We start from the raw sequence: 72089 nt of genomic DNA, 5'->3' as shown, positions 1-72089 counted from the left end.
TAATAAAAAGATGTAAATGATTTCAAACTGTCGGCAAGCATTTCCTTTCTCTAAAGTTGTTAGTGGGCTTTTTTTTTTTAAAGTTGTGTTTGAATAAAATTTAGTAATTTTTCAGTGGGTTTTTGGTTTGTTTGTTAAGTAGAAAGGTTCGTAGTGAGTCCACTAGTAATCAAGTTTTGCTAAGTGCAAAGCTCCAACATCAAAAAGTAACGATGCGAGCCTCAAGCGAATTTAGATAGCTAAAACGATTTTTTGGATGAAAAAATCCTCCACCCAAAAGAAAAAGAGTAATTTAAGGGAATTATTTAATGATTGAGTAGTATAAATATTTATTAATAAATCTTTTGGTTAAATATACATATTTATTATATTTTAGCTATTTTAAGTAATATTTAATGAAAGAATTGTAATTATTTTCATCTAATGATCTTTTGATAATATCTTTAGACATGGATACTAATTTTCAATAAAATTTTGATTTGATAATTGAAAATATGTTCAATCATTTTAGAGGAAGGTATTATTTTGAGTATATTTAATTATTTTCAATATTGATGATGATTTCAAAAAATATTCTAAAGTGTCAGAATAAGTAGTAACCATAAGAAAGACAAGTTTATAGTTTTATATCCTTAGCATATAGTTTTTTTATAATATTTTTAGTAAGCCACGTTAAGTAGTATCAATCTTAGAAATTAAAAGAAATCGTGAAATTCTCTAAATTTTGTGCTGTACACATTACTAGGTGCACCATCACTGATTGAAGGTGTTTTAATATATGATTCTTTATTATTATCACATTCTTTTTTTATATAGTTGTAATGTGTAGAGTGTTGGAAATATGTGCCTCGAATTAACTTGACTTGTGTTCAAACTAATCAGAGTAACCTATCCCGATGGAATAGCTGTCGGTGTGACTCTTGTCAATGGCCCGATGGAAACTTCTTCTTGTGATCGGTTAATAGGTGAGCAAGTTCGGGACGGTCAAATGATTGTCAATATACTGCAATGGAGAGATGCATGAAGATTATCCCTTGGGGCTTGGCAACAAAGCACGTGCAAAAAGAAGAAAGTTAAAGATAGTGCTAGTTGAAGGTGGATCAACGACTGTCGCTATACTGCATGATGGAGATGCACAAACATTATCCATCACGACTTGGTGACCAAGTGGCGGGGCCCGTCAAGTTAGCAGCTTAGGCAAGTTAATGAGTGAGCAAGTTCGGGATGATCGGACAATTGTCACTATACCGCTATGGCAAGATGAACAAAGGTTATCCTCCATGACTTGGTGACCAGGGTGGGCCCTGACAAGAGAGCTTCATTCTGAGCAGTTAGTGAGGTCATGCTAAGGTAGTAGGGCACGGACTCTAGAGCAAATTAGGGGTGCCACATGGCAGAGCGTAGAAAGAGATTAAGGAAGATCAGACGATCAAGATAGCTATTTGGTTGTCTTGTTGATGACTCGATGGAATTGCCTTCAGTGATCGGGGTATTATCAGAGATTGGGAGAACTGGTTGTTTGCTACACTGATACCCGATGAGGTCGCCTTTAGCAATCGAGCTGATATTGGAGATCAAATCTACCTATTGAAGGCTATCCCGATAAGCCGATGGAGCAAATCTGTTTGGAACCACTTTAGTGGAGTCGCCTACTGGTTCATCAGAAGATCATAGCAATGCTTTTGTGGTCTTTCTGATGGCTGATGGTGTAGAGACTAAGTACAGGTGTGCACTCAAACTGGAGTCCAAAAGATAAACACTTGGACGTTGAAGTTGGTCTTGTTGGTGTATATGAATACAAACTGACCCGACTTCCTGGTGCATGTGGGATATTGTGTTTCTCATGAATGCAGACCAACATAGACAGTTAGACTTCAAACTGTTGGTGCAGTTTCTTAGATGAACTATCAACAATCTGATATATGAAGCCATTGGATAACTATGGTGAATGTAATTGATTATTGTATGCCGATTGTAGTGTCTAGTTGGTGAGAATTTGAGAGCGAATACTAATAGTTGCAGACTGAAACTTTATTGTAAATTCATTTACTGGAAATAAAGTGTTCAACTGTTGGTGGTGGGTTTTTTCCCGAAAGGGTTTTCCCATGTAATTCTTGGTGTTTTGTCTCTGTGTTTATTCTATGTGTTTTGTCTATGTTATTCTTAACGTTCTGTAAAAGAATTAAACTACATTCTTACATGAGCTTCCATGTTAATTGACATTAGGAAGGAATTTCCACACTGTGCTTTCCTTACAAGTGGTATTAGAACTTGGCCCATTTTTTTATCCTTGTTGGGTAGGGTTGGTTTTTTGTGTCGGTTCTATTTTAGTGGGAGTCTTGCAGAGTGTCTACTTGTTTGTTTAATAGGTTAAGATGGTGAGTACCTCAGGGCGCATAGGCATGGAGAAGTTTAATGGTTCTATTTTCAAACTATGGAAACTCAAGATGGAAGACTTGTTGGTCGACCGAGACCTTTGGATTGCTATGTCTTGGCAGAAACCTACAGGCATGAAGCAAGAGGATTGGGAATTAGCCAACCAGAAGGCAAGGGGTCTAATCGGGCTATCTTGCTAATTCTATTCTGTTAAACGTCCATGAGGAGAAAACTGTACATCTTCTCTAGAATAAGTTGGGAGATATTTATCAAGCCAAATCCTTAGTGAATAAACTTTTATTGAGGAAGAAGTTGTACTCTTTGAAGATGGATGCAAGAACACCATTCACAGACCACTCGAATACATTCAACATGGTTCTTGCATAGTTAAATTTTGTTGGTGTGTCCATTCAGGAAGAAGAACATTGCATGCTACTATTATGTTCATTGCCTGACTCTTGGGATCACTTAGTGATGGCTATCGGTAGTACTATGACCCAATTCAAGATGGATAATGTGGTTAATACTCTTTTGTTAGAAGAAATGAGAAAGAAGTCTTTTGAGATGACAAAATATGCACTCTCTATTTGAGACAGACCAAAGGACAAAGACAATAAGAAAGGAAAGAAGTTCAAGTCTAAGTCTCAAGAGAGATCAAAATCTCCAGGCAAGACGTCAAAGGTGAAGTGCTGGAATTGTGGGCAAAAAGGAGATATCCAAAAGGATTGCGAGGAGGAGAAGAAGAAGAAGTATTCTGACATTGGATCTTCTCAGAGTGATGCAGATGCATTTATAGCAGACCTAGTAGTGTCTACCTCATATGACACTTGGTTAGTAGATTCTGGCACATCTTTTTACATGACCTCCCACAAGGAGTGGTTCTCGAAGTATGAAGCATATGTTGGTGGAAAGGTATACTTGGCTAGTGATTCTACATTGGAGATTTTAAGGAGAGGTATAATTAAAATTCAATTCCTAGATGGTAGAGTGAAGGGGTTCAATGGAGTTCTTCATATACCAAGTTTGGCAAGAAACTTTTGTTTGTAAGTAAACTTAATGATGTTGGAGTACAAGTTACATTTGTATCTGGTGGTTGCAAGATGACTATGGGTTCCATTGTACTAGCAAAGGGTGACTGCATTGGTACACTGTATAAGTTAAATGTTGAACCTATATGTTGTAATGTAAGCTTTAAAAAGTCTATTAAGAATACTATAAAGATGCATAATGCTAATTCTTTGGAAGCTAAACTTCCTGCTGAGAAAACAATGCTCTGGCATAATAGGTTAGGCCACATAGGTGAAAAAGGTTTAAAATCTTTGAAGAATAAGTTGAAGGTCTAGATGATTGGAGTTTTGAGTTTGATTTCTGCGAACATTGCATATATGGAAAACATAATGATGTTTAGTTTTAGTCCAATTCTCATAAATCTTCTAACATTATGGATTATGTTCACTCTGATGTGTTTGGTCTAGTGAATGTTCCTCCTCTGTTTAAGTCTAAGTACTATGTATCTTTTGTAGATGATTATTCAAGAAGGGTAGTTGTGTACTTTCTTAAAAGTAAATTAGAAATGTTTAGTCAGTTTAAGGAGTTTAAGAACCTTGTTGAAAATCAAATTGGGAGAAGGATTAAATGTTTAAGAATAGACAATGGTGGTGAATACTATAGTGCATATTTCAACAAGTACTATGTTGATCATGGAATTAAGAGACATAAGACTCTACCTTACACTCCACAACAAAATGGAGTTGCTGAAAGGTTGAATCAGTCTCTAATGGTGAAAGCAAGAAGCATGTTGAGTGGAGCTGGGCTGGAACAAAATTTTTGGGGTGAAGCAGTTGCTACAGCATGTTACCTACTGAATCGTTCTCCTACTTCAATATTGGTTGACAAAACACCTATGGAAGCATGGTCTGGTAAGAAACCTTCTTTATGGTACCTTCATGTTTTTGGTGTAGAGGCATATGCTCATGTGCCTAATGTTAATAGATCTAAGTTTGATAACAAATTTGTGAAATGTATCTTCATTGGCTATGGAGTTGGTGTGAAAGGATACAAACTTTGGAATGTAGTGACTGGTAAAGTTATGTACAATAGAAGTGTGTTTTTTCATGAGCTGAAACCTATGTCACTAGATCACAACATAGGAAAGAAACAAGAAGATGAGGTTGAAATTCCTCTAGCTAAGGAAGAATCTCTAGAGATACTTGAAGATGAGGAGAGTTCAAGCAGTTCAAGTAGTTCTGAAGAAGAACATGATGATGAGCCTCTTGTTGAACCTCAGGAAGCCTCAACACCAGAGTTGAGAAGATCTACTTGAGAGAGGCGGCAACCTAATAGGTATACAAATAATAAGTACAATCACTCATGTTGAATGTTAATTGTGCTTATCATTTACTTGTAGATACTGATAAGCCTAGGATTGTCAAAGAAGCTATTAAGATGCCTAATTCAGATTCTTGGTTGGAAGCTATGAATGATGAAATGTCATCATTGGATAAAAATAGAACTTGGTATTTGGTGTCATTGCCTAAAGGTAAAAGCCTGTAGGATGCAAGTGGGTATTCAAAGTGAAGTATGGTCCAGATGACAACATTGACAAGTACAAAGAAAGATTGGTTGCAAAGGGGTATTCTCAAAAGGAAGGTATTGACTATGGAGAGATCTTTTCTCCTATGGCTAAGCTGACATATATCAGATTTCTCTTGTCACTTGTAACAGCATATGGTTGGGAGATTGAGCAAATGGATGTGAAGACAACGTTTGTCCATGGTGATCTTGATGAAGAGATTTATATGTCTCAACCTGAGCATTTTGTGGAAAAAGGTAAATAACATTTGGTATGCAGACTCAAGAAGTCTTTGTATGGTTTGAAACAGTCTCCTAGAATGTGGTATCAAAAGTATTATACATTTGTTTTGTCCATGGGATTTGTGAGATCAAAATATGATCATCGTGTTTACTATAAAACCGAAGGTGATAGGATTATTATCATAGCTTTGTATGTAGACGACATGTTGTTCATAGGAAATACAAAAGGTATGATCTCAGATTTAAAATCTCAACTATCTATGAAATTTGAAATGAAGGACTTAGGAGCAGCAAATTACATTCTAGGAATGGAGATCAAAAGGGATAGATCTAAGAGGAAACTTTGGCTCAGCTAGAGAAAGTATATAACCAATGTTCTTGATAGGTTTCATATGTCTGACTGTAAGTCATAGGTTGTTCCCATCTTATAGGGAACTAAGTTGTCTATGCTTGACAGTCCAAAATTTCCAAAAGAGATAGAAGACATGAAAAGTGTACCTCATGCAAGTGCTATTGGCAGTTTGATGTATGCAATGGTCTATACAAGACTAGACATTGCCTAGCCAATGGGAGTTCTTAGCAAGTTTATGTCGAATCCAGGAATAGGAAGGCTGCATTGGGATGATGTAAAGAGGGTGTTTAGATTTCTAAAGGGAACTTCAGATTTTGCTTTGTGATATCATTGTCATTCAGATTTTGTTTTGTGGATTCTGATTGTGTAGGAGACTAGACAACAGAAGATCCACCAATGGATATGTTTTTGTCATGAATGGTGGAGCAATTAGTTGGATGAGCAAGCGGAAATCTATAGTCCCTTTGTTCACTATAGAGGCAGAATACATCGCAGCCACACATGCTTGTAAATAAGTTGTATCACTTAGGCATTTGAGTTTAGATATTGGTTTTAATGCAGGGCAGGTTGAAATTTGGAGTGTTAGTCAAAGTGCCACATGTTTGACAAAGAAAATTACTTTCCATGCCAGATCAAAGCATATTGATGTTCAGTATCATTTTGTTTGTGACATGGCGGAAGATGGAAAAGTTATTCTTAACAAGGTAGACATTCTGAAAAATGTTGCAGATGCCTTGATGAAACTGGTGAGCACTCACAAGTTTAGGTGGTGTTCTAATTCTATGGGTCTTGGTACCCCTGATTCTCAGTATTGTCTGAAATGGTAATCAGTCCAGTGAATTCCTCGTGAAGTGGGAGTTTGTTGGAAATATGTGCCTCGAATTAACTTGAATTGTGTTTAGACTGATTGGAGTAACCTATCCTGATGGAACAGTTGTCAGTGTGACTCTTGCCGATGAGCTGATGGAACCTTCTTCCTATGATCAGTTAACAAGTGAGAAAGATCAGGATGGTCGAACGATTGTTTCTATATTGCTATGGAGAGATACACAAAGATTATCCCCTATGGGTTGGTTATAAAGCATGTGCAAAAAGAAGCAAGTTAAAGACCATGCAGGTTGAAGGTGGATCAACGATTGTCACTATACCGCATAATGGAGATGCACAGACGTTATCCATCGCGGCTTGGCGACCAAGTGGTGGGGCCCGACAAGTTAGCAACTCAGGTGAGTTAACGAGTGAGCAAGTCTGGGATGATCAGATAATTGTCGCTATACCAGTATGGCGAGATGCACAAAGGTTATCCTCCGTGGCTTGGCCACCAAGGTGGGGCCCAGCAAGAGAGCTTCATTCTAGGTGGTTAGTGAGGTCATGCTAAGGTGGTAGAGCAAGGACATCGGATCCAATCAGGGGGTGTCATGTGGTGGAGCGCAGAAAGAGATCAAGGAATATCAGACAATAAGGATAGTTGTTTGGTTGTCTTATCGATGAACTGATGGAATTGCCTTCGATGATCAGGTTATTACTAGAGATTAGGAGTATTGGTTGTTTTCTACATCGATACCCGATGAGGTCACCTTCGACGATCGGGTTGATATCGGAGATCAAGTCTACCTATTGAAGGCTATCCCGATAAGCCAATGGAGAACATCTATTTGGAGCCACTTTAGTGGAGTCACCTACTGGTTCATTGGAAGATCAGAGCAATGCTTTTGTGGTCTTTCCGATGGTCAATGGTGTAGAGATTGACTATGTGTGTGCACTCGAACCGAAGTCCAAAATATAAATAATTGGACATTGAAGATGGTCTTGTCGGTGTATATGAATACAAACCGCCCCAACTTCCTAGTGCATGTGGGATATTGTATTTCTCATGAATGTAGACCGACATAGATGGTTAGACTTCAAACCGTTGGTGTAGTTGCTCAAATGAACTCTCAACAATCTGATATATGAAGTCATTGGATAACTATGGTGAATTTAACTGATTATTGTATGCTGATTGTAGTGTCCAACTCATGAGAATTTGAGAACAAATACCAGTAGTTGTAGACTGAAACTTTATTGTAAATTCATTTACTGGTAATAAAGTGTTCAACTGTTGGTGGTGGGTTTTTTCCTGAAAGGGTTTTCCCATGTAATTCTTGGTTTTGTGTCTCTTTGTTGATTCTATGTGTTTTGTCTATGTTATTCTTAATGTTCTGTGAAAATTTTAAACTGCATTCTTGCATGAACTTCCTGGTTAATTGATATTAGGAAGGTGTTTCTGCACTATGCTTTCCTTACATAGAGTACCATAAACTATCATTTAAATTAAAAAATAAAGTATGGATTATAACATTAAAATACATATTAAGAAATCATATTAAATACTTAATGTGAACTGAACATTATATGGATAATAATATTCACACATTTACTTGATCATATTAACACATCTACAAGAGAAATTCTATGAAAAATTTTAGTCAAAAATATGAAGACAATTGAAAGTTTTGGTAGTTTTCTTTGTGTGTAAGTTCCTAAAATTGATGAATGTGTTTTTAATACTTTAATTTGTGTGAATGAAGCTTCACATGTCACAAAATCTAGGTAATTTATATGTTTCTTAGAATGATATTTAATCAAGAGTTGTTGTCAAGCATTTGGTTTCTACAAGTTAAAATTTATATTGAAGAATTTCCTAGATTATTTATGGTTAAAAATTAAGAAAATAAAGAAAAAAATTTAAAAATTAGATAAAAAGGTAATCACTTAAAAAAAATTACAACTCCCAAATAATAACTATCAAGTAGTGACAATTTTTGAAAACTTTGAGATACCTATATAAAACTTCATCCCTAATTCATTTCATCATCTAGAAGTTTCATTCCAACATCAATCATTCTTCCCCAAGAGTAGCTCTGAGTTCAAGGAGCAACAAGATACAACAAGACATCTTTAATTATGTTTTCATGATGGATTTATGCTAGATTTTGTTAAAATTAATCATGTTATTTCATCAAAACATAGATGATTTATCCTAAGAACATTGCATCACAAATTAATGGTATAATCATTTATATTAAGCAATTCCATTCAATTATTTCATTTCATATTTCTATTTTGTATTCCTCATTATTTTATGGTTAGACTGAGGAAAGATCCTATACAACCCAAACACCTTTTTTCTCATCTCATGTTCAAATCTAGGCTCAAAAATAGATTTCTAGTTTAGGTAAAGGATACATGAGCATAGTGTATATAGAGACAAGGCCAGTGAGAGGTTCACTAGAAAAGATGAGGGACTAGCATCATAGTCCACTTGAACGAGGGGGCCTAGCAACATATCTTTGGTATTTTGACCTAAAATTTGACAAGATAGAAGATTGGGATCTCTTGAGTTTAATTTGATTCTTGTTCTAGACTTGGACAGGCATCAAGACTATGCCACCATGCCCCATAGTCCACCCATTTTGAGCTGAAATTTTTATGACAGGTTCTTGGGCAAGTGTCTATATCCCCTTTCCAGATCTATGTTTTTTCTCTTATTATCAGTTCTACATTTATTTAATTATGCTTCTTATTTCCAATTTCGCACTATTTAGCCTAGTTCTTGCATTCAACTTATCCAACCAACAAAAGAGAACAATCAGCTCATTGTCCCCAACTCTCCCACGACTTTTGAGTTGGGCCTATTTGATATTCTTCAATATAATTGATGGCATTGTGTTGGATTCCTAGTTTGTATTATTATACTAGTGATCCCTATTTTCCATGATATTGCACTTATACTAATTTCCTTCTATATGTCTTGAGGTTTTTCCTCATTCACATTTTTCTAGGGGGATTTTTCTCCTACAGTCTTTGTCTGCACATGAAACTCTAACATTTGTCCCCCACCAATCTCCTCATTAATCTCAATTTCCTTTGATTCTTCATTTGTGAATTTATTTTCATAGATTCAATTGGAGGCTTAGGAACTTTGGCTTGTCTTGGAGGAGGTGGTGGTTTCCTTCTAGGAAGGGGTTTCTGATAAAGTTTTTTTGGGGAGATGGTGCAAGAGATATGACATATTAAACTTTGTCCTCCTTTGCTCCTCCAAGCTTCAATCTCAAGAGTATTCTAGCTAAGGAAATGGAAGCTTGTGCAACTATTAAGAGTCTTGACATGATCCGTACCTTAGTTTCCTCAGGTAGGAATTCTAATTCCTTTATTTTCTCTATATCTTTTGTATCAATTTTGTAGCTTTAATAGGGTCAATTTCTTCTTCTTCATCCTCTTCCTTTATTTCTTATTTCGGCCTCTTGTCTCTCTTTGAATTCTTTTGGTAAATTGCTTATTGTCCTTGGAATATGGGTCTCCCTACCCCTTTGCCTTTGTTCTCCTTTGTGTCTTGTTTATTGGTACCCTCAATTTAATCCATGTCATTCTTCTCCTTATGAATTTTTTAGTTACTATTTCAATGTTTATGTTCTCATTCTCTAGCCACGTGACTAGAGTGAGAGGCCTTTGAACAACCTTATATTCTTCAAAAATGGGCTCCAAGAATCTCTCCAACATTATGTAATTTCTTTATAATGTCTCCTTTTATTCCTAAGGATCTTGAGTTTAAAATATAGTTGGAATGCAATGCATCATTTTTCAAGTTTATATTGGTCTTGTAAGTTGACCTAGAATTCCTCCAAGGTTAGTTCATAATTTGGGAAGGTATTGGGTACAAGGGCTTTTAATTTACCCATAGGCTCATAGTTACTATTGGCCTTAAATATATTTTCAAATTAGTGGCTTAAAGCTCATAGATTATGTTCTTTACACTTGCATATTTAAGCAATCATGGAATCCTATCTTAAATGTGAGTTTGATCCCTATCTTATAGTAGGAAGTCAAAAGGACTAATACCTCTAATATTTATCTTGTGAAATATATTAAGATGACCCTACTAGTGTAGCACCTTGGTAGCAAGAATGGTTCTTGGTGGAACCCACTCAACCAGACACATTCGGACTTGGGATTCTAGACAAACTAATGTCCCTATGTGGAAATGATCTTCATTACATCTACTAATAGTTTATAAACCACATCCCTTATCAATTGGTTGATTACTGCATAAACAAATATATCATTAACCATTTTAAAGTGGTGTTTGACCTACTTTAGGGACAAAAGGGTGAAGAAATAACACACATTCTTTAGTCTTGAGCTTTCTCCTCTTCTCCCTTTTATCTACAAGCTAGGGAATTGACTAATTTTCACAACCATCCACAATACATTAGAAGTGATGGAAATTGTAGTCTCATAAATTGCATATATCCCTTTGTGATTACACCTACACTTTTGTAGCCACTTTAGTGTCCATACCCCTAGTATTTGAGTAGGCTCATTTCAACCCTTGCATTAGCCTTTTCCCTCTTAGGATGCTCAGGAAACTTTTTTAAGCACCTATCTTTCAGCTCAGTTTCATGTTAGCCACAACTTTCTCTCATCACTCATCATTTTTTAGTGTGATTCATTTAGACACTAGCACATGACATGGACATCTGTGCACCATCATTCATTTTGCAACATCTTAACATTCAAATATTAGTTCTACGCATTTAGACACTTGTCACCTACCTTGAACTATGCCCAATGCAAGCAAAAGACAAACCCACGAGCAAGGTATGGAGAAGACCCATGAACAAGGGCACAACAGGAAACCCAAACAAATAGAAGCCACCACGAGAGCCGCAATGGGGATCCAAAATGTCACCATGAGATTTGCAAAGGGGACCCGAAGAATGAGCCAGGCTAAGAGAACAAGGGAGATGAGGGCAAAAACCCCTCACAAGCACACCTATGGCACAGAAAATGACCTCCAACAAACCCAAAATAGGGCATCAGATAGGAGAAGGCAAAACCAAGTACCCTAGAATTATAACTTCCCAAAAGTAGGCCAAGCCATTGACCAGGCGGATCCACACACCATGGCCATCATCTTCACAATTCCCATCTCCATCATCATTGCCTTCCTCTGAATCTCCTGTAATATCCCCACCTCCAAAAACCCTAGTGCTTCCCTTCCTCCTCTCCATCTTTTATGTTTGTATTATAATTAAAATTCAATATTATTTATCTTAAAAAATTTAAAAATATATAGTTTTTAAATGGCTGTAAATTATATTTTTCTGAGACACTTTCTGCTAATAGAATTCTGACATATTTAATTCTAGCTTTTAATACATTTAAATTTAAGATCAATTAACTACCAGTATTGTGAATAAATATTTATATTAACATTTATAAAAAATAATAAATTTTGAGATGTATAAATATTCTAAGAGAATTTAATGCTCTCCGATGCGATTCTATAGTTATTTCTGTTTTTGGAGCATTAGATCCATCATCGCATTAGCCATAATTTTCGAATTCTATTTTAAGTTTTCAGCCGTAGGCATTCAAGTACTATCTGAATATATTTTACCACTCGCAAATCTGTATGCATTAATTTTGACGCACGAACAATGAGAACTTTGTGCTCAATATTTAATATCTGATAAAAAATTACCACAATCCATATCTATTAAAGTGAATCATGAATACTACAGCAAATATAAGCATATAATACCAAAAAACTCGTCCATGTGTTATGGCTATCAATTGGCCTTACTACAGTTCTTTCGGATCTGTCCATTGCTACCAGTTAGGGGACTGATGTTTCCCATTTTGATGGCAGAAGCGAAATCTGTGAAGAATGTGTTCTGATTGCTACTATATGTAGTCACCTGAGAATCAGCAGAACCTCCATTAAAAAGCTGCTGATCAGAGTGTAGAAGTCCTTTCTGGCTTCTCAGATTTTTGTAATAGTTGTTGTCAAAGGTCGTGGGAGTCTGAAGATCTAACGGTGAAAGGTTGTTATCCCCACTGCTGCTTGGACAGTTTGATTTGAGAGAAGCGGCGAATATAGAATCTATGTTGGACTCGTTGTAGAAGCGAGCTCTGAAATTAGTGCAGCGAGCCTGACCAATAGTGTGACCACCTGAATGTAAAAAGAGAAGTGAGTTGCTATAGCTTCTACGTAGTAATAAGCGTACAATGATTAGCAGATTGGAAAATAAGTTACCAGAAAGCGCCATCATGTCCTTGGTAGAAAGACCCTGAGCGCTAAATGAAGAGATTATTGCGCTGAGGTTTGATGTGGGAGCAGGAATATTGCTATTTGCACCGCTAAGGCTTGCAGTTGTCGAGTCTCTTCTTCCCTTCTGCACGTCCATGTTGGCCCTCCAAGCTACAAAGTAAAAATTAATTAATTAGCATAACAAACTATAGAAATTTATACGAGTCTTTCATATTTTTCACAACAATAGGTAAAGATTTAGGGATTACTTCGACAACTGAATCACGAGTAGCAATGGCCAAAATGTCGGCGCAAGACACAACACCACTGCAAACAGTCTCTACGTTGGTCTTAATGGTGTCTATCACGTCGAATCCTCTGACTGAGTTAGCATTGGGCAATGCAGTCTTTTCTCCTGTTAAAGTCGACGAGTCGTCCAACAGAATAGACCCATCGCAGCCCTGCAATATCAGCATGTCTTCAACTATTAAAGGGTTGAAAAACACCATTGTAATGCTTCATAGTCGAGAAAATCTTTTGTAAAAACAAGAATAAAACGAGTGGAAAGTAACAATGTAAAAACACCATAAACGTTCATAACAAAGAGCTGGAAATTCTTACGTAACAAAGCAGTCATGGAAATGAAGACGCAGAAGGGATGCTCCCATTCGTTTCTCGTTAGCGACGGCCTGTTTCACTGCAGACTTAACAGTCGACAACAGATTAGGACATGACGAACTGTAAAATGTTGAGCTAAGCTGACCATTTACAATCGTCGAACATAACGCCAAACCAATCCAGGCAAGAAATGAGTAAGTGCGACTCATCGTTGCAAACTGAGACTTCTTTCTCAGGGGAAAAATCTATGCAACCTAATCGAAAGCTCGTCGACTAAGTGTAGTCGAATGTCTAAGCAATCAAATCTATGTATTGTGGAGTAGAGATTGACAACCTTTTGTAATAGAACATAACCAAAGTTTACACGTAACGACACACGCGGAAATTTCATAATTTTTTTATTTTTTCTGGCCCTAACAGGCGGAACTGACTTGTTCACATGTATTAAAAGGCTCTGTACCCCACGCGCTAAGCCGACCACATGTTAACGATGGAGTACAGTGAATAATTTGAAATTGGCAAATAACAAAGTCAATATATTTTCGTACTACATTGAAATAATATACCAAAACATTAAATTTCGTAGCTGATTCTATCTCCACGAGGATTGTTCTAGTCGCTGTATTAAATTAAATTTTTGACGTGAAGATTAATCACCAGAAAACTTCGATTACTGAGTCAAAAGTGGTCTTTAGATGCTTTTCTTCTCCTTCAGGATTTCTTTTATCTAGTTCGAAGCTCGTAGAGGCGGAATACTGATTTTTAGGGGAGATTATGCTTATGTGGATTCAAAAGAAGGGATGTTACATATTTAAAGAATAAAAGTAATATTTGAGTTTTCATTGTTCTAGAGGCTCAAACCTGGTTTTTGAGAGAAATTATGTTTATATGGTGTCAAAAATAAGGGATGTTATAGAATACAATTAATTTTTTTCTAATCTTTTCTCTAAAAATATTAAAAGTTATTTAAAATATTTTAATTGCTATAAATTAAGAAGGTTCATTATTTTCATTTTTAAGAAATATTTATTTAAATAAATAATTGTAGGAATAAAAGTAGTTGAGTTGATTAAGAAAACAAGCATAGAGCCTTGGCCCCCACTTCCCCTCTCCCCCCCTCCTCTAGTTGGCTGAAATTGAAATTCAAAAGTTCTTCTAAGGGAAATCCAGGTCGAGCAGGCGGGGGTGGAGTGATTCATGGGTAATTTGGTCCTAGCCTATGTGACCAACTTGGGGACAAAAACTTCTAGTGTGGCATAGGTGGTAGCGGCCTATTATGGTTTAGTTATTATGGAAGATAGAGGGTATAGTCAAATCATCATAGAAGGTGATTCAAAATACACTATTTTAATGCTTAGAAATGAAGCCAAACTTGATTGGAAATGTGATCACCTTATTGCCAAGTATAGGGATCTCACACATAGGATGAGCGATGTCAGTTTTAGGAATATAAAAAGAGAAGGGAATAAAGTTGTCAATAGGCTAGCATCTTTGGGCCCATTTTTCAATGGTTTGAAAAAATGGATGGGTGTTTATGATATCCTAGATATGGTTCATGTCATTATCTTTAATGACATAAAGACTCATGATGAAGTATAATCAAAAGATTGCCTATTTTGTTTGCATCACCACCCTTTATGCCAGTCATTTAATGTATACGTGGCAGATGTCTCATTCAAATTGCAATCAGACTTTTCCCAACCCGTCTAAGTGTTGTCTTTTTCATACTACTAGTTTTTGTTTCTCCCCAATGGTTTTCACCACTAGGTTCTCTATGATCGCTAACCTCATTCAAATTGAACATAATAGTTGATGTAAAGCTCTAGTTGAAAATTGTTAAGGGTAACCTAGCAAATTATGTTGAAGGAATGCAAGGCTTTGATCTTGATCTCTCTGAAAAATTTGCTCATTTGTGGGAGAAGGGTGAGGTGAAAATCGGGGGAGTTGCCTTTAAAGTCTCTTTGGACATGATAGCTACTATTATTGGGTTATCATTGAAAGGAAATACTTTTCCTAAGAAGCTAAAAGGGTCTTACAAAGATGAACTTAAGAGATTTTTCAAGCCTAAAGAAGGGGTTTCAAGACTATAAAGTGGTTATAATAGAGAAGACCTAATAGTGATATAGAAGGGTGAAACCCTATTGTTGATGAAATATGTCACATTGGAAGGAAGGTTTAAAGGACTCCATACCCAGCTCTTCCCAGTGCTAAATAATCTAAGGTACAATGTATGTTCTTCGCTAATGCAAACAGTTACTAAGGCTAAATCTAAAAATTCTCTTCCTCTTCATCAATGGCTAATTCTAAGGCTTTACAAAATCCACTTAGCTTAATCCCCACCCACTGGGGCCCCATTGATTTTGCCTAGTCCTTTGTCAGATTCAAATTTATTAATGGAGCTTCCTAATCCAATGTTGTTTCTTCAACTAAACCCAAGCTTGTTCCTACTAGTTTCAACCCTAACAAAGGGGCAAAACAAAAAATTATCCTAACCCCACCTTCTAAAGATGTGGAGTTGGTGGAATATAATGAGGAGAAGGCTTTGGAGTAATTTGAGTCCTCCTTGGCCTCTAAGTTTGACTTGTCTCTTGTTGCCTTAGAGGAGGTTGCCCCATTCCCACCTGGATAAGATGTTTCTATCCCGAATCCCAGCTCCCATAATTTGGAAGTAAAAGTGTCTAAGTTGGAAGAGAATGGGTGATAGGAAATGGTTATTAAATTGTTACTTATAGTATGATGTTGCTATAAGAAAGATAAACATGCTTGAAGTAGTGGCAAAAGTGAGGGCTAGGGATGACAAATGGGTGATGGAGGAAAATGATGATCTTAATGGGAAGTTGTCTTCGAGGGCTGAGAGAAATACACCGATGGAGTTGAAGGAGAGGTAGGAGGTCCTTCAGAGAAAAGTTGAGGAAATGTCTAGGCTGAGCCAGGAGATGGCTTCGAAGAGTTCAACCTCCTTTCTTCCTATTAAGGATAAAATTGAACATAGAAAGGTGAAACGGAAAAGCTTCACAAAGTCTCCCTTTGCAATAGTGAATCCCCCTACCTCATTGGTCAAGGCTACCCCAAATTCTAGCGCTCTGGTCTCTGCAAAATACTTTAACAAAAAGATTTATTTTTTTGATGATAATGAGAGTTTTGTATGCCAGTTGAAGAAAGCCTTGTATAGTTTGAAGCAATCGCCCAGAGCATGGTATTCCTGGTTGGATAAATACTTGAGCAAGGATTCCATAAAGGGAATGCAAATAGTAACTTGTATGTCAAGGTAAATGGAGATCTCATGATTATAGTGGTTGTATATGTGGATGATATTATCTTTGGTGGCGACAAGGACATCATGTACAAAGAATTTGAAGATCAAATGAAGACAAAATTTGAGATGTCTATGTTAGGTGAGTTGTCTTATTTTATTGGTTTGCAGATCTCACAACAGGCAAAAGGAATTTTTATCTCCCAAACCAAGTATGTGAAAGACATGCTGAAGAAATTTCAAATGGAGGACAACAAACCAGTAAGTACTCCCATGGTTACTGATTGTAAGTTGAGAAAACTAGTTGAGTCACCGGAAGTTGAACAAACACTGTATAGGTCTATGATTGGTAGTCTATTATATTTAACAACATCTAGACCAGATATTGTACAAGTTGTTTGCATGGTAGCAAGATTCCAAGCTGCTCCTAAAAAGTCTCACCTAAATGCAGTCAGAAGAATTTTTAGGTGTCTGGAAGGAACTACCAGCTATGGCCTATGGTATCCAAAGAAAGGAGACTTCTCTTTGCAGGCTTATACTAATGCAAATTGGGCAGGAAGTATTGATGATTGGAAAAGTACAAGTGGAGGTGATTTCTACTTAGGAGATCAGTTAGTATCATGGCACAATAAGAAGAAAGACTCAGTGTCATTATCTACTACTGAGGCTGAATATATAGCTGTTGCTTCTACATGTTGCTCACAAGTGCTATGGATGAAGCAGACATTGAAGGAAATACATGTGGAGATACCAAATCCTATTCCAATCTGGGGTGATAACTCAAGTGCAATCAACATCTCCAAGAATCCAGTAATGCATTCAAGAACAAAACACATTGTAATCAAGTATCACTTCTTGAGGGAGAAGGTAGCAGACAAGGAGGTCATAGTTGAATATGTTCCAACTGGTGAGCAGATTGCTGACATATTTACCAAGCCACTTCCTTTAGGTCCATTTGAGTACTTAAGAAAAAAGATGGGAGTTGTCCCACCATTCAACAACACTTAAATGTGCATGAGAATGTATTATTCCAGGGGAGTCAATCTTTGTTACTCTCTTATGACTCTTGAATCATGAAGCATTGACACAAGGGGAGATTGTGTCCTAACCGGGTGTAGCCAAGGGAGAGATTATTGGTGTCAGGCTAAGGTTCCCTTTCCCATTGCTGTCAAAGGTGGAGAGAAAATGGAATAGACAATGTTGACATCAATGGTAAAGGGGGAGATTGTTGGTATTGAGTTGTCATTGATGTCAACTGGTATTGTAGGATACCGGTAGAGGTATGTCAACCCGGTATGAAGAAGAGGAGCCGACATAAGGAAGATTAACATAAAGGCTTTGGATTCAACCCCTAGGGGACTAGTCTCACCTCAGTTCGCCCCTTCCTGGCCCCAACTTGGCAATAAAAGTAAGCCCAAGGTAAGGTAGGTTAGTTCATTGGACTGGGTCACGGGGATACCCCTGACATATTGAAAAAAAAAAAAAAATTATCGAGACTATCAGTGACATCACCTATAAGAGGTGATATGAAGTTGTGTGTTGGCATGATGAGTTGTAACTAGTATAAATGTTGGTTGTTTACTTTTGATAATGTTTGTGATAAAGAGGCAGAGTGACAAAGAGATTACAGACCACCAAAGGTGAAGTTGTGCTACCGGTGTAGTGTATACTATCGATTTAGTAGTAGGAGAAGGTCTCACTGATAAGGGCTTGTGCATGTATGAGTTTGATGAATGATAAAGTTTAAACCGACCTTGTGTCGATGAGCTGAGTGTATGTCGATGTGATGCCACATGCAACTAAGGTGGTGTGCATGCAGAGGCCGGTGAAGTTTCCATTCATATGGTTGTTGGAGTAGTTAGTCGCTATTAAATGAAATAGCCACAAATCACGGGTCGATAACAAATTGATGCGGCTTAAGGAAAAATGAATCACAGAGAAAGATCAGGGAGTTGTTGGCACTTGGATTGAAGCAAGGAAATCAGATTGCAAGAGGACCTCAAGAAGGAAACAGTTGGGTCATAAATGAGTCGACAGATTTCAAGGCCAGAAATCATGGTCGTGTTTGCTATTTTTGGCAAACATACTTTGGAAAGATGAAAAATGCATGGTGGCTTACTCCTTCAATGCAGGTTTGTGATCCAAGGCTGATCGGATTAGATTGGATGCAGATTTGGTCGAGAGAGGTAAACCCTAGCCATCCTCTATTTGAATTAGTTTTTTGGCAGGAAAGCTTCAGTTTAAAATATGGCAACCTAAGACAGATAGAGTTGCTGCTACTAAAGGGTAAAGAAGAGAGTGAAATTGTTATCTAAGAGTCAAAGAGAAAAACACTTGAAGTGTTTGTGAGTGAAGATTGTACTGGTAAGGAGAAGCAAGGTAAACTAGTGTAAGGAACAAATTGCCAGAGTGAGCATAGAATGTAGAGGTGACAAACTGAAAGAAGCAGTACTTGATAGAGAGTGACCAAGTGCAATTTGATTTCAGTAGAAGAGAGGGAAAGAAAATTAAGGAGAGTTAGAAATAGAAGGAATGCTAAGTTGCAATGTGTGTTGAGTTGATATAAATCGGTAAGATAAAAACTGACAGTGCAAAGTTTTGAAAGGTTGCAAAAGTTCATTTGCAGCAAGGATCCAAATTGTTTATTTGAGTTTTTCATATTGTTGAGTGCAGGGGTTGTAGCTTATAAATTTTGTAGGGGTTGGTGCTCCTTTGAGTTGATGCTCATAAGTCAGGGGTTGGTGCTCCTTGGGTTGGTGCCCTAAAATTTGTAATCAGATCTTTTCATTGTGAGGTTGGATTGGAGCAAAAGATCTCTAGCAGCTATTCTCACCGAGGTTTTTCCCACATTGGGTTTTCCTTGTACATTTGGTGTTATGTGTTGCATCTTCATGTGTGTGATGTATTAATCCTTTAGTTATTTTTCCTACACACTCTGTTTACTTTTCTTTGGTAATCGGTCTGCATCTTGTGTATCTCATATTGAACCAGTATAGCTCTGATTAAGTAAAAAATGTTCAAATCACTGATTCACCCCCCTCTTAGTGATCCATTGTGTCCAACAACTGAATTAGATGAGGAAGCAGAGAAAGTGAAGAAGAAAGGTAAGTTTTTCAAAGTAATCAAGAAACCTCAGTCCGGTGGTAAGCAAAGAAAGAAGACTAAATCTTAACCTATTCTAACCAATAGGGCTAAGAGAGGAAGAAGGGTATTAACATAGTTTGATAAGGACCTTGAATGTGGCAAGGTAGAGGGTAAACATACCTCTATTCTTCCATTAACTATAAAAGAGCTAATTGATGAAATTGTTAAGGATGGTAATCTTAATAAAATCAATGTATAGTTTGATGATTTTCATGAAAGTTAGCAAAGAGAAGTTGAGGAAGCTATTGTGTTGCATCTGCATAACTTCGGCGTCATTAATTGAGCTAGAATGTAGTATTCCTAAAGATTTGTATAATATTCTTGATGTTAGGAGACTAACAAAAAGCAAATTAGATAAAGAAATGAAAGAGAGAGAATTGATAAACATAAGTGCTTGCATATCTCAAGAAGAAGTTGATAGACTTATGGATCTGGCCAACCGGAAGAAATTCATAAGCAAGACTAGAGTGAAAAGGCTTATGGTTGGTAGGGTTGAAAAAATGAGAAAAGAACAAAAATACATATGGAGAAAGTTTCTAAATATTAATTGGGTACCAACCAATGAAGATGAATCTTAGAAGGATGACACCTCTCATTCGGCAGACCAGACCCATTCGAACCTTGATACTACAAATAGTTAAAATCCTCTGGACATAGTGGAGATAAAAGGTGAAGAGGCTCAAGAGACCCCTAAGGATGTTACTGTACCAAGTGGTGAGACCAGTGCATAAGTAAAGGATAAAGAAGAAGTTCTTACTGAGCAACAACTAGTTGCAGGAAAAGAAGAGGCAGAGAAGGATAAGGCTCCAGAGAAGGTAGAGAAAATATTTGTCAATGTCTTAGTAGCTATGGAAATTGACTCTCCTAAGGACAAAGGGAAATCAATTCTCCCATACATATCCATTAATTTTGATAAACCTATTTATATCGGACAGATGTCCCTGACATAAAGGTTAATGGTAGCTACAACAATCTAGGCTAAGCCAGTTAGAACTTAGTAAATTCAAAGAGTGAAGACAAAAAACTTATTCAGATGTCTATTGATGTTTTTCATAAGGTGGTACCGAACATTCAACTAGATCCAAATGCTAACCCCTCTGGTAATATATTTTAGTTGATTAATAATGTAAATACCAATTTTGAATCATTGGAGAAGTCTTCTACCAAGCAGGTACTAGATAGATTTAAGGAGGTTCGTATGTAAACATTCTGGAAGATGATATAGGATTAAAGAGTGATACTAAAAAAGGGTTTGCAAACAATCTCTGAGGCACTATCTAAAAGTGTAAAGATATATAAGTCTTGTCTTATTTTGCCCAAATTTACAGTTGATATAGACAAGAATATTGGTATTTGTTAGGGTAAGCTAGCTAGAATTTCATAGTCAATTCACTCAAATGTAGCCCTAACCAACATCATATAAGGCAAGTAATGCCTCTAAATGATCAAATCGCGAGCCTTAATATAGATAGAGATGAAATTTTGAGGAGAGTTGGTGAACTTCATAACCTAATTGCCCCCCGGTTGGACACCATGCTGGGTATTAAAGTAGATTGTATGAAGGATTTGGCACAACCTGTTTCAACTAAGTTGAAGGATGTGGAGATTCATGCCTATGTTTTTAGTGCATTCATCACAATTTTGGATAACTTGAAGAATGGGTGGGATACTCACATAGGATTTTTGAAGACCATTTTTGAAGATATCTTCATGTATGTATAATGTATCAGGATATCCATGTATATAGGTTTTGAGGAGCATCCCATCTTTGGAATTGTTGTCAAAGAGGGAGAGTAGAGTGAAAATGTAAAGAAGGATGCAATTTTGTGGGTTGATAGGTTGCTACAGATTTGTTATTTTTTGATCTAAGGGTGAGCCTTAGAAATTTTGATTGGGTGTACAGGTTTCAACACTTAGTCATTTTTCATGAGTGTTTTCATCAATTCCAAAGGGGGAGATTGTTGGCAATTGACACTCATCAAGTGGATATTGATGCTTTATTAATGTTTTAGGATTGACAGTGATGGTGAAGCTAGGAAACCCTAACCTGTAAATCATGGATGAAGGGATTAGCCATCAAAGATTCAATGGAATATTTCAAATCTTTGGTGGTAGTTTCATAGGATTGCCTATGAGAAAAATCTAGTATTCTTTCATTGATGCGAAGAAAATGAGTTGTGTGTTGGATAGCATCATTTCACTTTGTAATCCAACCAACAAGTTGAGTGGGACTACTCTCAAGATTCTAGACCTATTGGATGTGGGTCAACGTGGGTGGATGACTAAGCAAGGAAGTATTGAGAAAAAATGTGTTTTAGAAGGATTCATACAACTTGACTACCATTCAATTCTAAACTTGATAGAAAAATGATCTGACAAGGTGACTTCAACAAGGGGTAAAACTGAAAGGACTTGATTTTTCCCAAAAGAAAAAAAAGATTGAGCCAAGATCATGGCACAATCAAGTCCTTTAAAAATCTTGTCAGAGCTAGTTCTATAATTACACCAAGTGTGTCATACATACTAAGAAGGGTGGCGGTTAGTGTTGGGATAAAAAAGATCCAATTTATTGTGCATGTGAAACCAAGTCTCTCATTCACCAACTATCCATTGAAAAGGCAAAATGCCATCTTTATTGAAGGCCATTTCAACCATACTAAAATCCCCACACATCACCCAAGTGGTAGGTGGCAAAGAGTCAGCTATCCACCACAAAAAACAAGACCGCTCTATAGCATCATTGGGAGCATAAACATTAATGATCCCAAAGGAATAATTGTCAACTGACATGAGGACCCACAAAAAGCACTGAGTGGGATCCAACCCATGATCGACTATAGCAGAATGCCAACATGGTGAGAGAAGAGTAAGAACACCTCCTCAGCTAGATTTGTGTTATGAGGAAAAAACCAGGCCATCTAGCCAAATCACACGACATACAGTGACTAACATGAGACCTATAATTTTAACTTCTTGAAGGAAAACAACATAAATACTAGATAATTGTATTTAATATGCCACACAGAATATTTCCTGACGAGGTCAAGAAGACCCCAAACATTCCATGATAGAAAATTAATCATTCAAAATCATGTAAATTGTCCTTGTCCTCAAGAGAGGAGTCTCTATACTGCAGAAAATATGAAGCAAGTCAAGAGACAGGGTAAGAATCACCTAGAAGAACCTTGCATTTATCACAAACTTCTTCATCATCACCACCATCCTGCCCAAAAGGACTATGAGAATGGTGCAATGAGAGAGGCTAAGAAAATATAACTAAAGCCACTTGAGGGGTACGCACCCATGTAGAGCGAGAGATCCCCTTAGCAGAACCCTTCCCCTTATCAATAGGGTTTGAAACATCTAGTTGCACATTAGCATGCACATGAGTAGAAACCGGATTAGCCTAAGTAGCAGGATGTGAAGAGGGGTGCAAAGCAATAGAAGAATCTTGCTTAGAATTATTTTTATGACCCATAGTGGTCCACCCTTCTTCAGACTTAGTGTCAAAAGGATGAGAGGGTGCAATGTCTTTAGGTGGGGACTTAGTGCGAGGTGCAACTAGAGGACAATCCATAATCTTATTATTAGAGGATTGGCATCAATAGTAGGTATTGGGAAAATTTAAAGAAAGCACACGGTGAGAAAAACATTATCTACCAACCCAAATATCAATGGTTTTCTTAAGATCCAGAGATAAATCAACTTCAATGCAAACCCTATTTTGAGGACGAGCATGAAAAAACCGATCTGACTCCATGAAAACCACCTTTCCAATGGATTGGACAATAGTCTATAGGAATGAAAAATAAGGAAGAGGAAGGCTAGGGAATTGAACCTAGACTGGGACCTTGAACTTCTCTTCATTAGAGATGACCGCACAAACCATGGCCCATTTTTTAGGACCCAAAGAGCCTTGGGGAGATTTTTAACGTCCTCAAGCCACACCCCATGAGGGGCCCAAGCTTTGTTAACCCAGTCACACAACATGCTTTCAGGTGGAACCCTCCCAAAAAAAATCCTATTATACTTTCAAGCCAATCATAGGCACTATCAAAATATTTCAATGACAAAACAACATCAGGAGTACTAGAAACAATACCTTGTGACACAATTTTGGGATGAACTTGTGAGGTCGTTTGCTTGGATGAGCCATGGTCTCCAGATGCCAAAACACCAACACCAACATCAATTGTTGGGTTTAGAATGACCAAACCCATAATAAAAAGGCTTAAATTCCTACAATAAATGTGGTATGACAAGAGAAAATACAAGATGCAAACAAACAATACAATGATAGCAAGAAAACTGAGTTACAACTATTGTATTTCTTTTTTTTAGTTTTATTAGTTTTTAGAATTTATTAACTTTAAGGTTTATATTTCTAAAATTACTATTAGTTTAGATAAATAACATTAAGATATAATTCATAAATTTAAATATTTTTTAATTTTAATTTTAAATGGTTTCACATCAATTAATAATTTTACTTTTAATGTCAATTTTTTTTAAAACTATTTCTTTTCTTACTTTTTTATGATGAATAATTTAATTTTATATTTAAAAATATGATATACAATTTAAAAACATATTATCTTTTATTTTATTTATGAAAAATATCCTCTTCACTTTTTTGAGAATCATTAATGGCGAACAAGTTCTTATTATTTTTAATAATGAATTATTTGAGTATTAATGTAGGTGTTTCAGATAAATATCTATAATAATGTTACATTACAATAATGTAGGTGTTTCAAATTCTTACCTTGGTGTCCCTTTGGATTCTAAAGGAACTTTACTTCATCCATTTTTCCAACTTTCGCAATAGGCTTTCTGTTGTTCTCAATGCTAAGTGTTTCTTTAAGAATATCTCGGATAGTAGTTGGTTCTCTTGACCTTAGCTCATACCCTAACTTAATTTAATATGCCCTCATATAAAATATCAAACACATGTGATCATACAACCTCAAATGATGTGGTATCTTATTCAGGATTTTAATAAATCTTGCATTGAATTCGACCACCATCTCATTATTATTCTTTTGAATTGTAGTTAGTTCTCCTAATTTGAATCTTGCATCAATATGGTCTCCATATTTCTCTATAAAGAATCTTTGAAATTCTTTCCATCTATTGATGTGTGCATTCAAGAAACTCTTATACCAGTCTCTTGCATCATTTGCTAATGGCTGCATAAACAACTTCATCAATACCGCTTCATGTTAAACTTCAAAGTTATCCATGACATTCATGGAGGCTTGAATATGATTGTCTCCTAATAACCAAATACTTTCTAAAAACTTTGGCAGCTCCAACCTTATATCATTATTCATTGGATTTGGGTATCCAAGGATACCAATAAAATCAAGTTGCCTATATCTATCTATATGGAGTGGGGGTCTAGCAAAGGGATCATTGCTTACAATTGGAGCAACACAAGGTTCAAGAGATGGGATATTTTATGCTACATTAGTATCATTTGGATGTGTGACCATGACCTAGGGATTTCCAACAACATTAGAATCTTATGGATTAGCAGGTGCATTCTGTTGTTGAATATGTAGATTCTGAAATTACTACAATATTTGTTAATATTGCTATTATTGTTGTAACAACTACTGGTAGAGTTGATTTTGTTGCATATTCATTTGCTGAGGTATTAGGGGTTGGGGTATTTGAGGAACTGGGGCATTCTTTGTTCTCGTAGCAACTGTAGGATTGACAATTGGGTGGTTCTACCTCATTTCAAAAGCATTTTGATTACTCATCTAAGATATTGATTGACTTGATGGTATAAATATAATGGGCATTTAAAGAGGATAATATAAAATAGGGGTAGATATACATGTGGTCATATGAGTCACATTTGAAGGCTTCATACTTACACCACCAATTAACAAATCAACAACAAGGGAGCCACTAACATTACTTAGACTAGCTTTTGGAACACTAGGCAACTGTGAAGTCTTAATACCCTCACATGATAGACTATCAAAATCTTGCAACCTTTTGAGCAATTCAACTTTTCTTATCAACATTTATTGTCTGGTATAATTTGATTCCAACTCCTCAACTCTTGGGTAATGAGTTTTCTGGTCTTTACTTTTGAAGTTGAGATCACATTTGCATCACTTAGAATTTGTTTTACCTTATCTTGGGGTGATGAGACATTCACCAAAGAAATGGTTGTTACAAGGTTATTTGTGGTAGTATTTATAAACATCCTAGCATAGAGATCTTTATCTTTCTTCTTCCTTTCTTCTAATTGGTTTCTTAATTGTCCTTTGTGTGTCTCTTCTTCAAGTTCTACTTATAACTCTTTGGCTATTTGTTCCAGTCTACCATTAAATTCCCTCACTTTATCCTCCTACTTATATTGACCCTTAAACGTGACCCTTTACGATGTTTATTATAGGATGTGATCTTGATACGGTCCCCCTCATCATCATAATAAACTTGGTCCCCATCACTATTGTAGTGATAATACCTAGTTTTTTTTAGGAATTTTAGAATAGTATTTATGCGATCTAGGGGACTATGCATTAGAAAATGACCTTTGATGACTAGACATTCATAAAGTAAATTAACTTTTCTCAACATCAAACATACCTATATTCAAAGACACTAAGGTAAAGTTACTTGAGGAAGAAATTTTCCTACCTCTATTGCCTTTAGGCTTCTAGCACTGGTTTTGAATAAAGAACTACAATCTTCTAGTTATGAAACTAGTTGAGGTAGTCTTGCACACTACCTTTCTTATTATGCACTCCCCGACAGAGTCATCATTTTTTTTGGTTCCTCCAAATGTTTCTTTAGTATAGCTAAGAATTAGCCTTCATCTATCAACAAAAAACAAAAACAATTGGCCAATTAACATGAATTGCCAATAAGGTATGCAATTCTTCTACTCTTTAGGATCTGCAAGACCCGGGCAAGTGAACCTTAGCAATAATGTTAGATGAATAAAAAATGATGATGAATATTGCTTGTAAATAGATTCCTCTTAGTAAAATTACCCAGAATATATGTGAACTTTTTTCAAAGTAGGCTTCATTCTTTGTTTGGATCATAACATTCATCTCTGAGAGTAAAATCTTCCACCGAAACACTCATTTACTAAACTAATAAAGAAAGAGTAATTTGATTTATAATTGGTTACTAAAAATGTATATAACAAGATTAGTGCATTAACTATTGGAATAGAGTCACATATTTGATAGATTTGACACAAGTATGCATTATTCTGGATACACATGCCTTACAAATGCATCCCATTTCTATAAACATACATCCTACTTATCAAGTCACCCAATCCTCCCAAAGCTACTATAATACATAATCAATATTTAGTTTCCTCCTTGAAGAAAACCCAATTAATGCATTGCACATTTATGAGAAATTCATAAAGACAATTCCATCTATCCTTGATAAATGAAATCATATAACAAAAGAAGAATAAAGTGGGAGACAATCTATGGTAATGTCTTCATTAAATCTCTATGCCTGCAATAGTACAATTAACCAAAAATAGACTCTATCAAACTCAGTATACGAAGAACATTGTATATAATCATTATGTCCATAAAAAAACATTTCAAAACCCCCTGGAAATGGCAATGAATTCCCTCTTATAGAAACAAGGGAGAAACAAAGGTTTGGGTCAATTTTCCACATGTCAAGATTCAACTTTAAAACATAAGAATATACCAGGGACATCACGTGATACCAGAAGCATAAAAAAAAACAAAAAAAACTCATGAATAACAATGATTCTTCTTGAAACACTTTCTCAGTTGTTACACTTTTTGTTGAGTTGGAGAAGAGAACAAATATGATGTTGAGATGGCATTTGCAATTTATGTTGGAGATGAGATGTAAATAAAACAAAATATCTTTAATCAAAAATGACCAAGGCACTGAAATAACCTCTCATTCTACTCTTTACTTCTCTTTCAGAAAAAAATGACGACAAGCATCAAGATGAGTATTATATGCTGGGATCACTATAGAAGCATTTAATATATTCAGAATTCTAATGCTATAATCGAGCTCATACAAACTATCCATTTGCTTATGTATATTTTCTTCTAGTTTATCTGCATCATCTATGTGTTTGTCAGTTATATTATGCACTAGAAATTTTCAAATATCCATTCTCCATTTCTTCTCTATTTTATATTCCCTGTCATCATTTATGAATGATGGAGGACTACCCTACAACTAATTGAACATACATAAAGATTTTTCTACTTGTCCATGATATTTGTGATGCTCAACTAGCTGTCCATCAACTTCAAACACTGTAGTTTCTAATTCACTCAACATATTTTCCCATGGTCCCTTTTATTCATCCTTTGTAGTCTTAGAAAGCTTGTGTAGGAAATAGAGTAATTGTTTCTTTCTGGACAAATGTTTCATCAAAATCTTCAAATGAATCTCTACTTCTCATTGTCTCTGGATGAACTAAATAATCTCTTGATGTCTAGTCCACATGAACAACAAATGAGGTAGCATTCAGACAAATTTAGCCTTAACTACATTTTGAACCATCCTAAACCTGCCAAGTTTGAGTTCTTTTTTCAGTGACACAATTTCTTGTTAGACCTTGGCTAGCTATCTTTATACTTTGTCTCTCTTGTTCCTTTCAAGAATAACATCTATTTTCAGCTTTAAATTTGTGGCCTCTTCTTCCAACAAAAGGCCCTTTCCCAAAGTCAATATTAGTGCCTCTCTCAAATCATTGTTCTTAACCTTAAGTTTCACAATGATATAGTCATGCTCTTCAACTTACTGGCTTTTGATGAATTAGCTGAAAACTTTAGAGGTAGTCAAATTTCTTCATAGGAACCCTACTTTTTTCTCCTCTCTACCTTGAATTCTAATTTGAACTAAACAAATGAATCAGTATTAGGAATAGCTTCCTTAAATATCTAGTCTTTACTTTCATTGATGATATTCATGTGAACTTTGATGGCACAAACAGGCATGACATAACTTTGAACTAAAATATTAACCAAAAATCATCAATGGCCACAAGTAAAATTTGAATCTTCCTATTCAAGGGGATTACTTTTGACCTTTAATATCCCTATCACCAGCCTTACTTTTACTCCTCATTTGCTTACTAAAATCCCTTAGGCTGTCTTGGCGTGTCCCAAACTGACAGGCTTGATCCTTTTCATCTCCTGATAAAGCATTTTATCTTCACTTACTCAGAGACTCACGAAGGAGAAGGAAAGCCTCTCAGCATGTGTCAAATTACTTTTAAAGGTCACTTTGAAACCATTCTCCTCAGACATTCACCAAACTAGAAATAAGGAAGTCACCAAGCTCTAAGTACCAAATTGTTTGCACCCTGTGGCATAACTCAAGACTCAACATAAAAGATACAAAATAGCTCACTAAGTGTTTGAGTTGCAAATATTTTAAAATATTGTAGAAATAAAACCTCTGGGAACTCAGTAGAATAGGAGAAAAGGTTTCATCGAGTCATGAGCTCCCTTTTGGAACATTACAAATCTGCATCAAATGACACTTGGAATCTTGATAAGGCATATAGAACATCTCAACGTGTATCGAGGATTTTAAAGACCAGGGCCCACACAAAAACAACTCTAGGCACATGCATTAAGTTATGTCCCTAGGAAATCATATAGAAGGGGCCAAAAACCTAAGGCTCATTGAAACAAGAATGAAATAACTTATATAAGACTTGTATATTAAAATTACGAGCTGAAAGAGAAGAGCTAGGATTCAGGACAAAATTTAAATGATACAAAACCCTTGAGGTACAAATTTAAGCATATGGAAAATAGTAAATCAATTCACTGATCAAAAAGAATCCCCATAATGATTTAAACAAAATCATTCTATCACCAAATAAAAACAAAATCCCAACCTTAAGAAACTCAAAAAATAGTCCTAACAATAGCTCTATTTGGGGATAGTTAAGAAGCATGCTTAAGATGAGAAGCCAAACTCTGGGGGGAGACTAGTCCGAACTAAAACTTTAATCTAAAAGGAATATATAAAAAATGTACAACCTAAATATATTGTGTATGGAAAACAAGGCTTAAGAAAATAAGTTTTTAAGGAATTGTCCATGCACTATCAATTGTTTAACTTCATGTTCTACATTCCAAAGAAAATAAGAGCCCTCTCCATATTTATCTGTTACTTCAAATGGACCAAGCTAAATAGCCTCAAATTTACCATGTTTCCCCTTTTCCTAGTTTCTAGAATTCCACATCATAATCAAATCTCCTTGCTAGAACTTCCTCTATATAGTCCTCTTATCAAATATACATTAAATTTGTTGTTGCAACTTAGTATTCTCCTTTAAAGATTTGTTTCTCATCTCATCCAATTCAACCAGTTGTACTATCCTCTCTTCCATTGGTTCCATGATATCATCATACTCCTCATGGATGAACTTGTACATAGGGAGAAAGTTATTTAGAGGCAATCTCACCTGAGACCCATAAACTAGTTCAAAAGGAGATTTACATGTGGCCTTTTCTATATTTACCCTATCAACCCACAGTGCAAGTTTCATCTTGAAATCCCAAGCTCTCATTTTCTTCTCCAACATCCTTTTTATAATCTTCATAAGACTCTTATTAGTGGACTCATCTTTTTTATTTCCTCAGGGATGATAGGGGAATGAGTATGACATTATGAATCCATATTATTCACATAAATCCTTGAACTCTTCTAACCTGAAGCACATAGCATTGTCCATTATAAGCTCTATTGGTACACCAAACCTTGTGAGTATGTTATCTAACAAGAATTTGATTACCAGTTTACTGGTTGCTTGTTTGGTGGGAATGACCTCTATCCACTTGGTGAAATAATCAGTTACCACCAAAATCCATCTATGGCCACCACTAGACTTCTCATTCTTTTCTCCTATGAAATCTATTCTCCACTAGTAAAATAGAGCTTCTATCTATTGGAGCCTAAGAGGTAATTGAGTTTCCTAGAAAATATTTTGCAAGGTTCACATTTTCTCATATAGTTATGGGTGTGTGCAAACATAGTGGTCCAGTAATAGCCTACCCCAAGTATCTTATGAGTGATAGTATTTGATGTAAAGTATCCACCACAAACCCCTTCATGCATTTCTCTCAAAATATTTTGAGATTTCCTCTCATATAAGAAAAATAATAGGAGACCATCCCTGTTTTTTAAGAAAATATTTCCATCTTTCAGTATGTATTTTTGAGCTTGTAGAACTTTTAATGCCCCCTTTTGATTGTCACTCATCTATTCAGGACACTTAATGTTTTTTAGAAAATACACAATATTTGAGTACCAAGGTTGCCTGTCAATACTTGTTAGTGCATAATCATTTTTTACCACATTGTCTACCTAAGCAGACTCTAGGTTTGTTTCTGCCATCAGTTTTGCAAGTCCCATACCTCTGCGGTGCTTGGTGATTTGAATCTCAATATTAAATTCTTAGATTTTATTTATCTATCTGCACCTAGGACTAGTCAATTTAGATTGAGAAAATATGTGCTTCACCACTACATTGAGGATGTATGCAATAACCTTAGCACCAACAAAGCACAGTCTAAATTTTTAATTGCTTTAACTAAAGCATAGGCCTGTTTTTCAATAATATCATTTTTTAGCTTTGTCGCCTAAATAAATTTACTAAAGAAGGATATGGGCTCCTCAAAACCTTCATCATTCTTTTGCAACATAACTAAAATGATGGTATGAATTGAGGCAAAAGAAAAGATATGAAATGGCTTGTCAAAATCAAGTGACTTTAAGACTGGAGCCTCTTCGATATCTCTCTTTATGTCTATAAAGTATTACAATGCCTCTTCTATGTAGTCAAGTTTTGCACCCTCTTTAAGCATTCTAGAAATGGGCTTGACAATCTCTACAAAGTTAGAAATAAATATTCTCACAAAACTAACTTGACCAAAGAAGGATTGAATGGCCTTTACTATCTTAGGGATTGAAATTTTATCAATGGGTTTAACCCTTTCTAGATCTATCCTTACCTAATCTCTTGAAATAATGTGGCCTGACAACTTACCTTCTATCACAACAAAATTGAATTTATTTGGATTTAATGTAATACCATATTCTAAGGCTTTCACAAATATCCTCTCCAAATGTGTACAATGATCCTTAATCCTCTTGGAATAAGTTGGGAGATTATCCTAACAAACAACCATTATGATGTCAATCAAATCTACAAATGCTACATCCATAGCTCTTTGAAAATTAGGACCTACATTAGTTAGACCAAATGGAATTTTGATATACACATAGGTACCCCAAGGATTTGTAAAAGTTATCTTATACTATTTAGACTCCTTAACTTTCACTTGGTTATACCTAGAGAAACCATCCATCATACTTAAAAATTGCACCCAATAACTCTTTAGAGCATGGCTTCCATATTGGTTAGGGGATAATTATCCTTTAAAGAAGACACATTCAAGTTTATGAAGTCCAGACACAATCTTATATCCCCACTTTTCTTCCTCAGTGATACTAAATTTGATACCAAATTATAATGTCTGATTGGTTTAATTATGCCTCCATCTCTGAGCTTCATCAATTCTTCTTGCACCTTTGGGGCTAAAATAGGGTTTATTGGCCTTTGTTTTTTTCTAAAAGGATTTGCATCTAGTTTCAAGGAAATTTCATGTTGGAACAGATCTTCCCTATCTGCCTTGAGGTTATCATAAAACCATGCAAAAATATTCTTGTATTTTATTAACAATGTAATCAACACCCTCCTAATCTTAAGACTAATCTTGTTCTTGATGTATACCTTCTTTGGAGAAACATCAGTTCCTAGATTTATTTATTCCAGACCATCCTTATTCACAGAGGGCAAGTTTCAATGCATAACTATCATTTCCAAAAATACTTGCTCTAATTCAACCAACCTTTTGTAATCTTATTAGTTTTCAAATAGACAACATCATTTCCAAAATTGGTTTCTCTACCATCTTCAACTTCAAGGAAGGCATTGAAATCAATTGCTTGTGTTTCATACTAATCAATGCAGTGTAAAAACTTGAGAAGATCATCATCATCTTCAAAGACCTGCCAATTTTAAATGTTATCAGGAATAGAGGGTCTAACCTTTACCTCTATTTATGATATGCCTACTAAGGTAATGTCATTTCTTTTTAAAACAACATTAGCCAAAAAATCTACCATAATATTTTTGACCTCTCCACCCATCCGATTGCAAATGCATCAAAAATATTGATGGTATCCCAAATTGCAAACTTATATTGTTTCAACCTCTTATTCTTAGAAGAATATTTGGATGACAACTAACTCTGAGTCATTAAATTGATAACCAACATCTTTATACCATGTTTCACAGCTATACTAAGACCAAGTAGTAGTGCTTCATACTTCCCAGTGTTATTAGTACACTCAAATGACAACATGAAAGAATATTTAAAAGTTTACTCATTTGGTGCAATGAAAACCACACCAACTCTAGACCTTTCTCTACTGTAGGCACCATCAAAGAACATTTTCCATAGTCTGCTCTAGGTGCTAATAACCTCATCAATCATAGGGTCAGTATTTTGCAACATTGGCTCCACTTATTCAACTCTGAAATTGTCAATGTTAATATCACAAAAGCATACCTATTGATCAATATCTACTTCCTCCACAACTTGTTTAGATCTTTTTTCTTTATGAACCCTAATATATTGTCTACCCCCTAAAATAGTTGTGTAGCACAATTCTAGCTATACATTTCCACCCATACTAGTAGCCCATTCTCTTGACAATAACATGCCATAGTGTGGAGCAATATCTTCTATAATTACATCCATTATGTATGCAACTTCATGGCATGACGCTAGTTTTAATTCTAGACCTTTTATAACATCTATGACTGGGATTGACCTATTGTCCATTTCAAAACACTTCTCGTATGAGGTATCCACTTTTAATCCGATCTCTTTCATGACTTTTGTTGGAATTATATTAACTATTGCTCTTGAGTCTATCATACAATTTCTTAACAAATTATTATTAATCAATAAGGTTAAGTAGAAAGGATCAATTTGGGATGGTCATTTAGTAATAGTTGACCCAAATAGACTTCACGTGTCTTCATTTTCTCAGCATGAGTAACATTCATTTGCCTATTTGTTTTTCCTTGTGTAGATACTAATGGGTTTGACTTAGCAAAATAGCTAGACACATTTAAAATTAAAGATACAAATTACTACCGCTATATTCCTCAAATTTCATCATTTCTAACAAGAAAATTGACACCTTTATTTGAGACAAAGTTTGTGCAATATCAAATGAATGAACACTATGAATAGGCCGAGGATCAATTTTTTTTGCTTCACTTAGAACACTTTTCTTCTTTTCAATTTAGAGGTGTTGTATTTCATGGCATTTGTTTCCTGGACTTTTCTCTTTTCTTTGTCTCTCTTACTGATCTCTTTCAAATCAGAATAATAATTCTTTGGATCCATATGAGTCTTCTATTTTTCTTCAAGATTTTGATCCACCAACTTTGTTTTATCCTAGGACTCTTCCACAAACATAATGTATGGCTGACCTTGATAAACATTAATATTTTTTGTTCTTTTATTGATAGTCACTCATAGCTTGAGCTACTACTGCAACCATCAGTGCTTTATTATTTTCTTTAGAAGGTCTTCTTAAATTGATCCTTTCAGGTACATGGTCATAATTTTTTGCCACAATCTCTCCTACCAGATTGTTTTCTATATCGGATAATACTTGTTGTTCTATAACAACATGATATTGTCTCTTATTATCTAAATCATTATCAGGTGCCTCATCATCTGATTAATCATACTCATGTAAAAGTACATCTAGACCTCAAGAAAGCATATTTATAGTTTGTTGATCATCACATTGTTGATCACAAGTTTCATCAGTGTGTTGTATGCTAAAGCAACACTACATTGAACAAGGGAATGATAAAGGTCACGCGCACAACACCAAGGAGTCTCATCTAGCATATTTGCACTCAACCTCTTTAAAGGATTAGGAGTATCCTTATTTGAGGTACCTTTTTTTATTATTGATGTTCTATATTGGTTTGTCATCATGCCAATTAGTATTTTATGGAATTTCATGAAGTCTTGGTATGTCACCCTTTTGGAAACTTGCCTTCTCATTAGACAACCCCTTTTCATTTCTCATAGCTTTATAACTCATATCTTTCAATACACTCATGACCTTGTCAAAATTTTCTTCTTCCTTCAATTGCTTACTGTGGTGTCCATTTGGATTCTGAAGGATCTTTACTTCATCCCTTTTACCAACTTTCCCAACCAAATTTTTGTTGTTCTCAATGTTAAGTGTTGTTTTAAAATCATCTTTGAGAGTAGGGTGTTCTCTTGACCTTGTCTCATACCAAAACAAATTCATATTCCTTCATATAAAAGATCAAACACATTTGATCATTTGGCCTCAAATGATGTGGTATCTTATTCAATTTTCTAACAAATCTTGCTTTGAATTATGTCACCATCTAATTCTAATACTTTTGAATTATTGTTATTTCTCCTCGGTTAAATCTTGCATCAATATGGTCTCCATATTTCTCTCTAAAGACTCTTTCAAAGTCCTTCCAACTACTGATGTGTGCACTTGAGAGAATCCTATACTTGTCTCTTGCATCATTTGTTAATGAATGCATAAAAAAATCATTAATACATCTTCATGTTTAAATTCAATGTTATCCATGACATTCATGAAGGCTTTTATATGATCATCTACCAATAACCCAGTACTTCCTGAAAGCTTTGGCAACTCCTACCTTATATCATTATTGATTAGATTTGGATATCTAGGAATACCAGTAAAATCAAGTTGCTTATATCTATCCATATGGACTGTGGGTATAGCGAAGAAATCCTCCCTTATATTTGGAGCAACATAAGGTTCAAGATCTAGGATATTTTATGGTACAGTAGCAGCATTTGGTTTTGGAACCATGACCTAGGGATTTGCAATACCATTAGGATCTTGCAGATTAACAGGTGCATTCTGCTATTGAACCTATAGATTTTGAAATTACTACAATATCTATTAATATTGTTGTTTTTGTTGTAACAACTACTGGTAGAGTTGATTTTATTACATATTCATTTACTGAGGTATTAGGGGTTAGGGTATTTGAGGAACTGAGGAATTCATTGCACTTGCAACAACTATAGGATTGACAATTGGATGATTATGCCTCGTTGCCAAAGGATTTTGATTACCCATCTGAGATATTAATTGAATTGAGGGTATAGAAACAATGGGTATACTAACAGGATAACACACAATAGGGCTAGATATACATGTGGTCACATGAGTCATATTTTAAGGCTACATACTTTCACCACAAGTTAAGAGATCAACAATAGAGGACCACTGACATTAAATAGAATAGTTTTGGAACACTAGGCAACTGTGAAGTCTTAATACCCTTATGTGATAGACTATCTAGATATTACAATCTTCTATGCAATTCAACTTTTCTTATCAACATTTCTTGTCTAGTATAATATAATTCTAACTTCTCAACATCCTCCCTCAACTCTTGGTCATTGAGTTCTCTGGTATTCACTTTTGAAGTTCAACACACATTTGCATTATTTGGAATTTCTTTTCCCTTATCCTAGGGTGTCAAGACATTCACCAAAGGCATGGATGATACAAGTGGATCTGTGGTATTATTTATAAACATCCCAACAAAGAGATCTTCCTCTTTCTTGTTTTCTCCTAATTCCTTTCTTAATTGGCCTTTGTGTGTCTCTTCATTAAGTTCTGTCTAGAACTCTTTGGTCATTTGTTCCAATCTATCATTTAGTTCCCTCACCTTATCCTTCCTTCTTATCTTGACCCTTAAATTACCCTTTAGGAGGTTTACTATAGGATGTGATATAGATACCCCCCTATTAATCATAATAAACTTGATCCCCATCACTATTGTAGTAATAATACCCAATTCTTTTAGAAATTTCAAAATAGTATTTATGAGATCTATGGGACTACTCATTAGCATATGACCTTTGATGACCATACATTAATGGATTAAAGAAAATTTGATCAACATCAACCATATCTATATTTAAAGCCACTAAGGGAAAGTTACTTGAGGAAGAAGTATGCCTACCTCTATTGCCTTTAGGCAACCAGCATTGGTTGCCTCCTCCTAGAGGTGAACTGGGATGCCCTTGATGTAAAGATCTTCTCTCGTGCATCTTGCTTTGAAGTATTTTAACAGGGAACTACATTCTTCTAGTTCTAGGACTAGTTCAGGTAGTCTTGTACACTACCATTCTTATGACACACTCCCTAGCAAAGTCACTTTTTTGGGTTTTTCCTCCAAATGTTTCTTCAGTATTCCTAAGAATTAGCCTTCATCTATCAACAAAAAATTGAAACAATTAGCCAATTAATAAGAATTACCAATAAGGTATGTAATTTTTCTACTCTTCAGGTTCTATAAGACCTAGGCAAATGAAACTTAGCAATAATGTTAGATCAAGAACAAATGATGATGAGTATTTATTGTAAACAAATGACTCTCAACAAAACTACCCAGAACATATGTGATTTTTTTTTCAGAATAGGCTCCATTTTGTGTTTGGATCATAAAATTCATCTTTGATAGTAAAACCATCCATTAAAACACTCACTTATTGAAAAACTACTTTGATTTAGAACTGGTTACTGAAAATGTATATTACAAGACCAGTGCATTATCTATTGGAACAAAGTCACATATCTAATAGATTTGACACAAGTTGTAGGTATGATTCTGGATACACATGCCTTACAAATGCATCTCATTTCCATATACAGGAATCAAAATTATCAAATCACCCAATCCTCCCAAAGCTACTGTAATTCATAATCAATATTTAATTTCCTCCTTGAAGAAAACCCAATTAATGCATCACATATTTATGAAAAAATTCATAAAGACAATTTCATTTATCCTTAATAAATAAAATCACATAACAAAAGGAAAATAAAATGGGAGATAATCTATGGTAATATTTTCATTAATTTTGTGTGCCTGCAATAGTATAATTCACTAGAAATAGACTCTATCAAACTCAATATATGAAGAACATTCTATTTAATCATTATGTCAATACAAAACATTTCAAAACCCCTTGCAAATGACCTTGAATTCCATCTTATAGAAATAAGGGAGTAACAAATATTCAAGTCAATTTTTCACATATCAAGATTCCAATTTAAAACAAATGAATATACCAAGGACATCACGTGATACGAGAAGTATAAAAGAAAATAGAAACAATTCACGACTAACAATGATTTTTCTTGAACCACTTCCTCAGTTGCTAATCTTTTTGTTGATTTGGAGAAGAGAACAATATGATATTGATATGGCATTGCAGGCTATGGTAGAGATGAGATGTAAATAAAGAAAATATCTTTGGTAGAAAATGGCCAAGGCACTGAAATATCCCCTCATTTCACTCTTTACTTCTCTTTTAGAAAAAAAATTGACACTAGGCATCAAGATGAGTATTATATGCTTTACTCACTATAGAAGCATTTAATCTATTCAAAATTATAATGCTATGATCGATCTCATACAAGCCATCTAGTTGCCTCTGTATATTTTCTTCTAATTTATCTACATCATCTATGACTTTGACAATTATATTATGTAGAAAAAAAATTCCAATCCCCATTCTCCTTTCTTGCTTTTTTTTATATTACTTGATGTCCTTTATGAATGATGGAGGAGGAGTATCTTGCAATTGATTGAACCTACATAAATATTTTTCTACTTGCCCATGATATTTATGATGCTTAACTAGTCATGCATCAACTTTAGACATTGTATTTTCTAATTCACTCAACATATTTTCCCATGGTCCCTTTTCTTCATCTTCTATAGTCTTGGAAAGCTTGTGTAGGAAACAGATTAATTTTTTATTTTTGGAAAAATATTTCATCACAAGCTTCAGATGAATCTCTACTTCTCATTATCTTTGGATGACTTGAACAATCTCTTGATGTCTAGCCCTTAGGATCTGAAAATGAGGTAGCATTTGCTCAAATTTAGCCTTAACCACATTTTGATCCATCCTAAACCTAACAACTTTGACCTTGGATAGATATCTTTCTGATTTTTCTCTCATGTTCCTTTCAAGAATAACATATGTTTGCATCTTTGAAGTTTTTGCCCCTTCTTCCAACAAAAGACCCTTTCCTAAAGTCATTCTCAATGCCTCTCTCAAATCCTTTTTCTGAGTCATAAGTTGCACAATAATATCCTCCTACTCTTCAAATTTTTCTTTGTTGAAGAGAATTGTGTTTACCTTTAATTCTGCTACCTAAGTAGTTGAAACAACTTCGAGTTTGTAAACCATAATCTACCCCAAGATTTGTTGTGGGTTAGTAATCATTGTCTGTCTCTTGCCTCTGGATATAAGCACCACACTGATAGAGTTTAATCTAAAGGCTTCAACTATAATCCAAAACATAACTTGTCAAGTCCTTCAGCTATGAGATGGCAATCAAACCGTCAGTTTCTTCTCAAGTTGTCAAAAACAATGCAAGATGAGATGTCCATCCTTGGAATGATCAAGAAACCAACTTATTTTAACAATTCTCTCCCCTTCTCAGATGTCATGTTATTGAACTCTTTTTTTACACCTTCATAGAATTTATTGTTATACTCTTCACATTGTTCATTGGGGATATCAAATTGTTGCTGATTAAATCTACTCCTTTTAATTTGTATAAGATTAATTTGAATTCCTTAGAATGTATAAATCCATCATCAGATAAAAAATATTCAGAGGATTTTCTTCTTACATCCTCAATCAAATAGTTACTTATTTCAATAATATCATCATTTTTCTCACTAGGGGGTATGTAAAGTTACATCCTCACTTCTTGTTCCACCTCTTCTTCTTCTTGTTGATCTTCCCTTTCATCAACTCCTTGTAACATTACAACATTAGAGGATGACGTCAAAGACATTTGTTCTAATGGTGGGGCTACCACAAGTCCTCCTACTATAATATTGATGGGCTTGGGGTTAGAGGTGGAGAAGTGGACAAGTTGGTCAAAATAGCAAGGGGAATTTTGAATGAATAGCTCCATTTTCTTGACTTTATCGAATTCTTCTGGAAATATGCCTTGATAGGATGGATTCTCTAGACTTCTCCTTTTTTCAATCTTTTGCACTTTGAAATGGGTAGACCTTCTTGCCTGCACTTCTTCATAAGACTAGCAATTCCTCATTAAGTCCTCACACAACAAAAACCCATGGTCACATTTTCCTAGTGTAATTGTCCTCTTAGAAGAAGAATAATACCCCTCTAAGTCAAATTGTCTTCATGTTAATCCAACTAGCAAGAGGAAATATTTTAGCAGTTTAACAACTTGGTCATAGCCTTTTGTAGGGTTTATCATGTAGTCACCAATATCCAAATTTACAAGAATGAAAGACCCCTTGGCCTGAACCCTAAAAGGGGAAGAAGCTTCAAACATATGCCAAACTATTTGTGGAGCAAGCAACCTATTTGTCACAATAAAAAGAAATAATGGGGCTTCCCATGGAATCTATAAACCCTAACATATTTGTAATCCTTGGTCATATACTATTCTGACCAATTATGGTCAATACTGACTTTGAGTTCCTGCTCCTTTCCCTTTGGCCTCAAGAAATTCATTTATTGTTTTTCCATCCTCAGGAACTCTACACTACATGCAACATAAATACTTTTTAAAAAGTGTTGCTAAGATATGAGGGCTTGAGAGTATTCATATCCATAATCTCGAATCAAAGTCCATAATTCAATTGGCTTTTTAATGAAATTGGAGTCAAGAACATTTACATGAAGCTTAGATGCCCACACATTATGTTTTTGTCCTTGTTATAACATCATTTGCATGAAAAATGAATACCACTTAAAGGTATAGTGTTTTCACCTTGTTCAATCTTAACCAATTCATTATGGATGTTGTTTGCAACAAACTAGGTGTAATCATATGTTTTGTAGCCAGTTTCACTTTGAGCATCACAAGTGAATAACATTATCTCCTTAGGTATCATAGGACCTCCTTCATACCCTAGCACTTTCTATATTCAATAGTATGTCATCTCAAAATATATATGAAACAAATCTACCTTATAGGGAGACTTTTCTATTTTGACAAATTGTTGTAGGTTACCTCTATATCCAAACCTGTGAATAGGTAACCATTTTCTTATGTTAAACCTTTCAGTGGCTTCATATTCTACTTTCAACCCTACTAGATCAATCCTCATCGTATAGTCCCTACAATCTTACATGTCAAAGACTTCCATTATCTTGTCCCTATTGATTTCTAATAAGCTTCCATTCATAAAGCTAGTAAACTTACCAACAGGGTTATATAACAATTGGTCAGGGCTTTAATTAGATCTAAGTTGACAAACACATTTGGGACAAATAGTCTTGTGATCCCTACTCTCCAAGGGTTACATTCTGTGATCTCTTGTTCTGATTTCAATAGGAAAAACTTAAAGATATGGTGTCCCCTAACCTTGAAATATCTTCCTCTAAATTTTTTCTGTTTGTTCAAAAATTTAGAGGCACAATCACCAACTCTCAGCCTCTACGAGGATCTAGGCAATAAGACAATTAAATCATCATGAAGATTATTTTCCTTTTTTGACCCTTTTGCCTTTGGATCGTCTGATTGTGAAATCGTGGAAGAAGTGGAAATCTTGTGAATTCTAAAAGAATATCTCTCTCAAATTTTATAGATATCCTAACCTAGGGTTCTAACTAAAAGATTTGGAGGTAGTCGAATTTCTTCACAGGAACCCTATCTTTTTCTCCTTTTTGCTTCAAATTGTGCTTTGGACTTTGAAAATGAATCAGTAAAATAGCTGCCTTTAATATTCAATCTTTTCTTTCATTAATGTTATTCATGTGAACTTTGATGGCATAAATGGGCATTACATAAGTTTGAATCTGAACCTTTGATAAAAAACCATCGACGACCACCAATGAAATTTGAATCTTCCTGCCTCAGGGGATCGTTTCTAACCTTCAATATCCTTATCACTAGCCTTACTTGTACTCCTTGAATGCTCGTTGAAATCCATTAGGCCACCCTAGCATGATGGATCCTTTTTATCTACTAAGAAATCATTTTGTCTTCACTTACTCGGAGAGTCATCCAGGAGAAGGAAAGCCTCTCAACAAGTGTTGAGTTACTTTAAAAGATCAATTTTAAACCATTCTCCTCAGACACTTGCCAAACCATGAATAAGGAAGTCACTGAGCTCTGAGTACACAATCACTTACACCCCATGGCATAACTCGGTACTCTCGAGAGATAAAAAACAATTCACTAAGCATCCAAGTTGCAAATATTTTGAAATCTTGTAGAAATAAAACCACTCAAGACTCGGTAGAATAGAAGAAAAGGTCTCATCGAGTCCAGAGCTCCCTTTTGGAACATTGCAAAGCTGCCACATCAAATAGCACTTGGAAGCTCAATAAGGCATATAGAACATCTCAATGCATACCGAGGGCTTTAAAGACTAGGACCCACACAAAAACAGCTCAAGGCAATATGTTAAGTTATGTCCCTAGGATGTCATGTAGAAGGGGCCAAAAACCTAAGGCTCATTAAAACAAGAGGAAAATAACTTATAAGGATTTTGAATATTGGAATTACTAGCTGAAAAAGAAGAGCTAGGACACAGGACTGGTCTTGAAGAATATTAAACCCTTGAGGGACAAACTTAAGCAAAAGGTAACTAGGAAAACAAGTCACTGATAAAAAAAGAAATGATTCAAATAACATCATTCTAAGGCCAAAGCACAACAAAATGCAAACCTTAAGAAACTCAAAAAACAGTCCTAACAGAGCCTAAATATAGTAAGCTAATGTTTACCACTTCTAAATAAGTGTTAAATAATCTCCCATCTAGTGATCTCCTAATTTTTGGTTGTAATCTCTATATAAACCATTCATTTTTTGTATTTCTCTCTCAATGGCAATGATATTCTTATATAAACTTGTTTGAATATATTATCATAATACTTACTAGGTTATATACTTCTTCTTATATCATGTCTTTCATTCCAACTACACTTTTAATAGTATTTCTAGGGACTTAACTTTTTTTCAAATATCCTCTTTAATTTTTACCATTCTTTTATCATGTCAAGAACATGTTTTCTATATTGGTTAATTTCATGTACCATTCTACAAATTATCGACAATTTCAAAATCAATTTCTAGCCTATTATGGTTTCTTTCCTCTACCATAATGATTCCAAATATATATTACGCGACTTCTATGGTATCTTTGTTGAAAACTAAAACTTTTACTTATGGATCCATGTTGAATATAATTGATTTGGCTTTCTTGTGGTGTTGTGTTGATAAGTTCAAAGATTGTTCTTTTTTCTTATAAGTGTTCTCATTTAATAATTTTCTTTTTATTCCTTTATCTTTAGGTAGGTATGTCTCATAGAAATCCTTGCCTTCTCACATAATTTTTTATTGTGGGTCTACTATTTTAGTTGATTGTTCAAATATATTTGATGCTGAAATTCTTCTTGATATAGGTGGTATGTGGGATGAATCCTAGTCCATAGGGTCCACCTCTTTAAAAGTTGTATGATAATGTAGCCCATTTAGAATATGGAGTCGTCAGAGTGCAGTTTAAATTAAGATTTTAAGGGACACTTGTATCAAAACTTTAAAATCTTGAGTCTAGTGGGAAAGCAATCACTACATGTTCCTCATAAACCAATAATTAGAATATTTAAACAATATGTCAACTTCTCAATGATTATAAAAGGTAAACAAGAAAAATTCATTCAAAATGTCCCTAACTCAAAGAACTTAATGTTGTAGAAATCCTAAAACTTAAACCAAAATAATAAATATTATTTACAAAAGATTAAATACAATAAAATTTTAACTACAATTCTTCCTATATGTAAACTTAACACCTTTCTAACATCGAACTATAGATAATCACTTCACTAAACATTTGAAAACACGTTTATATGCGCTTAAAAGTCATTCTTACCACTCCACGAAATCTTAATGAATCCCTAAACCTGTTGAATGTAAGGACCAGATGAACAGAAAACTGCACATAAACTCTCAAAAATTCCTTAAAGAAAAGGTATGAAAGGAGCCAAAAAGAAAGCGTGAATCCTATGCTAAAGACAAACCATAGTAAGGCGATCCCAACGAAAAGTTGTATTATCCTTCGTCTTGTTCATGAAAACATCTCCGCGTATCGAGTCTTTCATTCCTTAAGAGGCACGACGATCTAACGTATAGGGTCAATTGCAACTGTATATTAGGTGCATCTTATAGTCAATGCACTCAAATACGTCACCTATATCAAAATCCGAAGATTAGGTCTAAATGCAACTAATAGAATATCGTACTCAACGTTACATAAAATTTTTAATTTGATGTCGACATTTACGTGTTGGAACTTGGAAGTAGATAGCCAGTGATTCTATTTCTTTCTGTTTTATCTATTGTTTTGTTTTCCGAAAGTCGTAGAGCTGAATCAACGCTGTTTCTGCCTATTTTCTTAATCGTCTTCAGGTTTACTATGAAAATGGTATTCAAACCAATAATTGGCTTTTTATTTAGTTGGCAGGTTTCCCCCATTTCTGTTTACACGTTGGTTGAGCGTCTATAGAATTAAAGTGTGTACTGATAATTATGGTGTCTTATTAGGCTTTTTCACTTGTTTTGACTCTGTTGCATAACCAGGTGACGTCTCCAGAGTGTGAAAAAGTATACTGATAAAGCTACAAATAAAGACAAATATGATAGTGATAGGAAACTACAGCCATTCCGCCTAAAATGGACGAAAAGTGGAATGCAACTTCCTGGAGCAATTGGAAACTAAATGGATTGTTTCCCTTCAGAATCGCTCAGCACCAGTCATAGTACCTTTATTTCGTTGTCATTGCTCACTGGGTTTGATTTTTCTTTAAAATGATGAAATTGTATACACAATCGAATCCAAAAATAAATAAGAGAATTATGTATAAATGATTATTTTATATGACTGTAAAATCTCCACGTCCTCTTCCTACATTTTCTGAAACCCTAATGATGTCCATATTAAATTGTTAAACATGAGTTCCTTGATTTAAGAGGTGATGCATGAGATAACACTCTTGAATTTTAGCTCCAAACGAGATTGTGGATGCATTTATTAACCTAAGAAATGCACTACCTATCATTGTCTTATTTCTGTACTATGATCCATAATAAATCTGGATTTAATGAATTTTAAAAAATTGATTATTTATTCTTGAGTTATTTCATTTTATGGATTTTTTATAATGATTTCTAGAATTAATTAGAGTTTAAGGTCTCTATCTACTTACCAGCATTATTTGTCATATACAAATTAATATATTCAATTCAATTAATATATATAAGTTTAACGTAGGTCCCTTTTTAGTAGTCAGATGGAAGGATATTCCTCCTCTGCCCATTGACAATGATCTTAGAGTTGCTTTTGAGGCAGAGCTCTAGAAAAGATCCTTTGTGTTTCAAGATAAAGAGGATTCTTTGGTTTGGACTAAGAGTGTCTCAGGTTCTTATTCAGTAAAGGAGGGGTATAATTCTTTGTCTCTTACTTCCTCGTCCTCCTCCTCTTGACCTGCTAAGCTTTTTTGGCACTCAGCTTGCCTTCCTAAAGCAGGGTCTTTTGCTTGGTTGGCAATTCAAGATAGAGTTCTCACTAGGATGAGACTGGATAGGCTTGGGATTATTGTGGTTTTCCCTTGTGTTTTATGTGGATATTGTATGGAAACCATGGATCATATTTTTTTTCTTTGTCGCATTTCATGGCTTGACCCTTGTTGTACTCATCCTCTTTTTATTCATCTCTTTGGATTGTGGCACCTTCTCTTGTAGTTTGGAGCATCTGGCTGGAAAGGAATGCCAAGATTTTTAAACATAAATCAACCTCACTTGAAGAAGTTATTGAAAAGATCCGATCCCCCATTTCTAAAGTGGTGCTTTCTTACATCTATAAAAGTTTGGATCATCTGAGGTCTTTTTCTCACTGGGATAACTGGGTAACCTTGAAGTGGTGCTCACTTCATGTGATGCCTTCTCATGGGGCTTTAATAGCTGGATTATCTTCTCTTGTCAAACGTAAGATGGCCAAATGGAGGCCTTCCCCCCAATTCTCCTTCAAATTAAATTTTGATGGGGCTTCTAAAGGTAATCTGGGGAAATGTGGAATTGGAGTAGTGATTTTTTATCATACTTCTAAGATTATTATAGCTTTGAGAAAATATATTGGTGTGAGCTCTAATAATCTAGTAGAATTTTAGGCATTATCTTTTGGTCTTGATCTTGCCATCTCTTTGAATATTAAAGACATTGTCATTGAAGGGGACTCAATGTTGGTTTTTCAGGCGGTCTCTGCTAAAAAATGTATCTCTTGGCATCTACAGTACTTGTTAGATGTCAAATTTGACTTATGCAAAATACAATAATAGAAAAATCTTGTCACCCACCAAATTTAGCCATTTATAAATTAGCCTTTTGCTAAATTTTCTTTGGATATCTTCCCAATTGTCTTAATTCAACATTTTACCATTTAAATAGATCTTAAATAGGTGAAGGAATCCACACCTCAACTACAAGCTAGTCTACTTAGTGATTTTTCTAGAGAAGAAAAGAGGGTCACCACCTCATCAACCACTTACCACCTCACTTTGACCACTTATTCAACCACAAACTATCCCATTTCAAATAGCTAAATGGCAAAGGTGCATTTGAAATTCAAAATATCATGGTGTTCTCTACTAGTATTTGCAGATAAGATTAAAAATATGTCAAAATAACAATAATATCCTTAATATAAAGTAAAGATCACTTAAGATAATTTAAAATAATTTAAAATATCTAATATATTGTAAAATAGAATAATTTGTTAAGGTAAGAAAACATCATGAAATATTTTTTAGCTAAATCTACTACAGGTTCAAGATTATAATCAATATATTATTCATTGCATATTATTACAACTTAATTTATGTATAGAGAGACATTTTCCTTGTAATATAATAGAGGGGTATATAAGTAATCCCAACATAGACCAAACCATTAGTTAATATATTAGTTTCACAAGATATTTGCATTACCTAATCTAGCCAAAAAGATGGATGATGTTCACATAATTTTTCTTTGTTGTCTCTCTAATGTTATATTCTTAGACACATAATATAACAATCCTCAATATTTTCCATCCCAAAAACATAAGAAGAAACATAATTATATATTTTACAAACTTTGTACACATACAATAATAATATTTATATCATCTAAATATCAATACACCATATTCTTCGCTAGTTTTACAAATTTTATAATTCTTTGTATTGAAAAGAAACTAGCATAGATCCTACACTGTCCCTATGAAAGAAATAGTTTAATTAGTTATAGATTAATTATTTTTAGTAACTTTTGTATCTTAGAAAACACAATATTTTCCCTAGAAAAAAATTATGGAAATATTAGATTAAGAAGTACATTAAATTTACTAAACTGAAATACAAAGTTAGGATAATATACATAGTTCAATGCTTCTAGTGGAGATCTTGAGATATACTTTTGGAGTCATTCTAGTAGCATATGCTTTCAAGAAAATTGCCATAAATTACTGATACAATGACTATAATATATGGGCCAAAGAGGTCCAAGAAACATAAATATTTTCTTAGATCCATGGGCTAAACCCATGAGAAAATAATTAATTCAACTATATCATGTTGGATCCTTACACCCATATGAAAGAGTAACAACTCTCATAATAGGACAATGAAATGTTACAAGGTATGCAAAAATGCTTCCTACACTAATATTTTGAGGAGATTATTGAAAAAATTGAGATATTTTAACAATTGCAAAAGGAAAGAATGTATTTGAATAAAAATTATTAATAAATAGCATCCCTGGAGAAAAGAGAGGAATTGACATCATTTGTGTCCCTTCAAGGAGCAAGGGAAGGCTAGTTTTTCTTGTGGGTGCACTTAGTGTATTTACATATTATTGGTGTTGTGTATAGAAGAGGACAAATTTAACTAACACAGAGGAGATGTGGACACTAAGAGAAGATTTTTTCTTTCATCTACAACATTAGAGGAGGCATTAGACACACTCAAAGGAGACGTGCAATTTTAGAAAAAAAAAGGTGTCTCATTGTGTAAGGAGGTTGGGTACACTTTATGTTCTCTCATGTTGTACAAATGGTTGTAGGTTCTACAATTATGAGATCTGTTGATGAGGTTAGCCTAGTGTTTATTAGGTGAGTGATGAGGATTTGTGTAGGTGCTTTATCAAAGCCTTCAGAAGGGGTATTGTGATCAACCCTTGCAATGTTCCATCCTTTATTCAGATTAATGCAATAAGGGAAAATGTTGGATGGTATTACATTAATAGTTAGTTTTAGAATATTTAGATTAATCAATAAATGCTATTTGGTTGTTAGTTATTCCCATAGGTTAGTTTTCATAGGAAATTAAAGATTTTTAAATATAACGTTATCAAATGTAAGACCTATAGCAAGAAAATTAATATTCTTTTTTATGGTTTTACTATTACATTGCATTTATGGTTTGATCTTTAATTATAATTTTCTCACCATTTTAACATTTTCAAGGGTGAGCTAGGAGATCTTGATGCAAAATATTGAGGAAATGTCTACACTAAGCAAGGAGATGGCATGGAAGAATTAGACCTCCTTACAATCTAGTTAGGAGGAAATTGAATAAAGGAAACAAAAGTGGAAGAAACATGAAATCTCTCACTTTGATATGATGGAGTCCGCTACCTTAGTGGTAAAAGCTACTTTGGATTCTAGTACTTCAACCTCTATTAAGGATTCTAACAAAAAAAAAAAAATCTCTAATAAAGTCATTGGACCATGTAAAGATTGGCAAGAGGGTAACACCTCCACCCATTAGAACATCCTTTTGTATCTTTGGTGAGTGGCTAGTTGGTTTTTTCTTTTTCTCTTTTTTTTTGATACTAGTTTGCATTCCTCATGAGGCCTAGGTTTTGTTTAGTAGTTATGTAAAGGTTTGGGCCTATCCCTGTTTTTATTAATCAAAATATTTTCAAGGTTGATAGACATAATAAAACCCTCTCTAATTAATTAATAAAAATAATTGTTTGCATTCAAACATTAAACTATTGTTTGAAATTTGTAGTGTTATATTAAAATTTTGATATTACTAATATTCATATACCTTAGATTTCTTATGAGAAATATATTATATGAATTAAAAACTATTAGTCTTAAGTTTCCAATTACCTTGACAACTTATATATTATTATTTTGTCTCCAACACTCTTGGAAAGTGTCCTTAGATAGGCCTAGGTTATAACAAGAAATTAATATATAATTTATATTCTCTCAGAATCTTGATATGAGCTATTGTATCCATTCATCAAAGAGTTAGAGTTGGTAGTGGTAGTCACAAAGCTAGTTAAAATTAATTTCTTACCTTTGGCATAAGAATTGAGTGATGGGACTTCTTTATTGTTATTGGTGAGTCACACATGAGTTAGGTGTTGATTTTGGATGCCCACCTTGAGATACAAGTCATTATAGAAAAGTTACAAGTCAAATATGTCATCTATTATCGGTATGTAGGTTAGTTTTCTCTTCATAAATCATTGGGATTTACATTTAATATTATTTAATTGTGTTTTCATTTTGGATGTGGAAATTTACATTTTACCATCATTTGATGGTATGTTATTTTGAAAAATCACTTGTGGCATTACTATCCCATTTCAATATAAATTTGAGAGATGAGAGAGTGTTTTTGAAAATTTATTTAATATCATAATAGGTGCTACTAGATTGTTATTGGACTGAAGAATGTTAGTTTGTGTATCTATCTCTCCCTTTGATAATTAAGAGATAATTTTCCTTCCTCTTGCAAGGATTATTATTTGAAATAGTTTCTCCAAGGAACTATTGGCTTATATTGGCTTATTGAATTATCACATATTTTAAAAAAAGCTAAAGGTGGGTTGGGCCTCTTGGATCCTAAAACATAAGGGTTTGGTTTAATTGCAAATTGGATAGTTAGAGGTATCTCTAGAGAAGAGCCATAGGAAAAATTAGTTCATAACCAATTTTTTCTTGCTAATGCTAAAGAGAAATAATAAAATGTTGAATGGATATATAAGATTCTTCCTACACCTTCTTTTAGCTAAGAGCTTTATTTTGTATTCTATCAATTTTGAAGGCTTGATAGCTTGTTCATTGATGCTTAAGCTAGAAATATGTGTCCTTACAACATGGGTAACTCAGCCTGGAAATTGTTATACTTGGTTGAATAGGTAGGTGCAATATCAAGGTTAGCCTCTTGCAATTGCCTTCCCTAAGCATGGTTATTATAATTTTAAGAAAGGGGTTCATGATTTTGGTGATGTTCAAGATTATTGCTCATTTAATTGGACTTAGTATAAGTTTATTAAGTTTAAGTTTAAATTAAACAATATGTCTAAAGGATTTCCTATTTTTGCAAACTCATTAGTGTCGATGGACCTTGTTATGAAACTTTCTACCCACTTACAATGCAAGTTTACTAAAGATTGACTATGGTTATCTAAATATTACTTTTCTTTCTTTCTATTAAGAAATATCAATTTGAGTCTTCTTCTTCATTCATCACTTAATCCGAAGTTGAATAAAAATGGAGATGTAGGTTCCAAGCAAGGAAGTGGGGGCGATTAAGTGGGAAAATATGGAAATCTAAAGTAGAAGCTAATGATCAAATTTTAGAATGAAAATAATTGCATTATAAGTTACCCATTAGGGATAGACAGAAATATGCGTTACAATCTATCAAATACCTCTTTTGTCAGTAGAATGAAAGATTAAAACATTTAATCTCAGATTGTTCTATAACAAAAAAAAGGAATGTTATTTTTAGTCATGTTCCTACCATTTTTTATCATTCCTTGAGTTGGAAAAAAGTTGTTTTAGGTGCTGGTATTCATAATCATGTGATTCTTGATTTTGTTAGACATTTTATTTTACTTAATATATGGAAGAACAAGATTTTATAATTATTTTTAAAATAGTTAGTTCACAAGGATGCAAAAAATGAAGGTTTTATTATGACATCATGTTTCAAATTGTTTCAATTTTATTTAAATTGCAAGGGGATAGTAAGGAACATTGTAAGTGCATAAATTATTTAGATAATATTAAGCCACAAGCTCTCCAACACCATACCAAAGAGTTTACTTTCTCTAGTTGACTTAAAAGTTTGTTCAAGTTATTATTATAGTTGTTACTTCATCTTTGTAATGTCTTGATAGATTTTGGTCCTTCTTATGGACTTTAGATTGGTTGTATTTGAGTTGTTATGTAATATTGTTGTGGATATTAGCCCATCTTTCAATTTCAAAGCTAGTTGTTATTGAGTTGGTTTAATTGCTTAGTGTCTAGTTGTTTTGTTTAGATTATTGTTTTTAGTCTTATTGATAGTCTTTTGACTACCTTCCTTAATGTAATTTTTTACTTATACACTAATACAGTTAAAAAATAAATAAAAAAATTAAATGTTATTTATTTTAATAATTTTAAAAATAATTTTTTCTTTCCTAAATTGCTATAAATTATATCTTTCTTGAACACTTTCTCCCGATTGACCCTTGACATAATGACTTCAAAATTTTAATGCATTTGATATTAAAGATCAATTAAATACAATCTGAATAAATGTTTACATTCTCATATATTGAAAAAAAAAAAAGAAAAAGAGAGAGATTCATAAATATTGTACTTTAATTTTCTAAAAGAATTTAATGGTCTCCGATGCGATTCTATAGTTATTTCAGTTTTTTGAGAATGAAATTCATCATCGTATTAACCATTATTTTCGAATTCTATTTTAAGTACTCCAGCCATAGAGATTCACGTACAATCTGAATATTTCTCACCACTAGCAAATCTGTATGAATTAATTTTGAAGAACGAACATTATTTATTATGTGATCGACAACGATCCCGCTCATAATTTATTAGAGTGAATCATGACTACTACAGCAAATATAAACCTATGATACCAGAAGAATGCGTTTTCTACAGCTATCAATTGGGCTTCCTACAATTCTTTCGGATCTGTCCATTGGTGCCAGTCAGAGGACTGATGTTTCCCATTTTCACCATCGCAGCAGCGAAATCTGTGAAGAATGTGTTCTGATTGGTACTATATGTAGTCACCTGAGAATCAGCAGAACCTCCATTAAAAAGCTGCTGATCGGAGTGCAAAAGTCCTTTCTGGTTTCTCAGATTTTTGTAGTAGTTGTTGTCAAATGTCGTGGGAGTCTGAAGATCTAACGGTGAACGGTTGTTATCCCCACTGCTGCTTGGACAGTTTGACTTCAATGAAGTGGCGAATGTAGATTCTATGTTGGTCTCGTTGTAGATGCGAGCCCTGAAATTAGTGCAACGAGCCTGACCAATAGTGTGACCACCTGAATATGAAAAGAGAAATGAGCTGCTGTACCTTCTAGGTATTAAATATCGTACAGCAATTAGGAGATCGATATCAAATAAGTTACCAGAAAGCGCAATCATGTCCTTGGTAGAAAGACCCTGAGCGCTAAAGGATGAGATGAGTGCACTGAGGTTTGATGTGGGAGCAGGAATGTTGCTATTTGCACCACTAAGGCTTGCAGTTGACGAGTCTCTTCTTCCCAGCTGCACCGTCCATGTTGGCCCTCCAAGCTAAAAGTAAAAATTAATTAGTTAGTATAACAAACTATAGAAATTTATGCGAGCTCTTTCATATTTTTCACTACAATAAGAAGAATTAGGGATTACTTCGACAACTGAATCACGAGCAGCGATGGCCAAAATGTCGGCGCAAGACACAACACCACTGCAAACAGCCTCCACGTTGGTCTTAATGGTGTCTATCACGTTGAAACCTCTGACTGAATTAGCATTGGGCAATGCAGTCTTTTCTCCTGTTAACGTCGACGAGTCGTCCAACAGAATAGACCCATCGCAGCCCTGCAATATCAGCATGACTTTAACAATTAAAGTGTTGAAAAACATCATTGTAATTCTTCATAGTCGGGAAAATCTTGTGTACAAACATTACAAGAATAAAAATAGTGGAAAGTAACTAGTGTTACAAAATTAAGAAGAAAATGTAGTAGTAAAAAATTCAAAAGATTATAGATAACTGGAATAAAATATACGATTCAAAAAGATCAAACTTTTTAAAACAATCTCAAGAATGTAGTAATTACTTTTGCTTCCAAATTGAGTAACTTTTACATAGTTCAGAGAGCAATAAATAATGAATGCACACTACAAAGTTCATAACGAAAAGCTGGAAATTCTTACGTTAACAAAGCAATCATGGAAATGAAGACGCAGAAGGGATGCTCCCATCCGTTTCTCGTTAGCGACGGCCTGTTTCACTGCAGACTTAACAGTCGACAACAGATTGGGACACGACGTACTGTAAAATGTTGAGGTAAGCTGGCCATTAACAGCAATCGAACATGACACCAAAGTAATGCAGGCAAGAAATGAGTAAGAGTAACTCATTGTTGCAAACTGAGACTTTTTTCTTAGGAGAAAAAATCTATGCAACCCAATCGAAAGCCTGTCGAATGTCTAATCAAATCTATGTATTGTGGAGTAAGGATTGACGGGCTTTTATAATTGAACATAACCAAATTTTACACGCAACATGAATCACGCGGAAATTGCATCTAGAAAGATACTGTAATACCACCGAGATTTCATTATTTTTAAAAATTTCCATGCCCTAACTCGCGGAACTGACTTATTCACATATATTAAATGGCTCTGTACCCCACACGTTACTGACTTATTCACATATATTAAATGGCTCTGTACCCCACGCGTTAAGCCGACCACGCGTTAATGATGTACAGAGAATGATTTGAAATTGGCAAACAACAAAGTCAACCCCTTTGAAAAAGAATACCGAGACATTAAACTTCTGATCTGATTCTGTTTCCACGAGGATTGTTCTAGTCGCCATATTAAATTAATGTTTTAATCACCAGAAGACTTTGATTACTGAGTCTAAGTGTTGTCTTTAGATGCTTTTCTTCTCCTTCAGGATTTCTTTTATCTAATTCGAAGGTCGTAGGGGCAGAATACCGATTTTTAAGTGAAATTATGCTTATGTGGATTGAAAAGAGGGGATGTTAAATATTTAAAGAATAAAAGTAATATTTGAGCTTTCTTTATTTTATAGGCTGAAACCTGGTTATAAAGAGAAATTATGTTTACATGGTGTCAAAATAAAGGATGTTATAGATTTATAGAATACAATTAATATTTTTGAGATTTTTTTTTTAATATTAAAAGATATTTTAATTAAATATTTAAAATATTATAAAAATAATAATTTCTTTTATATTCATGTTTAAGAAATATTTGTTTGAGTGGACAATTGTGAGAATAAAGGTGTGATTAAGAAAACAATCATAGACATTTTTCTATTAAGAAATTCTAACTTCTCAAAAGACTTCATTGTATACGTGCATGGTAGCAAATACAACATTACTATTATCCTCACCCAAAGAAGAGAAAGAGGATCAATAATAGCTAGGTTCTCAAGGATTACAAGATCGGGCATAACTTATAGAAGGAAACCTATTCTTTGGTGAATGGTTTAAAATTTTTGAAAACATTTGGTACCAAATAACAAAACAACAATGATGATCCATTCTAGCATTGAAGAACTCTCATCGATGGAGAAATCAACAAGAGGCATGCTTATTCAATCACAAAAATTCTTAAAAATTCTTTAGATATCAAGCTCATTAAAGTCATTAGAGGTTATGCATGCTAGCATTTGACTAAGGATCCCCTTATTGGATTGAGTAGGAATAGCAAAAGGTAAGGATGGAATGAGCAGGATTTAGATATATGAAAAATGGACACCACCCAAATGAATTCACTATAATTAGGAATATAGCATATAGATTTTAAGACATTCCATACACTCTAGTTGATGAGGTACTCTTTGTGTGAAGGAATTTTGATGGGGTCTTGTTAAGTAGTGTTCACTACTATTTTACAATAATTTCATAAAGGGCTATGACGAGGAAATTTTTAACCCTAAGCATAACCTCTAAAATAGTAAAGTATCAATATTACTAGTGCACGGTATTGGTAAGTCCCTATAAGTGGATTAATAATAGCAATATTCCACTAAAAAATGTCAATGTTTATTAACAAACCATTCTCTCAATAAATTCTAGACTTCATCAAAATGGTGAATCTCTTAGCACTGGTTCTTAATTTTTCTTAGTTAGATATTTTGTATTTTCCTATACAATTAATTTAACTTACTTACTTGTAGTGAGTTGTTTAATAATGGTATATTATTTTTTTCATAAATGTAAATCCTACCTACTTTTTGTAGTCAGAGCTACCTTTTTCATTGATTAGTTTTTCCTTTCCTCGATGCTACATATGTATCCAATATAGGTTTTGATTTGTTCATGTTTATGTGAACTCTCATAATATTTATTTTAGTTATTGATTATTTACATATCTTATAGGAAGTAACTCTATTTTGCTATTTTGATTTCATATCATTGCTCAAATAATTTTATTTGTTCTCTTTCTTGTACTAGGTTTTGGTTAGCTTAAGTTTATTTTTGAAACTAACATGGTAATTGATCTTATTGTTCTCGGATAGATTTATTAGCTTTTAGTTTATGAAAATTGAGGGGCATATAAATTAAATGTGGATTTAATTGAAAACATAGAATGATCTTCTCTTGTATCTTTCTGCAACAATCTAAAGAATTAAAAATTGATAGGAAAATACTTAAATATCTAAGATTTTGATCTTGGTTTTCTATATTTTTGGTTTTCATGTTTTTTCTAATCCAAGTAAGTCTTTTTGTTGTTGCATTGTATCTAGGTGTGATGAGCAACAAAAGAGTAATTAAAAATTATTAAATTTTAAGGTTTACAAAATAATATAAGAGCAAACAATGTTGTGTTAGACAAAGAGGAAAAATCTAACCTACTAATCATTTAATAATTACATTTTAAATCAAGTGTACCATCCATTCATTAAAAAAAACATGGATAACTAAAAGTTAGGTGACTTAGGTAGGAATAATGTCTCTAAGCACTAAATATAAATTGTAAATTAATGTGCACATAGAATAATTGAATCTTGTACATTATGTATTGAATGATTAGCCTACCATAATTGTAATCTTATCCTTATATCATACTTTAATGGCTTTCTTTGAATCCCTGTACTTTAAAATAAATAAAATCATAAATTAGAATATGAAAGCTATTAATTTTATTAGCTAACATACTATTATTCTTATATTTTATCATTTCTCCTTTAAGATATACCAATAAATTAATCATATTTTTGAAGTAATTAACTAAAAATTAGTACCATTCTACAACTACAAGTTCATATATAAATACATAATTTAATCCAATTTATATTTAATAAATATTAATACTAACAAGGAATCATAGTAAGCTATGAAAGGAAATAGAATGTGCAACATATAGATGAAGTTAATTGCCATTTAGCCCTAGTGATAAAGAAAATCTTGAATTTGTGCTCTTCTTTGGATAATATTTTTTTTTGTCATATTCCTTGTGATTGGAATAGAGTTTTTGATTGTTTGGCAAAATGACCTTCAAAGAAATTGGATAGGTGGGATTTGAATGATTGGGGTCTCTTGGGTCCTGAGTATACTGAGACTTTGGAAAAGTTAAATAGGGAGGATAAAATTTTGTAGTTGTTTTTTTGGTGGAGTTCTTTTTGGGACCTCAATTTGTCGGTTATTGGGTGTTCTTTGTATAGCCTTGGGAATTCTGCTTTATACTTCTTGATTTGTTTTGAATAAATTTTCACCCCCTTCTTTTCAAAAAAACATTAGGAAATGAAATAATCAAAATTCATATAATTTTTTTAATCAATATTACAATATCAAGCGATTCTCTAGTGTGAAATTACTAGTATACCTCCATATCCCATATTGTTATACTAAACTAAATTATTTGATCACATCACTTAAGTATATTATATAACTACTAAAGAGTGTATATTGTAAGAATTGATCCAAGTTTATATCTATTTTAGTAGCTCTTTGAATCTCTTCCAATACAAATACATACAAGTATTTTGATCTTTAAAATATTATATGATAGAATAATTTTTATTCTTCGAGAAAAATAGTTAGCCTGAGAAACACACAAATAGGTGTATATTTTACTAGAATCATGATAATAATAAAATTGTATACATATAGGGTATTCAAGAATCCTTTCCAATAGGTTCATGATATTTATAAACCCTTTTTTAGACATACAATACGGTGTGAGAGATTTATGACCATATTAATGAAAACAACCAATAACATAAAAGTATAAAAAAATTAAAACTCTCTGATCTAATAGCTCAAGAAATACTTTCACAATCTCCTTTTTATAGGGAAATAACATTTAACCCTGAATAATTAGTGATAAATTCACTTGGACCTTTTTCAATAAATGATGATAAAAAACCAAATTTCTACAATATCCCTATTTATACCACCTAGGTAAAAAAATATGAACTAGCAGGGCCATTAACTCATAATAGTTTAGCAATAGAATCAAATTCATAGTCCACCTAATTAATAGTATACTACTACCTTATCATAGTCATAGCATAAATTCCAAATAAAATTTCCATACTATTACCTATTGATAAGAAAAATATGTATTAATAATAATAATTTACAAGTGAAGTGTGTTAATAAGGAAAGATGGCCCTTGAGAAGTGGTCTAAGTGAGAAGAGATCCTTCGTGAGGGGTCTCTCTAGGCCTGAATCAGGGTAAAAGCTCAAGTTTCTCCAAACAAAAAAATACTTGTATTTTATTTCAAATATTAATATGATTCTAAGTTTTTGACTTGCAAACAGTAAATTTAATTAAATATTTTTATCTAGTATGAATATGAGTAGCTAAGGTTCTATAAAATAAAAACACTATTGTCATACTATATTCCAATTTTCTAATCAGTTTAATTTTATTTATTTTAGTACTTTAAAAAAATATGTTTAAAAATATATTTATGTATAGTAGCTCCATCTCCTACTCAATTTCACCTAATAAAATTCTGACGTATTAAATTTGAAACTAGTACATTGAATTATAGATCCAATATCACATTTATTTTGAATACAAAATATATAATGCAAATTGAGATGTACTTATTTTAGCTCTAGTAAATGACATCATATGTAGAAGAATATGATGACTCGAGTATTTTTTAAGTAAACATGACAATGTTTTTTATTAAGGTAAGGTTTACTTTTTACAAGGACCAAACCTTGGAACAAAACAAGGAGGTTACCAAAGAGGTTACTATCAACAACGAAAAATAAATGAGGATTGAAATTACTCAAAAATGAATAGTGTATAAAAAAGGAGGATTGAAACAACTCAACAACCAACTTGCAAGTGAATAATCCTATAGTGAAACCAAAAAACTAGCAAACAACTAAGAAAATCAATTAAAATCTGAGTTTAAATCCAACTTTATCCCCAACAGAACTACCTAAGAAGAAAATACTTTCAAATAATGACTTTTCATCCTTGTGTCAAACAACTGACCTAGAAAATGAATCATCATGAATGGAGATTTAGTGAGTAGGGGAGGAGGCATCATTAAAATAAATTCCACCCAAATGAGACCGGGCCTAGAGAGAGACACCTCTTGCAATAGAGATTGAATATCTAGAATAACCAAAGGGAGAGATTGAGTATGTATAACAAATGAAGGAAGAGGAGAGCAGTCCAAGTCATAGGGCACTAGGGCACCGAAAGAGGAGACAAAATATAGGGCATCTAAATTGGTCGAAGTGATAGGGGAAGGAGGGACAAAATCCATAGGATCATTTGAATCATCATTTGAGTCATAAGGGAAAATCTTGAAATGACTCATAAGATAATTCTTTCACCAAGTAGAGGAACACCTAAGATGAGAGCCAAGAAGACAAGTAGAGGCCAAATGCATAGTATCAAAATGTCTATGGTGAAAGAGAATACTGTCGTGAACAATCATTTGAGTCCAAATTTGTTCATTCACCTAAATAAATATCTTTACCAAAAAATTTATTCACAAATCCATATCCACAAGGATATAGGCATAGGTAGTATCAAAGAAGTTACTAGTATCTAAGTTCACCTTAAGGAAACAACCCACTGTATTACCAATAGCTTCATAAGTTGATTAAAACCAAAATTGTAGGGAAAGATAGGTATTTCTTACCCAAATATAGAGAGGATAAGAACCCAGTTCCAAATCCCCACATCAAGGATACCATCTCGATCTTCAAGAGAGCCAAAACAAAAAATAAATAACCCATAATCACAAGTGTGGATTTCCATCTAACCCTCAACCATAGGAGACACTAGATTGAAAACAAAAAGTGAATTTAAAACTATTACTTTGTAGGTTGATGAAGGATTGAAACATCATTATTTTTATTTCTCTTCTAACTCTAAAAAAAGCGAAATAAATTAATCCTTTCCCATGTTATTATCAATTATTTTGTTGTTGGAGCATTATATCCATCATCATAATCATCCAATATTTTCTTATCTTATTTTTAGTCCAATAGGCTATATATGTTAGAAGATCCCACTAAAAAAGTCATGTCGTGCATGCCAAATTCTAGTGGTAAAAAAATTTCACTTTTCATATTTTTTGGTGGAAGGAGAAAATGTGATTTTGCACTATACAACCATTCATATGCATATAGGTGAGTATAAATTTGCCTCTCAATTTCTATTTGATTGAGTATTTATAAATCTCTATATCAAATCAAATTTCAGTCATGAAATCTTAGCCCTTAAATCCCAATAAATTTATATCCACTTTTCATTTGTTGTAAATTGTTTGAAGAAGCGATTGTATGGAGATTGGTTTTGGTTTGTCTCCTACTATGGCAAGGTTTCTAAAAAAATTCTCAAGACTTTTCTCATTTATTTTCATTGACATTGTTGATAGTAGAGAAAAATTTGTGTAGAATATTGAGGTAAGTTACCTGTTATGATCTTAACGATAACCCCAATAATTTTAGATCCACTTTTCATTTACCATAAATTGACTGAAGAAATACTTGTATGGATATTGGTTTTGGTTTGTCTCCTACTATGGTAGGGTTTCTAAAAGTTTCCTGCAAACTCTACCCATTTATTTTAATTGGTATTGTTGATAGTAGGGAAAAATTTATTGAGAATCTCGAGGTAAGTTACTTGTTATGATCTCAATTTTTTAAAAAAAAATTTGCCATGTCTAAAAATTAAATTCTCATTTTCATTTATATAGATTTGAATCAAACTGTATTTCAATTGTGAAATATTTGCTATCATAAAAATCTAATATTTTTAGATCCACTTTTTATTTACTATGATTTAATTGAAGTAGCAGTTGTATAGGGATTGGTTTTGGTTTGACTCATTAAAAAAAAAAAAATTGTGGTAGGGTTTCATAATTTTTTCTTGCAAACTCACATTATTTTTTCTTATCAAGCATTGTTGATAGCAGGGTACAATTTGTGCGGAGTCTTGAGGAACGCCACTTGACATGGCCTCTATGAGTTTTATTTTCTGAAATCTTTGCACAGACAAAAGATTTGATTCTAAAAATATCTATAATAAATTCTATATTTTTTTTTGTTCCATTGTATTATCTCATTAGTAGTTTTCATTGTTTTTTGTGCTCAAATTATATAATTTTTTGTGTGTTTGTGTTCAAATTCTATCATACAAATTACAAGCCTTTTTCATGCTTTGATGGATATCCATGCTCTATTTGAAAGCTCCCATTTTGGCAAAGGCATGAAATATGCTTGCAAAGGTTGTGGAATTTGGCTTTACACTTGCCAATTACATTTTCTTGAAAGTTTCTAAAGTAATTTCAACAAATCTATGTTGTACATATCCTTTGACCGTGGAATTCCATGAGACCACATTTCTTTGAGGTATTTTCTCAAACATGCTCTATTGCTTCCACATTTTTAATACATGTCAACAAGGACGATGATGACTCGAACATCTAACAAAATTTTTCTATCCTTTTTTGTTTGAGAGATGTCCATACCCTATTCGACAAATCTCCCATTTTAGCAAAGGAAGGGAGGATGCTTTCACTTTTTGCATATGTCTACCAAAATAGTTGCAACTACAACATCTAATTATATTTATTTATCCTTTTATACTTTGATGAATCTCCATACCTTGTTCCAAAGCTACCATTTTGGCATAGGCAAGAAGGATGCTAGCAAAGGTTGTAGAAGTTGAATTCACACCTGTCAATTTTGCATTTGCTTGAAATTTTCTAAAGCGTTTTCAACATATCCATTCCATGTGACCACATTTCTTTGAGGCATTTTGAAATAGTTCACTTGCCTTGTCAATGCTTCCAGATTTTGCATATATGTTTATTAAAACAGTTGGAACTCTAACATCACTACGTATGCTAATGTCTACACCATTATTCAATTTCATCATAATTTAACCTAAAATAATAAATATTGGTTTTTATACTTTTTTTGTTTTAAATATTTAAACATTTAAATATTTAAACATTTAAATATTTTTTCTCTCTTTAATATTTCTTGGTTCTTAGCTTTTTTAGTTTTCATAAAACTTTAAGGTTTAGATTTCTAATATTACTATTAGTTTAAATTAATAATATACATAAACATTTTATAAATTTAAAGATTGTTTTATTTTATTTCTAAAAATTGTCACATTAATTAATATTTTGTACTTTTAATGTCAATTTTTTAAAATAATTCTTTTCTTATTTCTTTATGATGATTAATGTAATTTTATGTGTAAAAATATGATATACAATTTTTAAAAAAATAAAAATTGTTCATTTTAGTTATGGATGATATCTTTGGAACATTTTAAAAATCATTAACAAGTTATGGATGATATCTCATTAACATTTTAATGATAACAAGTTTAGGGAAGTGGAATAGGGGATCAATAATATGTGAGACCACCCTATGCAAAATTTATGCAATATAGTCACAAAATTGTCAAATCATCGGTTGATAATATGAGTATTGTGGTGGCCAAGATTGGAAAAATTCACCAAGATAGGGTTTTTGTTGACCTAGACAAGGATAAAGATCTAGGTTCTGAGGATACTTCGGGTCCAAGCTAGAGAACTAGGGCAAGTACAAAGAAGAAGATTGCTAATATGCCTCATGACATATTGGAGTTGAAGGAAGTGGCCCAAAGGATGAATCAACTTGGAGTTGAAGTTTCTGAAACTTTAAAGAACCTGGGTTAGTGTTGTGTCATCTGTTGGTGTTGCTATGTTCTTCAACTAGCATTTTGCTACCTTTTTTATGGTTTTGGGCTAGGTTCCTCTCTATTTATCTTCTTTTTCTATGAATCTTGTTGTTTTTCTTGTCTATTTTGTTTTGTTGAGCTTTAATGATACATTATATGTAATTTTATTCTAAAGGGTTTTAGGTCCCTTCAAAATCTGGTTTTGCCTTAATCAAAAATATTTTAAAAATTGTTTATGATCAGTAAGTTCTTATTGTTTTTAAGAATGAAGTTATTTGAGTGTTAATGTAGGTGTTTCATATAAATATATAATTAGTGATACATTACTATTATGATAAGATTAAAAATAATAATATAATAACAATATAAGATGATAGAATAATAATGTGAACTTCTATTTTATTAAAATTTGTAAAAATATTAATTATATAATTTTTTCTTAATTTAAATTTTTTATTAAATAAAAAATTATATTAATTTAAAATTTATTCAATTTTACATTAAAAAAATTATCACATCGATTAATATTTTCAATATTCATGTCAATTTTTTAAAATATTTTCTCTATTACCCCTATACACCCTTTTGTTAGTTTGTTGCATGGTTCTTAGTTTAAAAATATTACTTTGTAGTTCCTAAAATGTATTGTTTTATGAGTTCAATCAAGTAAATTATTTTGAATGAGAAAGTTGCCAAAAAAGTTGCTCTTTAGTAAAAGAATTCTTACTAAATTGACAATTTTTAATGGTGCTATTGGTTTCCTGCCTTCAACTGAAATAAGATTGATAATGCATGTGGACAAAATCCTAGAATTTAATATTCAGTTTATGAGCTTGATTAAATGTTATAACTTGTCCAGACCATGCTTCATTTGAACAAGTCCAAGTCTTGGCTTTGGTACCTCATACACACTCAATTGACAAAAATATAGAAAAAACATTATAGGGCATTTGAAAGTGGTTGTCAAGAGAAGTATATAAAATAATACAACCAGAAATTCAAGCTTCGGAGTAGCCCAATTTAAAAAATATTAAATTTAAATACAGATTTTATAAATTATAACTTAAGATACAAAATAATTAAACATCAAAAATTTATTCATAATTACCATGGTGGAACATTATCTTTGCATTTGTAAGAGGATACAATGTTTATTTACAAAATCATATATGAAAATTGCGAAGTCTTAATTTCCAAATACATATCATGTATTTCTTCCAATACTACATAAAATATATCTTCATTTCGACATAACTATTGCACTTGTTGAAGTCCAAGTGCTAATAACTACTCCAGCCATTGACATTCACATACAATCTCAATATTCCTTATCACTCGTAAGTCTTTTAATTACGATATTTATTTTGTGAACGTCAATGACCTCAAATCCTGATTTATTAAACTGAACCCTTTATATTGCAGTAAATATAAACCTATGATACTAAAACAGTTCATGACTCTGTTATGGCCATCAATTGGGCTTCCTACAGTTTTTCCGGATCTTTCCATTGCTATCAGTTAAACGACTGATGTTTCCCATTTTCACCATGGCAGCAGCGAAATCTGTGAAAAAGGTGTTTTGATTGGTACTATATGTTTTCACCTGAGAATCAGCAGAACCTCCATTAAAAAGCTGCTGATCAGAATGTAAAAGTCCTTTCTGGCTTCTCAGATTTTTGTAGTAGTTGTTGTCAAAGGTTGTGGGAGTTTGAAGATCTAACGGTGAAAGGTTACTTCTTTCAAAAAAGCAACGACAGCTTAATTTTTCTTTGTGACTCTGTCCCAATGAAGACTGTACTGCTCTCCATATTAAAGTTATTATTTAAGGAGTTGAAGATTAATGGGAAAACTAAAAGTAGAGACGGATTAATGGTAGTGACATCGAGCTACTAAGACGTCAGGGTCAAACGCGCAAAGAAATGCTAACAAATAAACGCCAAGAAAATATGGCATGTTGTTTTTGATATTTGGCTAGTACCAAACACTAAACGTAAGCCAACCTTCAATACAAAAGAGTCAACATTACATTTGCTAATAAAATTGATTACTGCTCATAAACTTCTATTGGGGGAGAGGGGGTTATTAGTTGGGAGGATCTTGGTATCATATGTTGTTTTAATATCTAATCTTATAATATATTTATATTAGATATATTAATAATTACTTCATATGTAAATAGAAACAATTAAATGTTGGTTAAAATGGATTCATACATGAACATAAGAGAATCTACTACTGTTATAAAAAATATATATAACTAGTAGTTGCACCGTTTTTTCGTACACTAGAATGCCGATAGTTTTTTTAGTTGATCGAATCAACAAATTAAAATGACAACAATCATGTTGGATTGTATCTTTGATTCTTACACAAAGAACTGAATGCACACTAAAAATAATAGTAAATTATTATAGCAATCTTTAATTATATTATTATATCTTTTATGATTTTATTACAATATATTATTTTTTTATATTGATATATTATTGTTATGTAATTACGATGTAAGACATTAATCTAAGGATCCATATTTTTATTCTTAATGCTTCTTTTAGTAAGCTCTAAAGAGATCAAAACCTTAATTCCAGGATTCTAATGTTTATCTAATGTATTGTAACAACACCAATTAAAGAACAAGGTGGAGAGAAGAAACAACCTTATTAAGAACCTTAGCTTCCAGAATAGAAGGAGAAAAATAACTTTGAGACAATATTATTTGCTAATTAATTAGGAGGATACACACCAAGTCTAAGGAGAAGAGTCTCAGAAATGGACTAGGGTGACTCAAAATCTTCAAAACGAGTAATTGAATCATCTGGATACATCATAAGATGGCCGAGAAGAGAATTCTTCAACCAAGTTGAATATAGCTTATAAGAACTATGGTAACAAGCTAAGGCCAAGTGACTAGTAGCAAAACATTGCCTACAATGGAAAGAAATACCTTCATAATCCACAATATGAGACCCTAACTAGTCACTAACATAAAGCACAAAATAAGTGTAAATATATTCATTATAAAGTAAAATGAATATGTTTCGTTTCACATAAAATATCATAACTATCTAGTATAACTGTGTCATTTCTAAAATAAGATGCTCAATTAAACAAGGTCTTGTTGTCATAATGAAAAATACTATTCTTATGTGTACAACTACAAGAGTAACAACATATGCATTTAGTAGTTTGTTTAATCACAAATATAAAAGGTGACCACAAGAAATACATTGTATTTTGCAATGAAAAGTGAAGGATTGTCAAAAAAAAATATGATAATTGAAAGTTGAATATACATTTCAATTTAAACAATAATATGTTTTTTATTATTATTTAAATAGTATTGTGTTGTTTTAATAACAAATAGTGTTATTTTTGTGTTCAACTATTGAGATATTTGTATTGGATATAAAAGTTAGAAATAACAAAGATTTATGATTACCAAAAGGTATTGAGATTATTTAGGTCAAGTATATAACCTATATTATAAATAAAAATATGATATTTTTCTAATAACAAGTGATATTTTTTGTTATTAGTATGTATACCATGATCAAGTTTTGATCAAATCTCTAAAAATTCAAGACTTGGACACTTCTTACTAGATGTGTGATGTGACAAGCTGTTTGATAGATAAGAGGTCAATTCACATTTCTTTAAAAATGGTGTTCCTACAATATTCCATGCAAATGTTACATGATTGCAAAGTTAGCTATAACAACTACTGATCCCTCTCTCCTAATTATTAGGACAATTTCTATATCAAAGTTGAAATGAAAATTCTATACTATTAGAAATTGATTTTTTTCTTTCCTTCTGATTCTTCTAATTCAATATATATCTACACACATACATATACACATACACATACACATACATACATAGAGACAGTGGTGACATGGATGAAATAGAAGTGACATCTAATTTCAGTCATTAATGAATAATAATATAGAAGTGGTAACTAATCGATTAAGAGCTTTGGATTCATCCATAAATTTTTTCTACTGACTTGACTTGATGATGGTCAAAAGATTATAGAAGGATTGCCCCATCAAAACAGCAAAAACTCCAACAGAACATAAACTTTTAAAGTTTGATTCATTAACTTTATGCCCAATGCCAAGTAGAGAATTTAGGTTCATTTTCCTCGTAAAAAGAACCCTCAATAGGATGCCGAGAATTATACGATCTAATTCTGCATTTTGTTTTAATTTGGCATCATTGTTGAAATGGCCAAGCAATCGTGTGGCTGGGTATGGTATTGAATTTTGATAGAGCAAACCTGTATGTCTTGATATTCTATATAGATATATTCGGTACTCATTTTTGAAATGCAGAGTAATATGGTCTTCTTTAGTCCAGCAGTCCTCGTAATTTTTATTAATGCCAAAGCTCATCGCTTTCGCTTGTGAGAACCATTGGACCTATTCTCAATCGGAGGGCCCTCACAACTTAAGGAAATGGTCCGCGAGAATGTCAAAAGTTAAGTTATTAAATTTCTTTGAACATCTAGCATATCAACAGTGATCTCATTGGCAGTGAAGTCATACAAGTATTATAAAAAGGGTCGAGCTACTAGAATATTATATTGATGAGGCGAACTCTCATAATCCTCAGCTGTTGTCAGAGGTTTCGAGATCTTGGAGTTTCAACAGATTCCAATTCATTTATGATCCAATGACTCGTAATCTAAGCTAAGCCAGCAACCGAGAACTCCCAATCTTGATCATTTTTTATTGGTATTTAACATTTTTATGCTTAATGTGTTAAGTTTTTTGTAGCTCGAAAGGTGTGATTGTGGAAGTTTCTTAAATGCAGTTCGTGTTGGATGTTCAGCAAGAGGATATTTTCTATTTTGTATTTATAATGTTTCTTAGAGTTGTGAGGTTATTTCCAAGAACGGTTTTATGTGTGGATAGTCTTAGTTGTGTAAGACAAGTTTCTTTTCTCACGTTTCATGTAAGAAAACTTCCAATTCGCATGTCATGTAAGGATTTAGTTCCTTTCCCGAGTCATGTAAGGAATGTTTCTCTTAGGATGTGTTGTGTGAGGAAAGTTTCACTTATCTTGCATAGTTGATGTTTTCATCAAGAAGGCTATATATGTAAGATCGTTCTAGCAACTACTATGAGATTCTTCTGAGATTGGAAGATTTGTGAAGTGAATGCTCAAAAGAAAATTTGCTCTTGACGCTGAATAGAAGATTCAACATTGACAGGTTTTTCCCCACATTGGGGTTTCCTGGGTATATCGGTGTTATCTATGTTTATTTGTTTGGTTTCTTTTGAATTTGCTTCTGCTGTTCATTTAGTTAAATAATCCAGAGTATTAATTGTTACAAATCAGATAGTTTATTTTCTATGATATTTGTTGAGCAATTAATCGGTTGTTGGGTTATAGAAATTAACATGGTATAAAAGCTCTAAACTCTGAATACAAAGCCAAGTTTTGTTTCATAGATTTCTTCAGATTTTAGTTTTCAACTTCTTCGAGGGCCTTAGTTTGCAATGGCAACCAGTGTTCGATATGAGGATAGGCTCAAAGGGTGCATCGAACTTCTTACAGTAGAAGGTTCAGATTACATCTGTTCTCAAGGAGAAATGGGCGTTGGATCTATGCTAGTACAGAAATGACTCCTCCAACAAATGATCCTATTGCCTAGATTCGCATGAGATCAAGGAGGCCAAAGCTTAGAGGATTATCCTTGATGGGGTAAAATATCATTTGATTCCTCATCTATCCAGGAAAGACACTACCAAAGAAATGTGGGATATGCTCACAAAAATCTATCAGAGCGACTATCAGAGTCATAAGATGATGCTCAAGAACAAGTTTCAAAACACAAAGATGTCCAAAGGCTAGAACGTGACCTCTTACTTGTCTAGATTGACACAGGTCAGGGATGAGTTGGATATTGTTGGAGAGATGATTGTTGAAGGTGAGGTAGTCCGGATAGCCCTAAATGGATTTACGAAGCATTGGGAAGTGTTTGTCAAATGCATTGTTTGTCGTGGTCGCCTACCTGACTGGGCGAGGCTTTGGGATGATTTCATCTAGGAGGAGCTTTGTGAAAGCATTCATCAGGGGGGCAGACAAAGAAGGTTGATGATGAAGAAAATCTTGCACTTGCAAGAAAGGGCAAGCAAAAATTTGGTAAAGGGCAAACTGAAGGGTCATCTTCCAATGATGGGAAGAAGAAAGACCTAAGTAAGATAACAGAAAATAGAAGTCAGTTGCATTAAGTTCTATAGAGGCCGAGTCCAAGTATATGGTAGTCAGTATGGCTACATGTGAGGCTATCTAGCTTCAAAAACTTCTAGCTGGTCTTTTCGATTAGAAGCTAGATCCTATGGTCATTTACTGTGATAATCAGAGTTGTATCAAACTCTCTGAGAATCCTATGTTTAATGATAAGTCAAATCACATTGAGATCAAGTACCACTTCATCACAGATTGTGCGGAGAAGGGGATAGTGAAGTTGCAATACATTCCTACAGACGAACAGGTAGCAAACATTCTGACTAAAGCTTTGGTGAAGAGTAAGTTTCTATTCTTCAGAGATAAGTTGAGTATTGTGCAAACACCTTCCTCACTAAGAGGGAGTGTTAATTTTTCTGTAGTTTGAAAGGTTGATTGTGGAAGTTGCTTAAGTGTAGCTTGTGTTATATGTTCAACAAGAGGATATTTTCTATTTTCTATTTAGAATGTTTCTTAGAGTTGTGAGGTTATTTCCAAGAATGGTTTTATGTGTGGATAGTCTTAGTTGTGTAAGACAAGTTTCCTTTCTCATGTGTCATGTAAGGAAACTTCCATTTTGCATGTCATGTAAGGATTTAGTTCCTTTCCCAAGTCATGTAAGGAATGCTTCTCTTAGGATGTGTTGTGTGAGGAAAGTTTCACTTATCTTGCATAGTTGATGTTTTCATCAAGAAGGTTATATATGTAAGATCGTTGTAGCCACTAGTATGAGATTCTTTTGAGATTGAAAGATTCGTGAAGTGATTTCTTGAAGGAAAGTTTGCTCTTGAAGCTGAATAGAAGATTCAACATTTACGAGTTTTTCCCTCAATTGGGGTTTGATGGATATATCGATGTTACCTGTGTTTATGTGTTTGGTTTCTTTTTAATTTTCTTCCGCTATTCATTTAGTTAAATAATGTAGAGTATTAATTGCTACAAATTAGATAGTTTATTTTCTATGATATTTGTTGAGAAATTAATCGGTTGGTGGGTTATAGAAATTAACACAATGTACAGGTTTTGAGGAGTTTTACATAGTAGTGATTATTGCAACATTATCATAAGGATTAAATGTGTACACATTTGCATTCAAGATGCATTTGACTGTATAAATGACCCTTTCATTATGATCCTAATTGGACAGAACCATGTTTTGAATTGAAAGATCATCTTCAAGTAAGATTTTATGTTTTAGGATCCAATTCTTTTATGTTTAGTTATATTTTTAAAAAATTTATAAGGTTTTAAGCTCATTTCTAGTTAGATTATAATAAGAACTTTTATTTGTAGATTTCTTATATAAATCTAATTATTTCTTAATTTTAAATTCATTTTAAGTTTCTACATATATTTTTGTCTTGTATAAATGTGTTGTTCTTGTTGAATCAAATGATCAATATAAAGGGCTCATGATCATTTCTATCTTAATTCTTTTCCATGAGACCAGTCTTTTCCTTATTCTATTAGTGGTTAAGTTATAAATTTGTTCATTAATGATGTGATTGCTAAAAGGGGCAAGCAATCTAAGGTTATCAAGTGAAAAGCTATATCGATTGTTAACTTAATTTTTATTTTCAATATTTTTTAATTTTTTTTTCATAATGAAATATATTAGAGAATGAAGAAACCATTTAATCCTAGAGATGGCTTGTAGATCAACTCCACATCTTCTTGTTGATTAGAGATTTAACAACCTTTTCCAATAGGTAGGCAAACTCACAAGATCACCTTACACCTCCTAAAAATTAATTGATCTCTAAAAGAAATTGAACTACTTCTAGATCTGTTATCAGATTCTACAATGCAAAGAAAAATTAATGATCTATGTAAATGTTTGACTTTAGTGAGATTTCCATTAATTACCAAATTAAACTAAAGGCCCTATAGTTAGCAATTCAAAAACATAAATCTAATTTGTGTTCAAATAAATTTGCTATAGTAAAATCCTAGGCTCATGAAAATCAAACATTAGCATTCAAATATGGAAATAAAATCATTCTATTATATGTTTGTCATTAGGATTTAGCTACTCAATGTAAGTGTCGATTTGATACACTTAAATTTTAAATTTATTTTACTTATATGTTTTTGTTGTTTATTCAAACAAAGAAAAAATGTCAAAGGTTAGAAATGAAAAAAGGATCTGTATTGTAACATCACCAATTACTTTATTCATAGAAAATAAATATAAAACAAACCTTACTTTGTTAATACTACACAAAATCATTAACACAAAATAATATAATCATTTATGAATTACCTCAAAAATAAAAGAAAATATGTAAAATTAATGTATTACATCTAAAAATTCCATACATCACCTCCCAAAATAAATATTCACATTAAATTTGTAATACAGCATGTCTTGAACTTCGATCCTCCTTATTAAATTTTAAAAACGGGTGTAATAGTATAACCTAGTATGGAAAACATAGAACTACAACGAGAATCATAATATGAAAATTGAGCTAATATGAGAAATATATGTAGTTTGCTGATTGAAAAGTTTTCAACACTTTACAGTGCTTTTGGGAGCTACATAAATATCCACATTAGGAAACCAAAAGAAAAAAAAGTCTACAACTATACAATTTAGATTTTAAATTGGTCTATGATCTTATAATTACAAGGTATAATTCTAAGTTTATAAAAATTAAATTGCGTGTCTTTATTCACTTTATGAATCTAAAAGAATCACAAGTGAGAACTCTCTCAAATTATAGAGTGGTTTATTAATAGTAACCAATCTCATTCCAAGGAGAGAAAATCATTGAAGGAGGGTGGCATTCTTTGTGAGCGGTTGTTATCTATTCACGTTTACTAATAAAAAATATAGGAGCCATTGAATAGCCTAATAATTATCATTTTCTCTCTCTTTTATAATTATGAGAAATCAATTAGTATATCCTAGTTAAACTATAAATCACCATGTGATACACATGAACTTGATTAATATGATATACGAAGTAAAAAAATTATAATGGATAATCGGGGTTATGTGAAAATTCCTATCATTATCCAAATAAATTATTTTAGTCCAAATAATTGGGGAATTATGATTCAATATCCTAACTTGATTTATACTGGTAGCGCTAGGGTTTCAAAAAAATTGACACTTAATTAGGGAACATAACTCAGTGTAATCTACTAGGTTTTCTTACCCAAGGAGAGAGAATTTAGGAGTGAGGATAAAAAAATATCCATCTTGATATACCAAAATGAAAGGACACTAAAATAAGGCTAAAATTGTCAACCCAAAAAGGTAACATAGTAAAAAATGTCAAGGTTAAGGAGATAGTGATTTGGGAAAGCATTAGAAAAGTCATCATTGACATTACACAAATTGTTTTGTAACCTTTTTAAATCTATTAAATTTTTGGGGGGGAGACCTTTTCTTTTTTAGAAAGGCAAAATTTGCAACTCCATATGGTCGCAAACGTATGCTACGCCTACACATGTAGTTGAGATGCTAACATCAATATTAAGAATTTTGCACCAATTGGAATCTTAAAATATTATGTTGATCAACAAATATTCTAAGGCAATCTTTTGATATTCTAATAGAATCTATTTTTTCTAGCGATCTATTATTATTTTGGCTAGGAGGTATATTCTACAAATATTATTTGATGTCATGATGATGTCAACATGTATCATCACCGTACAAACACATGTGCATGCCTCTTTCAATCCGTCAAAACCCTAATTGACATGAAATTATATTTTTGGCCATAACTTTGTCATACAAAATTGATATCATGCAAACAAGATATCATTGGAAAATAGCTTTTGGCGCCAATCT

At 33.3% G+C, this 72089-nt stretch overlaps 2 protein-coding genes and 1 pseudogene across 2 annotated transcripts; all 3 read right to left on the bottom strand.

Annotated features, from left to right (window-relative positions):
- Positions 1-12156: 12156 nt before the first annotated feature.
- LOC131871129 (peroxidase P7-like) lies at positions 12157-43943 on the bottom strand (annotated as a pseudogene).
- Positions 43944-51556: 7613 nt separating this feature from the next.
- Positions 51557-53352, bottom strand: LOC131871130 (peroxidase P7-like). Its single transcript, XM_059215923.1, has 4 exons — positions 53063-53352; positions 52532-52723; positions 52270-52435; positions 51557-52182 (listed from the first exon to the last, which is right to left on the bottom strand). Exons 1-4 carry the CDS (start codon positions 53267-53269, stop codon positions 51797-51799), a joined length of 951 nt encoding a protein of 316 aa, XP_059071906.1. The 5' UTR covers positions 53270-53352; the 3' UTR covers positions 51557-51796.
- A 10169-nt stretch (positions 53353-63521) lies between these two features.
- Positions 63522-66444, bottom strand: LOC131871128 (peroxidase 2-like). Its single transcript, XM_059215922.1, has 2 exons — positions 66057-66444; positions 63522-63847 (listed from the first exon to the last, which is right to left on the bottom strand). The coding sequence occupies exons 1-2, from the start codon at positions 66442-66444 to the stop codon at positions 63522-63524; spliced, it is 714 nt and encodes a 237-aa protein (XP_059071905.1).
- Positions 66445-72089: the final 5645 nt, after the last annotated feature.

This window comes from Cryptomeria japonica, unplaced genomic scaffold (assembly GCF_030272615.1).
Source record: "Cryptomeria japonica unplaced genomic scaffold, Sugi_1.0 HiC_scaffold_372, whole genome shotgun sequence".
In the NCBI taxonomy this organism is placed as follows: domain Eukaryota; kingdom Viridiplantae; phylum Streptophyta; class Pinopsida; order Cupressales; family Cupressaceae; genus Cryptomeria; species Cryptomeria japonica.
The sequence above is the reverse complement of the archived record's forward strand: the minus strand, read 5'-3'. Positions and strand labels throughout refer to the sequence as shown.

Coding starts and splice junctions, on each gene's coding strand:
- LOC131871130 (XM_059215923.1), bottom strand. CDS start 53,269: ATGAGTTACTCTTACTCATTTCTTGCCTGCATTACTTTGGTGTCATGT. Junction 52,724..53,062: donor TCCATGATTGCTTTGTTAAC/GTAAGAATTTCC, acceptor CTGATATTGCAG/GGCTGCGATGGGTCTATTCT. Junction 52,183..52,269: donor GGACATGATTGCGCTTTCTG/GTAACTTATTTG, acceptor TTTCATATTCAG/GTGGTCACACTATTGGTCAG.
- LOC131871128 (XM_059215922.1), bottom strand. CDS start 66,444: ATGAGCTTTGGCATTAATAAAAATTACGAGGACTGCTGGACTAAAGAA. Junction 63,848..66,056: donor TTTGACCATCATCAAGTCAA/GTCAGTAGAAAA, acceptor TATGGAGAGCAG/TACAGTCTTCATTGGGACAG.